The 72,089-nt window shown below is 47.3% G+C and overlaps 1 protein-coding gene across 1 annotated transcript; it reads right to left on the bottom strand.

Annotated features, from left to right (window-relative positions):
- Window positions 1-15,375: 15,375 nt before the first annotated feature.
- On the bottom strand, window positions 15,376-55,290 carry EMC2 (ER membrane protein complex subunit 2). The gene is made up of 12 exons (XM_083186698.1): window positions 55,139-55,290; window positions 53,506-53,553; window positions 42,856-42,969; window positions 39,156-39,220; window positions 37,366-37,451; window positions 35,531-35,588; window positions 28,324-28,409; window positions 28,109-28,168; window positions 26,977-27,058; window positions 25,365-25,475; window positions 22,944-23,048; window positions 15,376-15,713 (listed from the first exon to the last, which is right to left on the bottom strand). Exons 2-12 carry the CDS (start codon window positions 53,543-53,545, stop codon window positions 15,627-15,629), a joined length of 894 nt encoding a protein of 297 aa, XP_083042824.1. The 5' UTR covers window positions 53,546-53,553; window positions 55,139-55,290; the 3' UTR covers window positions 15,376-15,626.
- Between the last annotated feature and the right edge of the window lie 16,799 nt (window positions 55,291-72,089).

The raw sequence follows: 72,089 nt of genomic DNA, 5'->3' as shown, positions 1-72,089 counted from the left end.
AAATATGTCTTGATTTATCCAAGCAGTGGTAAGAGATGACGCCATACGTATGTCCAAAGGTGTATAATGTATATATGCTTACAGTATAGTGGGCCAACAATATCTAGGTCAAAAGATCAACCACTAATGGTGGACAGTGACTAGGTTGACACCTACAATTGTCGACATACCATAGGTCGACATTGCCAGACGGTCAACACAAGCTTAAGGTCAACATGTGCACGGTCAACACTCTACAGTTCAACGGGAGTTTTTCAAAAATTGTTGGTGTCTATGTCAACATATGTCGACATAGACACAGTATAAGTGTACCGCTGTGTTTGCCATGCTTCGGGCACGGTGCCTCGCTACACTGGACACACTATTGTATTCTCACTCTCTGCCCACTTGGATAGTAAAGTATGAACCAAGTTGGTCTACACTCAAAAAAAGGAAAAACTTGTCTACACCCTTGGAGTGTCCATGTCGACTCTAAGCTTGTGTTGAACTTCTGTCAATGCCGACCTATGGTATGTTTGAAAAACTGTGCATGCGCAGATCGGGTCCTCACCAGTGTCAGACTGGGACATGAAGGGCCCACCAGGGGAAATCAATGATAGTGGCCCTTGCTTAATGGTTGTAGTTGGAGTGCGTGGTAGTATACCTGCGCACCGAGTGATTATTGTTGGGGACTAGCTGCAAAGCACTAGGTACGGTCGGACTTCACCGTCCTGATAAATAGACAGTCATAAAAAGTAGGATTTTGTGCTGAGCTCTATCCCTGTATCTTACTGTGGTGCACTGAATAAGTAGGCAATTTGGATGTGGTAACAATTAGTGGCGTAACTAGCAATTTTTCTCCCCCCAGCCAAAATAAATTCTGGCGCCCCCCTCATTTTTTTTTAAATTCCAGCAGCCACCGGGGATCGAGCGGAGTAGGCAACGCAGCCTGGGGAGTGGGGATTAGGGGAAGCTGGACACTGACGTGTGTCACACATTCCCCGGCTAATAGCAAGCGGAGATGAGCACGATCTCTCTCCCCCTCTCCCCTCCTTACCGCGTCCTGCCAGGTCCTTACCGAGTTTTCCACCTGCCACGCTGTTCCTGGCCACAGTGATCAGACAGCCTATCTGATCGCTGTGGCCAGGAGCGGCGAGGCAGGTGGAAAAACTGTACAGCATTGTACAATCGCTGTATCGCTGCACACAGCAGCGCTGCGTGCAAGCTGGAAGGACAGCGGGCATGGTGGAAGGGGGAGCGCTCTCTGGCGAGTCTGGCTGTCTGTGTGAGGATGCTCAGTGAACCTGTCACTGCGTCCTCACACAGACAGCCAGAGAGCGCTCCCCCTTCCACCATGCCCGCTGTCCTTCCAGCTTGCGCGCAGCGCTGCTGTGTATTCCGGGATCCCAGGCGGCAAATGTACAATGCTGTGTACAAGTTAACCTGCGCCCCGGTGGAGCCTGCTCCCCCCCGCCATCGCTGGGGCTGCAGACCCCCAGTTACGCCACTGGTAACAATATTTTACTTGATAAACAAAAGAATAAAATCAATAACAAGTGATACAGTTGCAAGTGCCTGGGTTCAATAAGTCTGAGATCGAGGTCCCCTAAGAATGCGCACCAGGCTTGCAGCCCATCGTGCCCACCTAGTCTGATAGCACCTCCATGCTCTGGACACTTCGCTGACAGACACAGCAAACCTTCTTGCCACAGCTCGCATTGATGTGCCCTCCTGGATGTGCTGTAGTACCTGAGCCACTTGTGTGGGTTGTAGACTCCGTCTCATGCTACCACTAGAGTGAAAGCACCGCCAGCTTCCAAAAGTGACCAAAACATCAAAAGTAACCAAGCCAGAAAGCACAGGAGCTGAGAAGTGGTCTGTGGTCACCAACTGCAGAACAACTTTTTGGGGGGTATTTTGTTAATTGCCTATAATGTCCACCTGTTGTCTATTCCATTTGCACAACAGCATGCAAAATTGATTTGCCACTGCCGCGGAGGGGCAAATGCCTGATTTCTTAGGGGCTTTAATTTGAGTTGGAAGAAAAGCAAAAATACCAAGTAACTGTACCTAACAGCGTGGAACTACTTGTCCATACTGCATTATTTATGTGTCTGCACATCGCCAAAAATGAATGTGCCACCACCTCAGCAAATGTCAGTGAGTGCGTGTCTGCGGTCACACGTATAAAGGAACATCAAATAATCACCGGTGTGGGAAATCCCTGATCATTGATCTATGGGCAGGGAAGTTCATGGCTTTGTTTCCCACCACAGCCCGAACTGTGTGGGGTTTGTATAGGGGGCAGAGGGAGACTTTGGCTTATGATATTAAGGTCATCAGCAAGTTGTCCTTATTGATGGCAGTGGAAGCATTGACAGCTGGCGTTCATTTATTTACATATATGTTCAAACTTGGTTTTAAAAGTTGGGAGGTAATAAGATTATTTACTGCATAAACATCGCTTGATGGCAAAGCAGCATTAATTGTCTTTATTGAGTATAATTTAAGATGTCTATTTGCATTTCTAATTTTGTACTCTAGGTGGCGCACACATATACAACACAGTACCACCCTGCTCAGTGGATGTAGCGGTGTGGATGGATGAGTGACACTGTGGGGTACATTTACTAAAACGGGAGTTCTGGTTCACATGGGATGTTGCTACGGGCAACCACTCAGAATCTACTTATTTCTTTAGCACCTTCTAGAAGATGATAGATACCATGCGAAATAGAACTCCCATCTCATACCTCCCAACTTTCAGTGGCTCCGAAATTTGGGGGCGTGGCCTGATGAATTTGCATCATTTTGCGAGGCCATGCCCCTGTTTGGGGGCATGGCCCAGGGGCTCTGCGAGCTTCTAGCCATGCCCCTAGCCCCTCTGGCTGTGGGAATAGATGCCCCCTCCCCCAACTGCGGGACACTGCCGGCCCTGGGCGGGACAGGGGTACGTCCCCAAAAACCGGGACAGTTGGGAGGGATGCCCCTCTTTGTAAATTTCCTCCTGTATTTCTGCGTATGACGAAACCTGTCCGGCGTAACAATCGCTGCAGGAACATCGGAATCTCACAGAAATAGGTTTTTAAAAATGTAGTCTAATTAAAAGGGTTTTGTTTATGCCACACAGTATGAGCCAATATTCACATTATGGGGGTTATTTTGGTTCACTCTTTCTGACCAAATCCTTCTTAGATGGACAAAACCATGTGCACTGCAGGTGGGGCAGATGTAACTTGTGCAGCGAGAGTTAGATTTTTATAGATTATACAGTATATTGAAATTGGGCTTGTAATGATTTAATTGTTGTTTTACTGCATATTTTTGGTCTTGATCCTATTTTCTTGTCTGTGACATCTTCAGTTTATTAACACAATAAAAACTGTTGGAAAACTGAACAAATAAAAAAAAAAAAACAGTCAACCCAGCACCGAGTAGCACATACATGCAGACATTCTCTAGCTCCCTTCTGGAGATACCTTGGGAGAGCCTCCATGGCCAGTGGCCCCCGTGGTTGGTGGTGGTGCTATATACACATTCTGGGAGAGGTGGCCAGTATAGAGAATTTCAAGGTCTTATCTCTGTTAGTGGGGTTACCTTATATTGCAACTAGTTAGATTTACTAAAGCACCCGGGATTTGAGGACCTTTTGCCCATGTCACTGAGGCCATGTAGAGGATGGTTACTTGCTACTCTGAAAACACTGAGTCTATGTCTAACCAGCCTATTGCCTGGACAGCCCATATTTTGGTCTTTATGGAAGTATGGAGACCAGTAGAAGTCTTCTGCACACATCCGTAGCATTCACAGCACCAGCCTGCATCTACCCTAGGACAATGTGGTCGGGTATGTCCTACAAAAGTATTCATGTAGGAGCCGGTAGCCTTAAGAAGGCTGTTGACCGTGCCAATTCTTTTTGGCATCTAAGAAGACGCACGACCCAATTTTCTTTCCAACAAGCACGAGAGCCACTTTTAGAAAGGACACTATGTCTTTGTTCTCTAGCTCCTGTCTACTAAATGCAGCCCCAGACAACATACTATATCTACCAATACTTTTAATGTCAAACTGGATTTGGTTAAGGTGATGAAAGACCATTCTGCGTGGCAGCTGCGTTTTATGTCATGCCAGCGACGAAAGACAAGGTACCTTCAGCTTAAGACACATTAAAAGGGGGCAGACTACTCCCTTTGCTTATGTAATGTGAGTGAGCATCTGACTGCGTGTACCATTAGGCAGACATGTAAGAGGGGACAGTATTTTTTTATATACTTTGTGGTTTAAATATGAAAAAAAAAATATTTAAAAAATATTTTAAATAATACTGTTTATAATACATTTAACTTTAAGGAACACGAACATCACATAACACCCCGGTGACATCGGTGATCTTAAATGGTGAAATGTAATAGGGTGTGAGAATCAGAATCATTTACACTGCAAAATCAAACTGGTTTAACTTTAACTAGACACACAAGATCACAATATTGCTGAATATAAAGGGTTAACAATTCTTTCTACTTTTACTCCATTATTTTAAACTAAATATTTGACCCCCTGTCACAGCACACGTGTGTCCGCTGACGTACAGTCCAAATACTGCTAACAGAGCCATTACCGTATACTGAATTATGGAGGGGAAGAGCAGGGCAGTCAGGCTTCTCAAGTGATGTCTTGGGCCTGAAGATTTGGTCTGATCGAGTTTTGGGTCAACTGTGGTTGGGTTGGTTGCAGGAGGAGCTTCCTCAGGCATTCTGAGCAGGTGGCGATGGTTACGCTCATAGGTGGCACCATCAACTGGTATCATGTAACTGCTGGGATGAGCAGCTTCTTGGAGTATGGTAGCAGGTCCATCATTTCCACAGGAAGCTTACATTAGGACAGCTTGACTTGGAACAAGATGCGTACACGATGTACCAATCAATCATGGCTTTGTGCAGCCCTACTACGGGGTTTACAATATTATCGATCTTTGGGCTATCAAGATAACTCCATGAGACAATGTGAGCTAATTTTTTCTTGCAAGGAATGGGCGCAGATCATGTAACCTACAGGACTGTGGCCACCCCTGTTGCATGATTTAGGACGGTAGTTGGCACAGATCATCCACCAAAGTTTCACACTGTAGCTCACCCATTCAGTATGAGGACAGTATTTGTACAGACAATATATCATATTCATCTTCCATCTGTGGGAACTCAGGGTAAGTAGGCTCTGGAGAGGACATCAGCCACATATAATTCTTTCACACACCTTTGGACATTTAGGTGGCCTCTCTGTAACTTGAGCATCACTCTTTGCATTGAGCAGAGGCTTTCTCAGAGTGGTTGATGGCCCATCTCCAGTGACAGGATGCTCATATACAAAGTCTCTGTCAGTGCTCTGGACTGGAAAGCAATGGACCTGTTCTTCTGTAGGCATACTGCACGCAGACTGTAGGTGCTGAAAATCTTTGCCTCCGGCATGTCAGCAGCAAGAACATGTCTGACTGTTCTCTAAGCATCTCAAGAACTTAGGAATAATCGTTTTGTGCCCTCTTCCTCATTAAGAATGGTCAACCTAGAACTTAGTAGCCTTCACTTGCTGTCGTTTTCCTAACCCTCTTCTGAAGACTCCAGGAGAGGTGGTTAATATAGAATAGTTCAAGGGCTGATCAATACGACGGGGTTCACCACAAAATCCTGTTAACCAGTTAGATTTGCTAATGAAAACTGGGATTTGGTCTTAAGAACTTTTTGGCCATGAAATGAAGGCCAAGTAGCGATGGGTTAAGCCTCTACTGACTGGACACCCAATTTTCCTGACTTTATGAAAATGCAGAAGCCATCACAGGTCTTCTGCACACGTCTGTGGCTCTACACCAGCCCATAATGATTAGGGGGGGGGTCCTGGTTCACACTACTAGTATACAGCATAACACAGGCTTTATTTTTCTATTGCAGCAGAATAAATATTTTGTTTCCAACATTCTTTCTGGCATCTAAGAAGAAGCACGTCCCAATTTTTCTCCAGGACTCTGCGGTGGCTTTGTAATTGCCACTGATGGGTGTCTCTGCCACAAGCACGTGAGCCCCATCAGGTTTCAGTATTTACAAAAGCGTCATACTGTTTCCTTGTTCTATAGCTCTGTATACTAAATATAGACCTAGACAACATACTGTATCTACCGAAAGCATCTTTAAAACATAAAATGGATCTGGTTAAGGTGCTGAAAGGCCATTCCGTGTGGCTGATGCTTTTTATGTCATGCCAGCGAGCCCAGACAAGGTAACTTTTCCGTAAGGCATATTAAGAAGGGGCAGACCTCTCCTGTTGCATGTGGTAGGGTGAGCAAGCGCCGCACTGACTCCTGTTACCCTTAGACGGTAATGTAAGAGGCAACGACATTTTTTTATACCGTGTGGTTTAAACATGAAAAATTTTAAATAATTCTGTTTTTATCCATTTAACTTTAGAGGAAAGACATACGGTAATTCACTGTATCACTAACATCACATAACATCGATGATCACAAAGACAGTCACTACTCATATGAAATCATAACTAATAACAGTGAATATTGCTGAATAGAAAGGGTCAACATTTTTGTTACATTTTATTTTTTTTTATTCGAACATTTTGCCCCAGTCATATGCGGAAAGTCCTGGAAACTAGCGGCGGAACTAGAAATTTTGTGGCCCACCGGCCAAAATTTTTTGGGTGCATTATACATTTTTTTAGAATGCTTGTTGGGGGATACGGTCACTACTGTAGGTCGAACCTATTAGGTCGACAACTGAAGGTCTACAGGTCTTAGGTTGACATTGCTAAAGTCGACTGGGTCAAAAGGCCAACACAAGCATTAGGTCGACAATAAGGTCAATAGTCAAAAGGTCGACATGAGTTTTTCACTGTTTTTTTTTTATCCAACTTTACCGACAGGTGGTATTTCATACCCTACCATCCACTATGGCCTGGTGGGACAATAAAAGTATGTCCGAAGCATGGTGAGCACAGCAATCCAGGTGACGGGATGCCGTACCCTTATACGGTATGGTGCCCCATGGCGACAATCGGGACAAAAAAATGTGAAAGCCTCCCATCAACCTTCCCATTGTCAACCTAATGCTTGTGTCGGAATTCCAACCCTGTCGCCCTATTTCAGGTGTCATCCTAAGCTCGATCAACCTTCAGTGGCCAACCTAATGTAGGTTGACCTTCATTGACTCCACCCTATGACCCATACCTCTTGTTGCCAGGGGTTATATGCTCATTGATAGGGATTTCATGCTCGTTGCCAGTGGTTTAGTGGTCACAGAGTGCCAGTGCTCTCGAAATCTGGCACTTTCAGGTAGCACTGTACATGCTATGGTCCCCTGACAGACACGAGAGGTCCTTATAGATTCAGAGGCAATTAATGTTTGCAAATATTCAACGAATTATAGGTTTTGCCTTTTCAATGATCACCCCATTGAAACATTAGGGCATACTCGCCAGGAACTCAACAATGACTGAATTCACAAATATAAAACATCCTTCAGTAGCAACCTATAAAATGGAAACAAATACACTGTTTATATAACACTGAGTGGACCAGTAAGGTCTAACCTGTATCTAATGCTGCTTTCACATCTTAAAACGGGTCAGAGCAAGTTAAACCCCTTTAACATGGCATGTTGTAAACGGAATATTACCGTTTTTGTACCTTTAACATTGAACCCTTTTCACCCATAGAAAACAGGTGGGGTGTTTGGTGCACCCCAAATAAAATAAAAAATTAATATATGTTGCATATAGAAATTTGGTGGACGCTGACTGACAGACGTCCAGGTAGCAGTGAGCACTAAGCAGCTGGTCCCGCTCCGTACATATCTAATGAGTGGGACCCAGCGCAGTGCATATCTAATGAGTGGGACCCAGCGCAGTGCATATCTAATGAGTGGGACCCAGCGCAGTGCATATTTAATGAGCACGTCCCCGCCTCCTGCATATGTAATGAGCGGGACTCATTAAATATGCACTACGCTTCGATCTTCGCTCATTAGATATGCAGGGACCAGCTCACTGCCTGCTGGATACTAAATACCGGTTCAGACCCGTTAACACTACACAAAAAAAAACGGGTCTGAACCATGTAGGATCCTTCTTTTTTTAACCACTGGGGCGCTTTCACATTGCAGCTATTACAGTTTTAAAATCTGCATTTTTTTTTAAATCGGGTTTTAGCTGCAATTTGAAAAGAGTATAAGAGATACACATTGTTAGTCTTAAAAAGCAAAAGTCAGTGTATTGTGTTAGTATAATCCTACAATAAGAGTAGCGAAATCGAAGGTCAGGTCCAGATGTTACAACAGTTCCCGAGAAGAGTTTTACCATCAGGCATCTCGAGTATCAGCAACATCTGCTAAAGCGTTTGGTATCTGGAAACACGCGTCTGTTCTACCCGAGGTGTAAAGGTACGTTTAATAGGCTTCAAAGGGAAAATAAACCGCAGAATTTCTCGTCCACTTAAACACAATTTACGGCCATCTTATTATTTCCTCTCCAATCGCATCGCATCAAGTGGGATATTAAAATGTCCTTTCGCAGGTTCCATGAAACAGTGGGAAGGGTAGACACATAATGAAACCCGATCCCTCGCGTTAAGCCCCTTGTATTTCATATAAATACCCTTTTAAAGGCACTATTGAAGGAACAGCTCCCCGGAGAAGCGTTTCTGCGCTGCGGAGGCAGATGTGCACATGTAGTATGAGTCTGACTATGAAGTACACCAGCATCGGTCGGCTTCCAGTGATACATCAATAGCGCAAGACAGTGACAAAGCTTTGTAATCGAATACATGTATATCTCTGTACAGCATAGAAAGCATTACCTGGGCTGCTGGATCTGTACCAGTACCTTGGAGAAGGAGACAGTAGCATAACCAGAGATTTTTGTATCCCCTGCCCAAAAAGTTTCCGAAGCTCCCCCCATACATTATATATTTTTTACCTAAATGCTTGTTGGCAGGGGTTTCATGCTTGTTGCCAGGGGTTAAATACCCATTTCCAGGGTTTTTCCACTCATTGACAAGAGTTTCTTGCTAGCCGGTACAAGAGAGTCTCCGGAATCTGGCACTTCTGGGTAACCTAGGATCTATAGCATCTGTGGCGTATATGCACTATCCACCAAGGTGGTGGCCAATTCTAGAGGACCATTTTCAGCAGATTCCTTGCAGATGGCAAAACCGCCATGAAATCTGCAAAGACCCTGTAACCCCATGGCGTAGGATTGCGGTGGCATTTTTATGCCACTGGAAGGAGAACCGTTATCACAGAGGTGTTAGCAACAAAATCTAAAATGTTTCACGTTGTTTCAATGAGGTTGACTTTTATCAAGTAAATATATTTCAAAGTTCAAACAAGGATTTGTCCTAAACTGCTGGTCCGTAGTTTTGAACTGAGCAGATCGAAATCGAAACAGTTGTGTCCCAGTCATTGAGAGAGAGATAAAGTACCAGCCAATCAGTTCCCTAACAGGCCATGCGTGAAAAATGACAGGATCGGACAGGATGTCACTTTATCTCTAACCTGTTTTATTTTAGTCTTCGAGAGACCAGAATAAATACTAATCATTATAGTATTTTTAAACAGTATTTGCCTAGTCAGAAAATTAGAGAACAACAGACACAGGCTAAGGAACAAAGTGACAATATTTTAAACTGCAAACTATTTTTTTTTGTTACGCGGCAGAACCTGCTCCCTGCTCTAAATCTGGGCATTTGCTGCAATTTGCAGGCTATTCAATTTGGGACCAAATGCAAATTGAGTAACTACTGAAAGGACAGTAGATGGCGCTGTACCTTCAGCTATCGCTTTGCAGTTTCTCTCTGCTGCCGCAGTGTACACTCTTCTAGCTGATTGGTCGGGTGCGGGAGTTTTTGTGTTCTATGCAAACTATAGAATGATCGATGATGAAATATTTCACTTGGACAGAGATGCATTTACACCAATGCCACCTTTACCCTCTATAATTATATTACTCATCGTTTACATCGGAGTCTAATATTTGATACTTTATTGGAGATAATCCTAATTCGCCACCTTTATTCCTTCTCATTCAGTGCTGCTCAGGAAAAAGAACCATCCTACCTTACTATCACCTTAAATCAAACCCGTTATGTAGAAAACGGAGAACATCTTAACATCTAGCCGTAATGTGCGCCTTACACGAAGGGTAAACGGTCACTAGCTTGACCACTAAAGGTCAAAAGGCATTAGGTTGACATGGCTTTAGGTTGACAGGGTTATTAGGTCGACACAAGCATTAGGTCAATACGGGCAAGGTCGACTGACAAAAGACCAACAAGGGTTTTTCACGTTTTTTTTTTTAAAATTTATCCCTCATGTGCCGACACTTGGTACTTGCCCTACCATCCACTAGGGTGTGGTGCGAAAATAAAATAGCGTGTCGATATTCGGGGCAAAAAAAATGAAAAACATGTCGACATTTTGACTGTCAACCTTGCCCATGTTGACCTAATGACCCTGTCAACCTTTTGAAGGCGTCGACCGAATGAACTTAGTAACTCAGCCAGGCTGATTTAACCATCTGTGCTGAGCCATGGATAGACCTAAAACCTGGACCGTTGGGGTGCCGTGAGGACCACGTTTTGGAACCTCTGCCATAGTGGAAGCGCTAGAGAAGGTTGTCTGTTTGGAATCTTGGCGATAGAAATGTGTCTGTATGACAGCAGATTGATAAACCGATCCATTGGTTCCAGGGAATGAGGCTCCGTACTAAGACATCATGCAAGCTGTTGATACAGGAAAGCCGTCCAGAGATCCTGTTGTTTTGCCATGTATAGGAAATGTCAGTATGGAGCATAAAGCAGCATTCCCATATACTATAGCCTTATTTTCTTCCTTAAACAGTCCCAATTGTAAAGAGCATTGGTATATTCTTGCGCATAGTGCAGTACCTTTGGATAGCAAATTTTTCTGAGCCATTCCATGCAAAATTAATTATCTAATGTTCAAATTCCCTCTGTAAATGTTAAAATATGGCCGACAGTAACAATCCTTAGTACATAATGTAAACAGGATGGAAAGGTTTTTACATAGGAACATAGTCCATCAAGTTCAACCTATTTGGCTTTAACTTCTGACTTGAGTAATGACTTACTCAAGTCAGTAGTTACAAGTTATGGGCCCTACACACATGCCGATTGTGTGTAGGGCGACCTAGCTGTGCTACGTCGGGCCGTTCTGCTCCTCTGTCGCTCAGCACACAGAGCTGACAGCCCACACACAGAGCGACCTGTCAGCTCTGTGTGCTGAGCGAGCGGACAGCGCCAGTGTTCTCCGGTGAGAGAACCCTGGCGATGCCGATATTGATGGACACTGTTCATCAATCTCGGCCAGCAACAGGGACGCGCATTGCTGTCGCTATAGCCCCTACACAGATGCCAGAGAATCACCATGTTCCTCTTGTTCTTGTGTCTGACCGGATCTGTGCTGTGTATGGAGAGAGTCGCAGTGTCTCACGGTCGCCACCTGGTTCACTCTACACAAGCAGTATAATGTAAAGTCATACAAGCACTACTGAATCCATATATTCCATAACACATCTGAGAGGACCAGGAAGATCAAGGGAAATACCAACAGAAGAAGTCATCATCCCTACCATTAAGGGAAGTATTTCTCCACATATTTTATTTTCCCATCTTCTTCAGATCTGATTTATGCCCATATATTGTGTTCTTATTGGGGGTTTCTCAGGGCAAGACCCCAGGGTAAATCAGAATGACGAACTTCAAATCACCGAGCGCTACGTTAACCTTCATCCCAATTTTGCCCTACACACACACACACCGATGTATGGGGCATTTTCTAAACGACTTTGCCAAACTAAGCAGTCGCTTAGAAAAGGCCTTAATATCTGCATGTGTGTAGGCCGTATAAGATAAGTTGGACTCGATGGACTAACGTCTTTTTTCAGCCTTAATTACTATGTTACTATGTAAGTGTGGTCTCACCAATGCCTTGTAAAGAGGCACTATCACATTGGCATTCCTTGAATCCATTCCCCTTTTAATGCATGCCAGTGTCCGTTGGGTATGGGCCATAGGGTCGACGGTATAAAAGGCAACATACATTTTGTTGACCACTAAAGGTTGACAGGCATAATGCCGACAGGGTTGAAAGGTCGACACTAGCATTAGGTGGCCAATGGGAAGGTCGACGGTGAAAAGGGTTTTTCGCGGTTTTTGTGCCAGATGTTGAGATGGAACTGTATCAGTGTCACACTGCACTCGCCATATTCTCCCTCCATGTCCTGGTGGATGGAAGGGAATGGAAAAACCACCTGCTTTGTACAAATCATGTCAAACTTCCCATTGTCAACCTAATCCTTGTGTCGACATTCCAACCCATTCCATGAGTCGACCTAAGCCCTTTTGATCTTTAGTGGTCGGTGTAATCTATGTTGACCTAGCAACCATATCCGTTTACATTACACAGAGCAAACAGAGAGCAGAGGGGAGATCCAAAGCCTCTCTGCACACAACATCATTTGCCATGAGATTATGCAGAATTATGTTTAACAGCTGCATTATCATTAAATGCACCTTTAAGAAACAAATCAAGGACAATTTAACACCCCTCCTGCCCCCCTACACACACACCGTGAGAAAGCTTGGAACTATATAATTTACCAGTTCTAGTCTTGATTGCCTATTTCTGTATGTGACATATAATATATAGTAAAGAGGTGTACACTATTGCTGGGATACGGTCAATTGGTCGAAAGTACTTAGATTAACCACTATTGGTCAACAGTCAATAAGTTAACACATAAAAAAGATCTACATGGTTTAGGTCAACACTAAAAAATGGTGGACACAAACAAAAAATCAACATTAAAGTGGTCGACACATAAAAAGGTCAACGCATTTTTCCCGATTTTTTTTTTCAACCGACTTGTTCTTATTTCGCGATCCAACGGGGCATAGAGTTAGATTATAACAATGTGCCGAGGGCCGCGAGACACCGCGCCCAAAGCAAGGCATGCGGACGCAGTACACTTATACGGTGCCCATGTCGGCAGATTATATTGAGCATCGTATACAGAAATACAAGTGCTTATACAAAAGAAGCAGCTATCACCCGGGAGATTCTGCAGATCATATGCTCTACTTGAACTGTGTTTCTATACCGGTTCACACCCCCTCTGGTAATTTCACTAGAAAGCCATCCTAACCACTGTCATATTTGATGTGATGAATTTTTATTTGTATCGATGTTTTTAATAGATGTTTTTAGATGTTGTGATTAAATACAGGTTGAGCATCCCGTATCCGAGTATCCGTTATCCGAATTATTCCAAAAACCATACGTTCCAGAAAGTGAAAAAAAAATATTTTTTTTGCTAAAAACTCACTGGGGACATTTGTAACAGCACTACTGGTGACATGATATGTAACTGCACTATATATGTGCAAGAAAATGATTGCTTGGCATTCAAATTCAATATCTGAGATAGTACACACATTTTGTTTCATGTTTTGAAACCTTGTTTTTTGAACAAATAAAATATATTTGTTTGTATTTTATGTGGTAATAAAATATATTTGTGTGTATTTTATGTGTGTATACAGCATACATGCAAGATACTTCAAAATACATAATTTAAATATTAAAATATTCCGAAATACGGAATAATCCGTTATCCAAAATTCTCCTGGTCCCGAGCATTTTGGATACGGGATACTCAACCTGTACTTCACTATATATCTTCTTCTCCATTTTTCATTCCGGAGACACATATACCTCTGGATTGATGTATGCTTGAATCAGCGCAAGCTAAGTGATACCTTTGAAACTTCTTTTTTCAGAAATACAAGTGCTGTCTGTCAAATGAAACAGTAAAGTCTACTGAAGCGCTTGCGACTAAAACATTTTGGTGCAAATGCAGCTACACCGCTCACTAGCGCCAGGCGCCTCGTGCCTCATGGCGTAATGAGGCTAGGTGTAGGAGAACACATCTGTATGCTCTAAAACCTTACAAAAACATTCCTTTATATCTGTGAAAAAAAAAAAAAATCTTCAACCCCTTTTATCCTGGCCGCAGCACAAGTAACATCGTTACCATGGATACCGTGTCGAAACAGAGAGACCTCAAACAAGTACAGTGTGTCCAGAGAAATATAGATGGACAATGAGATAAAAGAGAAGAGAAGAAAAGATAATAGATTACAAAAACTTGCTTTCAGCGCCTGGTACATATTTTCTTTCACAAGAAAAAAAAATATGAAAATATACGATAAGCGGCTGTCATCATTCCCGAAACCTCAGCGAGGAAACAAGGGAAAGGATTGTGAAACTTTAGGTGTGAAGACTAAATCCCAGCAGCCGTGGTTTCTGGAGCAGATGTTTTTCTGGAGCCGTTTAAGTACCGATGTACACCGGCTTTACCGTCCACGCGTTTTGCCCTGCAGGCTTTTATTGTAACGCGTTGTACTGTGTCAATGTTCACGCTAAACAACACGTGCTGCTTGTCATATTGAGACTATTCTCCCACCACGCCCTAGTGGATGGTAGGGAATGAAATACTGCCTGTCGGCACATGTAGGCTCAAAAAACTGTGAAAAAACCCATGTCGACCTAACGCAGTATGAGCACACATCTTCTGATGAAGTTGCGGTTTGCCCCTCAATGAAATGCGCCCATTACTGTACTCTACTAAGTAGTGCTGTACATCCTCCACAAAGTCACGTGATACATGGTTTAACCTCAACAAGTGAGCATAGTTCTTTCCGTACAAATGTGATATCTACATAAGTATTACAAAAGATTATTGCAACACAAATATTCCTAGGAGCATTATAAATGCAAATAAAAAAAACAAAAACAGGCATTTGAATGAATTGCAAATATATATGATTCACACAACATATTAATAAAGGTCGATGATAACACTTCCTTAATAAAACTGCATCTGTGGGTGGTAAAACGCAGCGAACATGTGAAGCCATATACAGGTGTCCTTGTGCATCTTGCCTGCCGTGAATGAGCTTGGCCGTTCCCCTGCAACCCAGTTAGCGTTGGACAGCTTTATTTGCCACAATGCCGCTTAATCACTTTGATGTAAATATGACGCACAAGCAGATTCTACTGATAAAAATGATATGCAGCATGCCTTTATTCTGTGTGCATCAAATAATATAGGCATGCCGCATATCATTTTAATCAGCATATGTTGCTTGTGCGTCTCATTTACATCATTTTGTGAATAAGACATTTTAATGGAATAAGGAGCACAAAAATACGCTCTGTGCCAGAGTTGCCTCATGGCATGACTACAGGGCTGTTTTTAATGTGCTAGGTTGGCATATCTCTGCATTCACATCTAAAACGGCATAGAAAACAATGAACGAAGTAACTATTTCAGTGTTTTAATTTAAGAAAAAAATAATAATTTACAAACAAAAGGAAATTAACAAAGATCATCTTGGTGAATGTCTCGGTGACATGACTGGATCCTGGTGAATTAAGACTGCATCTTTCGGGTAGTCGGCTCGGCCCACAAAGCTGCTGCCTGTGCTGTGTGGAGGTTAAAACTAAAGGTTGGTCGATGAAGGTTACAATTAGTTTGCGGGGACAGAGCCGGCTGGTTGTGGCTTTGAGAGGTTAGGACTGAGTGATCTGTAAGGTCTCCAGCATGTTCTCTACCGCCTTCAGAGAGGATTGGGTATCGGGCATGGTGCGGCCTGCAAGCTAAGAAGGAGAATCATCATTATTATTTGGTTCACATTGCACACTCATCACAAAAACAGATCTTCTAGATTTAATTCGGTTCCCCAATCACAGCATCGGCTTCCGGAGGAGAAATGCATGCAGAGGATGGGATTGCTACCCGGGGAAGCGGTCTTTGCAAGCAGTTCTGTTCGTAATACATTATTGTGTTCTACTACGGTACTCAGACGAGTTCTTATCAAGCATCCAGTGCTAGCACTGTGATAGGGAGCGGTAAGATCTGGTTCTTGGTTACAACATCGGTAATTTATGTAGTGTACATTTTAGCACCCTGCTTCTTTCAAGACCCATTCAGTTCCTCTTCCATGCCTGGGAAGATTCCAGTTATCCTTTCTGTATTGCAGTCTCACTGGTGGGAGGACTTTGGGTGATGCTGCGGGGGGGGGGTGTCAGGTTTAAACTAGCTAGAAGCGCAAGGGTCAGGCTGCGGGGAGGGAAGTGCGGTTTAGGCAACAGGGTGCAGGGACTAGCGGGGAGGTGTAAGATCAGGCTACAGGGTACAAGAGTTAGGTTTAGGTACTAGAAAAAATGGCTAGGGTCAAGCTGCGGTGGGGGGTTAGGTTTAGGCGGAAAGGTGTGGAGGTTAGGTTTAGGCACTAGCAGGGAGGTGCTGGGTAAGACTGCGTGGGGGTTGTGCTGTGGGGAGGGGGCTTAGGGCTAGGCTGTGGGATGGTGAGGTTAGGTTCTAGCAGCAGGGTGTGGAGATTAGGTTTAGGCACTAGTGGGAGGTGTAGGGTCAGGCTGCGGTGGGGGTTGTGCTGTGGGGAGGGGGCTTAGGGCCAGGCTGTGGGATGGTGAGGTTAGGTTCTAGCAGCAGGGTGTGGAGGTTAGGTTTAGGCACTAGCGGGAGGTGTAGGGTAAGGCTGTGGGGAGGGGGCTTATGGTAAGGCTGTGGGATGTTGGGGTTAGGTTTAGGCGGCAGGGTGTGGAGGTTAAGTTTAGGCACTAGCGGGAGGTGTAGGGTCAGGCTGCGGTGGGGGTTATGCTGTGGGGAGGGGGCTTAGGGCCAGGCTGTGGGATGGTGGGGTTAGGTTCTAGAAGCAGGGTGTGGAGGTTAGGTTTAGGCACTAGCGAGGAGATGTAGGGTCAAGCTGTGGTGGGGGTGAGGCTGTGGGGAGGGGGCTTATGGTTACGCTGTGGGATGGTGGGGTTAGGTTCTGGTGGCAGGGTGTGGAGGCTAGGTGTAGGCACTAGCGGAGAGGGTTAGGGTCAGGCTGCGGTGGGGGTGAGGCTGTGGGGAGGAGGCTTATGGTTACGCTGTGGGATGGTGGGGTTAGGTTCTGGTGGCAGGGTGTGGAGGCTAGGTGTAGGCACTAGCGGGGAGGGTTAGGGTCAGGCTGCGGTGGGGGTGAGGCTGTGGGGAGGGAGTTATGGTTAGGCTGTGGGATGGTGGGGTTAGGTTCTGGTGGCAGGGTGTGGAGGCTAGGTGTAGGCACTAGCGGAGAGGGTTAGGGTCAGGCTGCGGTGGGGGTTATGCTGTGAGGAGGGGGCTTAGGGCCAGGCTGTGGGATGGTGTGGTTAGGTTCTGGTGGCAGGGTGTGGAGGCTAGGTGTATGCACTAGCGGGGAGATGTAGGGTCAGGCTGCGGTGGGGGTGAGGGAGTTATGGTTAGGCTGTGGGATGGTGGGGTTAGGTTCTGGTGGCAGGGTGTGGAGGCTAGGTGTAGGCACTAGCGGGGTGGGTTAGGGTCAGGCTGCGGTGGGGGTGAGGCTGTGGGGAGGGGGCTTATGGTTACGCTGTGGGATGGTGGGGTTAGGTTCTGGTGGCAGGGTGTGGAGGCTAGGTGTAGGCACTAGCGGGGAGATGTAGGGTCAGGCTGCGGTGGGGGTGAGGCTGTGGGGAGGGGGCTTATGGTTACGCTGTGGGATGGTGGGGTTAGGTTCTGGTGGCAGGGTGTGGAGGCTAGGTGTAGGCACTAGCGGAGAGGGTTAGGGTCAGGCTGTGTGTGTGGGGAAGGGGTGTTAGGATGATGTAAGGGATTCTCCATATCAGATTGCTGGCATGCAGAGTGCTGGGATATCGTAGGTATCCCCCGTAGCATGGCACAACACCCCCCCCCCACACACACACACACACACAATAGCTTATAACAATTCTCTTTACTTGAATGTTCTAGACGTTGGAAACATCTTAAACCATTTTCTGCTTTACCCAGGTTGTAAAAAGCCCTGAAGCGTTTGCTTCATGCCCTGCACCCCTGATCCTGCCTAGGCAAAGCCTCAGCGTCCGAAAGACCAGGCGTTGCTCCACTCCGCACAGCAGCGCTGGGAAAGATTAACGGCCGTGTACGCCATTAAACTAAGTTTTAATTTCCACTCTGCAGTATTTACTCAGGAAGAAATTAAGTCCGGCCAATTAGATCTTCCTACAATTAGGCTTCCAGGCAGCTGCATGCGCTGACTGGAAGCCTTTGAGCCGGGAGCTGTTGAGAGCTTCACGCTGATTTCAAAATGAGTTTTCTAGCAGCAATGACAACCTCCATCACTCACCAGCCCGACATATGAAGCGGGCGAACGGACGGGCTTTTTGTTCCCGCGAAAAGGGGCGTTGTCAACGCACTGGCTCATAAACTTCGATTCTCTCTGGAGAAGACTTCTGTAATTTGTTTTTTGGTCGGACAAATATTTTCTTAGTCTAATGTGAGCATTTAAACACTTAATAAATTTTCGATATAATGGTTTATTTTTCGGCCGATTCTGCGTACTAGGTCTCTGATTTACGAGCGCTCTCCTGGGCTGCATTCATTCAGTGAGTCTGGTGTGATGTGTGGGGAAGGATTATGTGCTCGGGGAACGGCTCCAGCGAGGAGGGGACGTTAACCTGCTTCTGACCTGTAAACGAGCGTACTGATCAATCACTTACTGGGAACAGCGCTCTGTTTATTACACACTGGCGTTATGATAAGGTAAGTACTGCTGATGTATCCAGTGTCATTTAAGAATGAAAGACGGGAGAAACCGGCAGAGAACATGCGCTTTAAGCCAAGATACGGCCACAACACCTATCACACTTTATTATACTACAGGTTTTGGCAAAAAAAAAAAAAAATACCTTCTTTATTAAATTACGTGATTCTTTATTGTATTACATGCTTTTTTTTATTTGGTATTACATAATTCTTTATTGTATTACATGACTGCTGGCAAAGTTGGATGCCTTTTGTTGCTGCACTACAGGTATTAGATTAAACCCTGCTGTACCACATACAGAGATTCTGCGGGAAATCTGGCACCGGGTTCCAAGATTTCTGTCTGCATTTTGGCTACGCCGCACACACTGCTGTGCCACAGTGTTGGCTGCTACGCTGACCCCTCGGGCTGCAGTGAGTTAGCCCTAAACCACAGACCACTGGAATGTTGGGAAGTGACCACAGATTGCAGCACACAAAGGCACTTGGCAGTGATCTTGCCCCCACACCAACAAGTCCACTGGTAATTAAGAGACTGAATTCTCTCTCGCCTGTTTCTATAAAAAAAGGCGACTAATGACAGAACGCGGTACAATTAATGGGGATGTCCATTCCAGATTAGCTTTCCCGAACTGGTCAATGGTTTTACCATCAATGGGGAGATCTGATGGCTAGGAACAAAACAAAACGAAACATTACTCTTCGGTAATGGGAACTCCGTTAGGATTGCACACAGACTTGAACTAGCGATGGTTAGATTATTAATGGTTCCACTTGAAGGTTAAAGACCATTGACCAACAATGGTTCAACTATCAATGGACAAGATTAATGTGGATCCAAAAGTGGTGGAGGAAGGGAAGGGAGTATGAGCATAGGAGGAGGAAAAGAGGAATACGAAGGGGAGAGAGGAGAGGGAAAAGAGGGACGGGAGGGAGAAGAGGGATGGGAGGGGGAGGGAGAAGAGGGACGGGAGGGGGAGGGAGAAGAGGGACAAGAGGGGGAGGGAGAAGAGGGACAAGAGGGGGAGGGAGAAGAGGGACAAGAGGGGGAGGGAAAAGAGGGACAAGAGGGGGAGGGAAAAGAGGGACAAGAGGGGGAGGGAAAAGAGGGACAAGAGGGGGAGGGAAAAGAGGGACAAGAGAGAAGAGGGACGAGAGAGAAGAGGGACGAGAGAGAAGAGGGACGAGAGAGAAGAGGGACGAGAGAGAAGAGGGACGAGAGAGAAGAGGGACGAGAGAGAAGAGGGACGAGAGAGAAGAGGGACGAGAGAGAAGAGGGACGAGAGAGAAGAGGGACGAGAGAGAAGAGGGACGAGAGAGAAGAGGGGGAGAGAGAAGAGGGGGAGAGAGAAGAGGGGGAGAGAGAAGAGGGGGAGAGAGAAGAGGGACGAGAGGGGGAGAGAGAAGAGGGACGAGAGGGGGAGAGAGAGAGGAGGGACGAAATGGGAAGAGAGAAGAGGGACGAGAGGGGGAGAGAGAGAGAGAAGAGGGACCAGAGGGGAAGAGGGAAAAGAGGGACGAGAGTAGGAGGGAGAAGAGGGACGAGAGGAGGAGGGATGAGAAGGCGAGGGAAAAGAGGAACGAGATGAGGAGGGATGAGAAGGCAAGGGAGAAGAGGGATGAGAAGAGGAGGGATGAGAAGTCGAGGGAGGAGAAGGTGAGGGAGAAGAGGACTAGGAGGAGGGAAAGTAGAAGGAGAAAGAAAAATAGGAAGTTAGGAGGTAGAATGGAGGGAATGAAGCAAGGAGGAAGAGATGGAGAGGAACATAAGGAGAAGGAGGGAAAGAGGAAGATGAGGAGGAAGGAAGGCTTGGAAAAAAAGAGAGGCGGACAAAAAGAAGGGAGTATGAGGAGGAAAAAGGAAGTAGGAGGAGGAGGAAGGGAGGGAATGAGGAAGGAAGAGATGGAGAGGAAGAGAGAAGAGGAGGGAGAGAGGAAGAGGAGGGAGAGAGGAAGAGGAGGGAGAGAGGAAGAAGAGGTGGATAAGGTGGGAGAGGAAGTGGAGGTGGGATGTCGTGAAAACAGGGGGGGAGGAGGAGGAGAGAAGGGAAGAGAAGGAAGGGGATTGAAGGTTTGGAGTGGGGCAGGGAGGAGGAGAAAGGTTGCTATAGATGGCAGAAAAGTTTAAAGATCATATTTACAGAAGCGTTTAATATTAAGGACATTTCCTAACTTTGGCATTATTGCATATATTTTATGTATTATTTTATATAGTAATTATTATTATCTTTAAAGGAATTTTAAATGACCCACAATGACGGCTGACGGTAGATAGCGCTCCACTTATTTTTATTCGTGAGGTGTTTAATAGCATATTACTATGTACAACTACCAGTTTTTAGTCATCTAATCTTTTTTAGAATTTAACAAATTCACTTCATATGTTGGATTTGTAAATATACTGAAATTTATTAGTGTCAGTATAAAGAGAATTAATTTCTACGGAATAATAATCACACAATGTTTAGAAGTGTGTTCAGCAGATCACAGAACGGAGCTTTCTTTATTTGTAATAAAACCCGGCTGTTTGGGCTCCGCTATTTGCGCGAGACAGAAGATTGTCTCATTTCAGTGCATTCGTATTACACAACAGAACATTTATTAGAATAGAAGCACAAGTCATATACTAGAAGACGAGTAACCTGCAATCCGACCAGGCACCCCAGAAGTTACAGTGATTGTGGGGGTACCCCGCACATCTATCTGTACATATGACCGATGTTCTCACATACGGCTGTCAGAAGTAATTGTGATTGCTAGAAAGCGGGCAAACTCAACGAGAGCATATTCGCTGATGAACAATTATTTTGTCCACATTAATCACGGGGAACATCCTTTATGAAGTGAAATATTCCAAAATGTTTGCGGCTTCGCCACGTCTGCTTTCAAACATCGGTCGGATTAAAATTCAACAACCTGTCCAAAAAGTGTATTTTACTGGAAAATATAAGTGAGAAGGATCACGCTAATGCACTGCCTAAGCATTAATGTCATTCGTCTGTCTCTGCCAAGAGTCTCCGGCTTTTAGACATGCTAAACCAATTACCCCAAAGTGAAGGCAACAAGTACTAGAGTATTACTGTACGCTAGGAAATGACCAAATAATTAACGCGTTTGAATTGTGTAGTGTGTTAGGAATAAGGTCAAATTATCTAGCAGCTAATTAATAACTGGCAGAAATGTGCAGAATTAACTGGAACTTATTCTCAAATCTGTAACGGAAATTCTTAGAGAGACGACATAGCACATGGTGCGTCCACTGGCGGTAACGGGGATGTGGGGCCCTTATTTCTAACAAGAGTCCCACATCCAGTAGGCACCGCAGTAGAAACTGCCCCATCAATATCACTATAATACCTACATTGCCGTTTAAGAACTAAGCAGCCAGTATTTACCCGGCACAGAAACAAAATAACCCACCCAAATCTAACTCTCTCTGCACAGGTTACATCTGCCCCACCTGCAGTGCAGCATGGTTTTGTCCACCAACAATTGCAGCCTTGCTAAGGTGCGAATCATGCCTTTAATCTCAGGCAAAAAGCAGGAAGCTATTTACGAGATAAGCAAAATGAAGGGGAAGAAATGATGCAGTACAAAGCACAGGTAATTGAATCTGGCTCTATCTGTCAAAATCCAGTAGACTGATGGTTCTATGTGCTAAGCCTTGGAGAGAGATAAAGTGGACAGAACTAAAGGGGTCCATTTACGGAGCCTTGGGAAAAGATAAAATGGACAACCAATCAGCACCTGTCAATTTTCAAACGCAGCCTGTAATATAACAGTTAGGAGCTGATTGGTTGTTAATTTGTCTCCACCCACTCCACTCCCAAGTACCAGCTAGTCATTTAATAACTGACATGTTACAGGCTGTTTGAAAAATGATGGGAGCTGATTGGCTTAGCACACATGCCCCTGAGTCTTTAACAGCCCATTACAGGCACAAGTCCTATTTAAAGTATCATGGCAGATGTATTAAGCCTAGTGAAATGATAAAATTGGAAGGTGATGAGTTACAGGCTGGGTTTGAAAAATGACCATTAGGGGTTGGTGGCTACTGCATTATTACCTTCCAATTTATCACTTCATTAGGCTTAGTACATTTGCCCTCAGGAGTTATTTCCAGTAATTTGTAGGACCAGTAATATTGATTTTAGGCATCACAACTATTGCATGCCAATCCATATATTTACGCGCATTTTTACGTATGGCGCAGGGAGCTAGGGCTGAGGATGTCAGGCACGTCCCCTACAGAGGCCGGCAGGTCACTTGTCACCATCACCTACCTGGTACGCTCTTTTGATCTGATTAGCAGCCCAAGACGCAAACTTCACATTATCCTTCTTCATCTTGGCGCTGGCTTTGGGATTGGATGCAATATGGATTGAGGACTGCAATAAAATAAGGACACAGAAAACAAAATAAACAAATATAATAATATATATGAAATGTGCAGTTATTTCTTTTTTTAAATTTCGGTGATAACTGATAAACATTCTTAGGGGGAGGATTTAGTAAAACTTCTATAAAAGGACAAGTGGAAATGTTGCTCATATCAGATTTGAGTTCCCATTCTACAGAATGTACAGGCTAAAAGATGACTAAGTTTAGTTGCTGTAGGAAACCCGTCCGCTAGACCTCTTTAGGGGGTTTGCTGGGTTCCCTCCAACGAAGTAAACTGGAGATATTTTAAACAAGTAAAACAATGTAACAGCGTCCGAGTGTCCGGCGTCTATGTCCCCTATAATGTGTAGTGGATGGACGCCAAACATTCCCGGACCAGAAGAATTAAAATCACTGGAAAATAACAAGAAGTGAAAGATCCCGATAGTTTGGTTGGTGCCGCAGAACAACAGACCAAAGGGTTGGGAAGGCCGTGATAACGCCTATAACAGAGGACTGGCCTCATCGGGCATTTGCCAGCTGCACTGTCAGAAACATAACAGGACGGACTCAAAATCCTGCTCCATTTTCATGCGACAGTAGTCTGCGAACGGCTTGTGAAACTATTGTAGGTTGGCGGCTAGCTAGTCTGCAAACGGCTTGCGAAACTATTGTAGATTGGCGGCTAGCTGCAAATCCATCCACCACTTCCCGGTCTGTGTAAGCGTAAAACACTTGGGCACACCTGCGGATACCACCGTCCTGTCAAACACCTTGCGTACAGCCAGCGATTACAAAAGATAGACATTTGTCGCCGTTTGGCCTCGCGCATGCACGTTACAATCTCTACACATGCACAGTCAATCGATAGGCTTGCAAAGCGATCAGCTCTGAATAACCCCCTGTGCGCGGTCCAGTATCGCAGCAGACCCAGGATGCTTACATGAACCAATTATCTATACACAGAGAGAACATATATAATAAAGACCTAAAAGTACGGTTGCATCCTTATATCTAGCCTCAACACGGCAAGACGTACGGCACAAGTGAGCCGCGCTGTGCAGCGCACCAACTGTTTCTTTAGCTGTGCGGAAATTAGATTTAAATGTGTACAAGACACAGATCCCGCACAACGGAACTTGGTGTCGAATTTAAAAAAAGCCGCACCCCCTGCTTTGTGGCTCTTTGCACACAGGTTCAGAATAATTTGAACAAAGATGTGCAAGCGTCGCGGTTCAAATTAATCAATGCAGTCATGTGATGCGGTTTTGATGATTGACGTTGTGACTAAAGATGGGCACACGCTGAGGGACCTTATGGGCATTCACGCAAACAGCTGATAAATCGTGGGCCCATCGATGCACCCAATAAATCTATGAAGGACGCCGTTCACAGACATAATCGAGCCAGCCCTGCAGTACAGTGGATGGACGATCTGGCTGGTTGGAACAAAAACTTGGTAATGGATGAGAGCAAATGGAAGTTGACCATTTGCTTTGAAATGCTGGAAAACTACCAAAAACTGTCACTCATCCATTACCAGGTTTTTGTTTCAACCAGCCCAATCTGACAATCCATCTGTAGATGTATGGGCGGCTTTAGACGCACAATCGAGCGGAAGATGATGCTTGTTGCAAGCCAAGTTGCGCAGGATCTGGCACCGATAAGGGTGATGCAGGGTGCCTTGCGAAATATAAACAAATCAAAGGGATCATTCAATACGGGATTCCAACTGCCGGAACGTCCCCGACATTCAGAATCCCCAACCTTTTTTTTTTCTTTCGACTGTAATTTGACCGTCAGGAATACAATGTCCCGGCTGTCGAGTGTCGGTAAGTCCGAGGATTGGCGAAAACAGCCGTGAATTCGACGATCCATGGCCTTTTCCGACAAAACAAATCCGACTTGTTTAAAAGTTGGATCTGTTTTGTCATAAAACTGCCTTCAATGCTGTAGGTAACGTGAGGCTGATAAAACGTAAAGTTATACAAGCGTGACATTGCAAGATCAGCATTTGTCAGGGAGCGCTGTTATATTATTATATGCCTCATTATTAAGGGTCTTTCTGTTTTCTAAGCACTCTGATTATCTGTAATCTCTGCTGCAGATATCTGGCACCCGTTACTAAATATGACATATGGAGAAGGTGGATATTACAGTCTGGTAATTACAAAGAACCCTACACCCTGGGGTCTTGTTAGCGTTGCCTGGGTGTGACAGGGTGAAAATAGGCCTGCTCCCGAAACACAGGTTCTGATGCTTTCCACATGTGACCCGTGAGACGTCGCTGTGTGTAGCACAGTCCTAATACGCAGCCAACTTACTATATAGAGACCAAACAGAGCTCGCATGTTGTGGTTGTTCAGCTTCAGCGCCTGGGAGAAATATTTCCTAGACAGTTCGAGGTTCTCGAGTCCGCCCTGAGTGTATTTCACCTGCTCATAAAAAAACAAATGAGAAAAATACCGACGGGGTAATATTAATTACACAGAGGCCGCAGCTGTTAGCAGTGCGAGCTGCACTTGTGCGTACAGAAAAACTCCCCGGACTTCAGATAAACTTTGCAGCTTCAACATATTTCTTATTGGAAACCCTTAACGATACATACAGACGTGGATACATTTGTTGGTGCCCTTCCACAAAAAAAAAAGAGGAGAGCCCATATTATCTTCTTGAAACAAATTGAAAGCGACACAAGGAATTGGCATCGGGCCTTGTTTATTCCATACTTAATAGATATCAGACTTTGTATTTGCTTTTTGATTCAACCAAATATTTGAAATAATAAAACAAATGAAGATGGCATGGACAACAATGATGGAACCATAACCTAATATTTAGTTGCACAACCCTTAGAGGCAACCGTTACACTAAAGCCGTTTCTGTCACGGAGACTCCCGTACCAGTCACCAGGATGTTTGGGTCCCTCGATAATATTCAGATCAGGGCACTTCAAAATAGTCCACTGTTTTGCTATTAGACTTTTTTGGGCCATTACCCTGACACATGACCTGCGATTGAGACAGAGCTCTCTGACAGTTCCATGGACTTTAAAAACTTAATAGTTGCAACTATGACCAAAGGAACATTAAGATGCTTGGACATGGTCTTACAGCTTTCCCCTTTAACATGCTTGTCTGTCATTGTTGTTTTGATATGCTCAGACAACTCTTTGCTTTCTCCGGTTCATGGTCAGTGTGGAGCAAAGATGATACCAAACAGTGACTATTTTTTTCCCCATTTAAATATGCTGAATTGCTGATTAGAAAATTGAAGACGTGCGATACCAATTTAAAAAAAACAATTAGGGGAGGATTTAACAAAGCTTGGAGATAGATAAAGCAGTACCGACCAATCAGCTCGTTATTTTTCAAAACACGGTATGTGAAATGACAGCCTATTGGTTAGTACATTATATCAGTCTTTTAGAATCTGTTTGAAGAATAAGCACTCATTTGCTTTATTCTAGAAAGGTTTCTTTGCTTTATTCTAGAAAGGTTTCTTTGCTTTATTCTAGAAAGGTTTCTTTGCTTTATTCTAGAAAGGTTTCTTTGCTTTATTCTAGAAAGGTTTCTTTGCTTTATTCTAGAAAGGTTTCTTTGCTTTATTCTATGAAGGAATGCTGGTATACAAGAGACAATAGCTTTTAAATGTTATCACTGTAAGGGGCACCAATAAGTCTGTATAAGGTCTTATATTTAAAATGAGCAGGAACCCATGTATTATGAGTGGTGCAAAAGTAGGCTATGCGATTCTGAACTACAAGTCCATGCGTGCTTGAAAGCAATATTTCTCCTTGAACAGATCGGTGGTATATGCTGGGACAGAGATGGTCACTGCCTGTGTGACGCATAAGCATCATTGACAATAAAGGACTATTATCATCAACAGGTGCAATGTGGTGACACAGGGACACGTTGTCACAAAAATACTCACTTCTGCAAACTGCTGGTAGTAGAAGTGGTTGTGCGGGTTAGTCAGCAGCAGTTCTTCCAGGCAAAAGGCAGCCTTTGCATAGCTAAGAGGGATGGAGAGACAGAATGAGACATCATGCGCTGCATTATACCAGAACCAGTGGCAGATCCAGAGGGGGGGGGACGGGACGGGGGGGGGGGGACTGCAGCACAGTTCAAAATTCAAATAGGGGAGCCACACCCACTGCCACCAACTGGCATTTTAAATGGACTAACTGTCAGTGGTTGTGGCTCCCCTATTTGAATTTTGAAATGTGCTGCAGCCCCCCCCCCCCCCCCCCCCCCCCTCTTCTGGATCCGCCACTAGCTTACAAAACACCATTACTCAATGAAAACTAACAGTATCTTATCTACACTATCTTATTTTAGTTTATTTATACAGTACATACAATTTTCACAGCACTGTACACAGAATGTGTGCCATCCAGTCCCCCTATATTGTAAGCTCTCATGAGCTGTGGTATTCCTCATGAGGGGGGAGGTCCCTGACAGACAGACAGATAATGTACTTGTAGAAATTTGCCAATTTGCAGATTATGCAAAAAATATTACAGGAAATGATGAAAAATGAATGCGGCAATCACAGCCTTCGCTCTCTCTCACTCTGAGGTCTTCCTCGCACTCTCCCCATATAAAGGAAGGAAGAAGGAATGTGATAGAGTCTCAGATGGGCACAAGCACTTCATCCACACAAAGACAAACCCCAGCACACAATGCCTTTGCCTTCAGGGGGAGAATAGAAGTCATATGGAGATATTGGGAATCTGTGCTAAGCTGCTGGCTAATCCCTTCTCCTTAGTTATTTCCTCCTGTCACTGCAGCAATAAAACACCTAACAAAAAACATTACATATCCAATAAGCAGGTTCGGGCCCCGCACAGAATTCCTGCTTGCCCCAGACTCCGTACCTTGGTAACGGAGCTTTGTCTGTAGAAAACGCCCTTTGTCTGGGACACAAGATATTAGACTTTTATCTGTGTAACTGAATTTCCATTAAAAACCATACATTTTATATTTTCTCCTCTTTAACTAGGTTAACGCGATCAAACGAATTGTATTAAGTTTTTAAAAGTTTTCACTGTTTGCAAACTTACTCGAGTTCATTGATGTAGAGTTCTGCCAGTTCGTGCCAAGCCTCCTGGTCGCCCACAAATCTGCAACGAGAGGGGGTCAAAAGCTTCAGGAACAAGGGTGCAGTGGGAAAAGGACGGCTTGGAAGCAAGAGGGGCTAAATCAAATGCAAATTCCATTTTAATTAAAAAATATACAGCGGGCGCGCAAGACAAGAATCCTCTTGTAGGGCACTCACTGTTCTAGGTACTCATTCAGCTCTCGGATCGCCTCGGTGTTTCTCCCCTGGGCTTTGCGAATGGCAATCTTTCTCTTTCTTGTCGCCTATAGGATGACATTAAGATCGGATTAGGGCCTCCGTAAAGAAGATCATTTTCACTGTGCAAACGATTATCTCAATGCCAGAGGAATTCCGCCCGCGTGAGCCCTGTTTGGGTTGCAGTGTATAAACACACCCTGTGTTGTCCCACGGGACACAATGCAAAACCCCATAAGCAATCACATTACGTACGGCCGGCTATTGAGGCGGCCGCTGTGTGCAGGGTCCCACCCGCAGCAGCGTCCCGTCAGAATGTTGTAATTACAAACCAGCGGGGGAAGGCTAATCCCCATGTCCCATTCAGAGAGCTGTCTCTCCTTCCTGTCACTGGGATAATCTCCGCATGTGCCGCGAGGTGGGAAAGGGTCGTCCCAGGAGCGGGAAATATGGTCATCAAAATATATAGATATACACTATATTATATTTTACATCTGCGGCTTTTCAAAAAATTATTTAACAAAAGCAGAAACGTGTGAAAGTTCCTTAACTCTGATGCAATCATTTGAAAGCCTCATTCTCAAGTCCGACAGGGTCTTATTTATTGTGCCTCACCCACTGTAAGGGAGACTAAAGGTCAACGGTGTGTAGGTCAACACGTGAAATAGGCCGACATGGATAAGGGCGAGAGTCAAAGGGTAGACGTGAGTTTTTCACATTTCTTTTGTCCCAAATTTCGACGTAACTCAACATGGACACCGTATCAATGTACCTCAGCACACGGTTATATTCTCCCCCCACGCCCTAGTGGATAAGTATGAAATACCGCCTGTCGGCACAAGTCGGCTAAAAAAAACAACAACAAAAAAACACATTTTGGCTGTCGATCTTCCCATTGTTGACCTAATGCTTGGGTCTACCTTCTGCCCCTGTTGACCTTAGCCATGTTGACATATTTCATGTGTCGACCACAACACTTTTGTGGCCAACGTAATGAATGTTGTCATTCATAGCATCGACCTTGCGATAGTATTCCCATTGGGATTCGGTGTGAAATCCCGACGGTCAAAATAACGACAGCTATTTCCCGACATGGTCAAAATACAGACATATACAATGTAGACAGGTGAAAAAGTCAACATAACTTTCGGTCGACATGGGCTTTTTCACTGTTTTTTTACCCGAATGTCGACACAGTCGACATGGACACAGTAGGAACTCAACCGCTGCGCTCTGCACACTATTATATTCTCCGCCCACGCCCAAGTGGATGGTAGGGCATGAAATACCGCCTGTCGGCACATGTCGGGTCAAAAAACAGTGAAAAAACCCATGTCGACCTCGCGACCTGTCGACCGAAAGTCATGTAGACTTTTTCACCTGTCTACATTCTGTATGTCTGTATTTTGACCTTGTCGAGATTTTAAATGTCTATATTTTGACCGTCGGTCAATGGTTGTCGGTATTTTGACCGTCGGGATTTAGACTGCATCCCATCCCGCTGACTACACTGAATTAGACAAGACGTAAACATTACATTCCCAATCTACTACAGCCCCAAAAACGTCATGTTAAGGCGCCCCTGACGTTGGCGTGGGTGGGTCGTTAAACGCAAGGCACTGCTGCCTGCATGGCATAAGGCTATTCACCACTATGCAGAGTTCTGCGCACCTCCGCCGCCCCATGGCTGTGCTGTTCTGCCGGATCTCTGCACGGATGGAGCTCCGCAGGGTTTCAGAGAGCCAGCTTGGGCCCCAGTGCCCGCTGACACACCCACACAGCTGAGAACAGGTAAAGCAAAGGTCTGGGCGGCCAACCACAAACCCAGCCACCAGGAGGCGGGCTGCACCGGTTACATTATTACATCTACAATGTGTAGGTCTACAGTCAAACGGTCAACAGGAGTTTTTCATGTTTTTTGGGGTGTATGTGCTGACATGGACACCATATAAGCGTCCCCTCGCATGGCACGGTGCCTCGCTGCACTCCACTACACTCTAACTCTATACCCACGTGTTCGGTAAAGTTAAACAAGTCAAACTCTGCTGCATACAAGGGGCCATAGAATTAAGAGTGAGGTCATCCCGCACCATGTCACTGGAGCCCACCACCTCTCACAAGCTGTCAGCCTGTACTCGATAAGAGACAACGAGCTGGGTTACACAGATAGGTGTGCAGACTCCGGAGGACGGGAGGGGAGGCTGCACCGGAGAAAGTAATGCAGGGGACATGCGGATATAGGAATGATAAAAACACGAGCTGCAGGTTATTAGGGGATGTGATCGACTCTGTGCATGGTAACCCCCCACAGTGCGGGTATAGGTGGGTGACGTGTCCTGGGTGTCCTTGCTATGCACCGGTACAGCCATTGCATGTTACCTGGCAGTGTCCTATTATAATCCATACAGACTGTTGCCCCTACTCAGGGGGAGGAGTAGGAATACCTTGTGTGACCTAACCTTCCAGCTAGGCTGGCCACGCCCCTAAAGTGAGGCTCATCCTTCCCATTACTTTCCAATGGCAGCAAATGTAGTAGTGCAGCGGTATCGGAGCAAGGTACCCGGTCCTAAGCATGGCGAGTGAAGCAATCTACGCTCAGGTGTCGACATGGTCACCCAAAAATGTGAAAAGCCCACGTCAACCTTTTTTTTTTTTGCATGTTGACCTTTGATCCACTCCCCATGGAAACACTCACCCAGTGTACCCATTGTGTACATAAACATAGAACGCCTGTGCCTTTGGGCACCAAGCGCCTCTTTATTTGTATAAATGTTTATTAATCTCCGCTGCATGCGTTCCAATATCCCCCCCCCCCCTCCGCTAATACGGGATACAAAGTGCTGCCCAAGATTTTACTTTAAAGGGCAGTGAATTCTGTACAAGTACATTAACCAAATCCCCTTATAGATGAGGTCATACAGATGGGAGTCTAGGGTGGTTCCCTTGGCCGTTCTCGCAGAAATCACAGGAGTGGCGTCACGCCAGCGCGCTGCTAAAATGTCAAATATTCTACCAAGAAATAATGATGCCTCGTACACATAAACAACCGCACTCAAACATCGAGAGCTTCCCAGATCACAACCGAAACAAACGTAGCGTTCCATTACTGTATCAAGTCACATTAGGGGAAGGGGAACTAAAAACAAAGGTATTTCAACCTTCAGACAACTTTAACTAGCTTATACGGGACATGTCCTCTTGCAATTCTACTAAAATCTATTGCTTTATGATTGTAGCTTTCGTCTGTGTTTTTCAATCTTGTATCTTTATCATCTGGCCTATGTTCCCTGCTCCGGATTACATTACAGCCCCGCTGTGCACTCCGCCATTGGGCGCAGGATGCACAGAGAAAGCAGCTCTGTGTCATATGCAAGGGGAAAGCAAATGAACAAGTCATCCGACTCCTATAAAGTCCTGGCTGAAAAGTTTCTGATGGAAGATGACGCAGGTGAAAGCCAAGTATTCTGCAAAAACTGCAGGAAGGGGTGTAAAAGCCGATGAATTAAAGTTGTCGGAGGGTGTAAATCCCTTTTGAAAATTGGCAGGACAAAGACAACTTGGTTTTGCAGAGTGAACGTACTACAATACAGTACTATACCCTGCTTTTAGGACCTTTTTTGTGCTGTACAGTTTTCATTGTCTGGTAAATTACTTTTACAACAAGGTATAAGGATCGCGGTGGAATTACAGCCAGGTTATACGTTAAATAGTGCAAGAACTGAAGCCTTAATGCTGAAAGAAAAGTTACCTATCAAAAAAATAGTAATAATATCATATATACATTTATGCGTAAACCGGTTCCCGGCAGCTTGTGAAGCCACAGCTCCGAATCTCGTCCCTCCCAGAAATGCTGCACTAGAGATGGCCATTGTCCATCGATGATTCCTAATCATCGATGGTTTCTGGCTGATGTAGAATAGTTTTGCCATCGATAGCAAGCAAAAATGAATAGTTTATTTAAAAATGTTCCAAGGGCCCCACCCTCAACTCCTTTAAAGCCATGCCCCCATTCTCTGATTGGCCCAAAGGCCAATCAGTCAAATAAAATGGATGACCATCAATAGGTAAAACCATCGATGGTCACCCATTGCATAGTATGCCACAATCGATGGCCAGCTGCACTATTGCCATCGATGGCAACAATGTGCCATGGATCCGCCCACTCCCCCCTTTCACGCCCAACGCAAATATAAAGCTAAATATGCGCGGTATACATCCTGTGCATGCGCGGTCCTCCCGCTATCGGAGATGTGCGATAACCAATGGATTATCAGGCTCAGAAAAACAGGCAGATGGCCCAATTCTTGACCGATAGTAAAGCCACACACTGTACATCCCTTACAGAACTTCTCTAAGACATAAAAATGAAATTGGACAAAAGAACGAATGTTGAGCAGTAAATCTTTGGCGACTGCGGACTACAATTCCCAGCATTCTAGGATATCCACACCTGCTGTTCAGAATAGTGACACATCGGAAGTGTTAAAATGAGTTTGCTGGATGGGGGCGGCTTGGCTGGGGTAACGTCCCCGTATTCCTGCTTTATACTAGAATCTAAGCAAGTCCATCTGTCAGCACGCACAAGGAAAAAACGATGCCAAAATAAACTCAGCGTAGACTGTATTAGAATCCAGAGACCACCCCCCCCCCCCCCCACCCTAACAGCAGCCGCATGTCCATATGGCAGTGATCAGCAGGTACGGGATATGTAAACAGTCCTAATACCTGACAATTTATCAGAACGTTTCTATTTAAACTTTCGCAAGAAAAACTCCAGAAAGGGGATTTCGGACTATTCTCGGCTGCTGCAAACTTACATTCAATTCTCTGCATTTCCGCATAATTTACAAAAGGAAAAAATAAAAAAAAAATCAATCCAGGAACAGGTACAAAATATGGCAGGATTGTTAGATATATGTAGCGGTGTTGCCTGTATACAAATCACAGAACTGCAAAGGGTTAACAGAAAAATGTCGCTGACTGGAATGCCAATGGAATTACAGTGTTCTACGGATTTCCCATTAGTGACTACCCACTAAATAAAGGGGTGTGGATCAGTTGGACTATGTCGACATTCAGGGGGAAAAAAACTGTGTCGACCTAATGCTTGTGTCGACCCAACGATCCCAACCCAATGCAACTTAAGGTCCACTGAATGAATGTCAACCGCGAGATGATCTGGGGCTCAATGGCAACTCCTCCCCAGTCATCCCTTTGATGGTAGGTATTTCCCTGATGCTGCTGATAATGTTATTACACCTTCCTCATCTTGTATCCACTAGAGATAAACAAAATTTTTTAAAGTAATTACCCGTTAGAGGGGCAGACGTGTTAATCCTGGAGAAGAGAGAAAGTGGAGAAAAAATGAAAGGAGATAAAGCACCAGCAAATCAGCTCCCAACTGTCATTTTCAAACACAGGTCACTGGCTGCTGCTTAATCTCCTTTCACTTTGGCCCTTATTCTGGTTGGTGCGGTAATATCCGCGTGCGTTCGTGCCGCCGATGTTTTGTGTCTGCGCATGTGCGAGCGGGGCGTACGGCCAAATCCCACATGAAATGTGAACACTCCGACCAGGGGGTGGAGAGGGGCGTGAAGGGCTATTTGGGCTCATTACCGTATGCGTACGCCCCGCGTTTCATGGGCGTTCCCATGCAAACGCTGGGCGTACGTATGGTAATGCGGCCGTGACGAACGTGTAGGGGGCGGACATATGACATCGCCGGATGTCAGCTGCCCGCCCAGATCCCTGCTTTTGCACGGAAAAATGTCCGTGTGGTCTGAGGTTGCGGGAGCTGGTGGACCACTCGGTCCTGCATTCGATGATCTGCGACCATCGAATGATGGGGGAGGTTCCCTGAGATGGAGGAGGCATATTCCATGAAAAATACACATGTTCGGACAGCTTCTTGCCGCGTACGGACGGAGTTGCCGATCCGTATGGAAGGCGGGGTTTCGCACGCACGGTCCTGGCCGCATATTTGGATCCGGCCGCACCGATCAGAATAAGGGCCTTTATCTCCAGTTTCTCTCTTCTACAGGCTGCTTAATACATCTGTCCCAAAGTTCTCACTGATTGCCAATCAGCAATTGCTGGGTGTCTGCGGAGTCACCTATGAAATTATTTTATTATAAAGTGTATATTAAATTGTATATATTAAATGTATCTATTATCCTAATGTTGTTGCACACCAGTCATTTAGCGAAGTCCCAATGAGGGGGGGGTTAGGTTTGACTGATGGGTGGGGGATTACGTTTAGACGGTGGGGTACGGAAGTTCAGGGGGCGAATGTAAAGATGGGGGAGGACAGGTGGAGGTCAAGATTCCCTCCTTTGGATGCCAAGCTGGTATTCTGTATGCTGGCATCAGAAATCCATTCATCCACGTGAATCCCTCTGTCTCTGTACACCAAATGCTACAATGTGGCAGCTTTTTCCCAATACAAGTTCTGTACTTCCATGTATACAGAATCCATCACACACAGTACACAGGCATCATATCACATGTATTAGCACAGTCTCCTCGGGTCGCTTAGTCCCATGGCATTGGGAGTAACGGCCCATACACACTGGGTGATTTTGAGCTGAAAGCAGCTCAGTTTTACCATGTGTGTTCGGCCCGGCAACGAGCAGTGACCACTAATGCACACTCCCGCATCATCTTTGGCTCAGCCACTCATCTGCTGGTATGACCAGCAGATGAGTTGTGGGGTGGACGGCTTTCTGTAGCGTCCTGCTATGGAAACCTCTCCACCCCTGGGAAAATCGCTTAGACGGACGAAAATCACATTTACTGGTAAAAAATAATAATAATACATTTCAACCTGGTGAAATTAAAAAATAAAGTCAGCAGAAAACTGGAATTTGGATCTCCAACATCTGCGCCCAATGGTGCATATACAGCGGAAGCCACGCGGTTATTGAAGAAAAAAATCCTGAAGTCTCTATTTCTGGAAACAGAGTTGTTACATTATTAATTTTGCTCCTCTTCTGGTATTTACTGTGCAAGCAGAGCAATAGGTCCAAGTTCCTCAAACAAAAATAAATAAATATATATACACAATAATTAAAAGAAATAGATTTCCCTGCGGGGGAGCGAGAAGGATTTGGAGCAATATTGTGCTAGCCAAGAGTCCGCTCTCAGAAGGCCTCTCTCATGTTACCTATTACAGTCACAATATTTGACTTACTGTGTTAGTTGGATCTTCTTGTAATATCCTGTCATAGATCTGGATAGCATCGTCATACCTGTTCCAAAAAAAGGGAAAGTGAAAACCACTTACGGAAAATGAGTTCCAGAAAATATACATAGCGCTAAACAAACCCAACGAGTCAGCACAAAAAAAATAAAATAATAATCAGTTTGCCAGAAGGAGACTTATAAAGCTTTCATTCGGACGTTACGGCGCGGTGCACTGTGCATTATACAACACTTCCCATTATACCGCGGGTACGTTACTTGGTTCGGAGAAAGAGGGAAAATTAACTTTGGGTGAGATCAGAAAGTGAGAGATTTGGTAAGAAATCTCCAGGGTTTTTTTAAAGCGGCAATCATTTAAACGGCATAATCAAACCGGTTTTGCCGTGTAAATGATTGCCGCTTTAAAAAACTGGAGATTTCTTACCGAATCTCTCATGCTGCTTTCACACCGCGAAACCTGCTCAGACCAGGTATTTAAAACGGGTCAGAGCAAGTTTAACCCCTTTCACACCGCATGTAAATACCTGGTCTAAAGCAGGTTTGCGGTGTGAAAGCAATACTGTAAAAGCTGTAATGCAGCCTTTCTACCCTACACACCCCCCCCCCCCAGCCTTTCCCACCACCACCCCCCGGACAGGCACCCCCCTCCCCCCTCGGAGGCAGCGGGACATCCACATCGGGCTCACGCAGCCCGCTGCCCGCACTCGGCTGCTGGAGGTAGCAGCCACGGCCGCCCCGCTCCGGTACCTGCAGGCTGACGGGGCAGACAGCCGCCCGTCCCCGCTCACCTCCAGCAGTAGCAGCGGCTCCTCCACTCTCGCCCCGGACACTTGTCCGAGAGATGCGGGTGATGCTGCTAGGGATCCTGCACGACCAGAGGCGCTGGGTGTACTACAGGGCAGCTGTGAGAACTACTAGTTCCTACTCCCTGTAGGGACCTCGCCACTAATATAATATAGACTGCAGGGACCCTCTGCCCCCAGCGCGATCATTCCCTTCCCTGCGCTGTGGCAGGGGGGAGGGAATACCGTTTAAGACCCGTTCTAGACACCAAATAAACGGGTCTGAAACGGGTAGGACCCTCCTTTTTTACCGTTTCCAAAAACCGTTTTTTGGGAAACGATAAAATCACTCTGCACCTTTCAAACAGCAAACCGTTATATTGCCGTTTTTTTACCGTTTCAAAACGGTAATCGTTTTGAAACGGTAAAAAAACGGCAATATAACGGTTACTATGTGCGGTCTGAAAGGGGCATCACTTTCTGAATCTCTCATTCTATGGAATTTCACCTTTTATTTCGAAATAAGAGTTTTAGGGGCGTATTCAGTAAATGATAAAACTTGTTACCCATGACAAGTGGTGCTCCACCCAATCAGCTCCCATCTATCATTTTTTAAACACATGACTGTGAGGGGCATAAGTACGGAACTCAGTTCCCGGGGGGTTCTAGGGAGACCTTGCTTGGCCCCAATTCCAGCGGCACCAATAAGCGCTCCCATCCCAGCGTAATCTATTGTGCTGCACTCACACCTCAATCTCCAGATTTATAATGAAGTGTATTCTGAGCACACACACGACCGCTACACACATATAAGAATATCCATATAACAAAATAAGCATCTGGATCAGTGAAACCCATTTATCTTGGACACATTGCTGAGTTGTCTCCTTTTGCAGAAGTCGTTATGACAGAACGCGCCTCAGCAGCCATAACCAGGCCAATTACAGCGCTCCCTGGAAGGGGAAACCCACGAGACACGATTAAGAAGAATGAGGATTTTCATAACCCACATCTGCAGCGTGCCTGCCACGGATTATCTTACCTCTCCATAGCCTCGAAGCGCATGCCAGTCAGCTTCTTCACCCTGTGGCTGCCAGGAAACTGCCTCCGTAATTCTTGTAGACAAGACTGCAAACAAAGAGAGTGGGCACCCATCAATGAGCAACGTTACGGCCAGAGCGGCTGCTGCTTACAGAGGGGACAAACTAACAGCTGTGACATACAATGAGCAACGTTACGGCTAGAGAAGCTGCTGCTTACAGAGGGGAGACACTAACAGCTGTGTCATAGAATGAGTAACGTTACAGGCAGAGCAGCTGCTGCTTACAGAGGGGAGACACTAACAGCTGTGTCATAGAATGAGCAACGTTACAGGCAGAGCAGCTGCTGCTTACAGAGGGGAGACACTAACAGCTGTGTCATAGAATGAGCAACGTTACAGGCAGAGCAGCTGCTGCTTACAGAGGGGAGACACTAACAGCTGTGTCATAGAATGAGCAACGTTACAGGCAGAGCAGATGCTGCTTACAGAGGGGACAAACTAACAGCTGTGACATACAATGAGCAACGTTACGGCTAGAGAAGCTGCTGCTTACAGAGGGGAGACACTAACAGCTGTGACATAGAATGAACAATGTTACAGGCAGAACGGCTGCTGCTTACAGAGGGGAGACACTAACAGCTGTGACAGACTGAGCAACGTTACAGGCAGAGCGGCTGCTGCTTACAGAGGGGAGACACTGACAGCTGTGACATAATGAGCAACGTTACAGCCAGAGCAGCTGCTGCTTACAGAGGGGAGACACTAACAGATGTGACAGACTGAGCAATGTTACAGGCAGAGCGGCTGCTGCTAACAGAGGGGAGACACTAACAGCTGTGACATAGAATGAGCAACGTTACAGCCAGAGCGGCTGCTGCTTACAGAGGGGAGACACTAACAGCTGTGACATAATGAGCAACGTTACAGCCAGAGCGGCTGCTGCTTACAGAGGGGAGACACTAACAGCTGTGACATAATGAGCAACGTTACAGCCAGAGCAGCTGCTGCTTACAGAGGGGACAAACTAACAGCTGTGACATACACTGAGCAACGTTACAAGCAGAGCGGCTGCTGCTTACAGAGGGGAGACACTAACAGCTGTGACATACAATGAGCAATGTTACAGGCAGAGCGGCTGCTGCTTACAGAGGGGAGACACTAACAGCTGTGAAATAATGAGCAACGTTACAGCCAGAGCGGCTGCTGCTTACAGAGGGGAGACACTAACAGCTGTGAAATAATGAGCAACGTTACAGGCAGAGCGGCTGCTGCTTACAGAGGGGAGACACTAACAGCTGTGAAATAATGAGCAACGTTACAGGCAGAGCGGCTGCTGCTTACAGAGGGGAGACACTAACAGCTGTACCCCTATTCTACTCTACTCCCGTTTTAGGTGATTATGTGCAAATAAGAAGCCATAGGTTTTTAGGGCGGCTGCTAAAATGCTGAATATACCAAACTGTGCAACTGAATGCAATGCAGATGGCACCAGCCATTGGGGCAGATGAACTAAGCCTGGTGAAGAGATAAAGTGGAAGGAGATAATGCACCAGACAATCACCTGTGTTTGAAAAATGACAGTTGGGAGATGATTGGCTCGAACATTATCTCCATCCACTTTATCTCTTCTCCAGGCTTAATACATCTGCCCAATTGTATCTTACGGGTATGAGTCATAGGGTTGACTGTACGACGTTACAGACTGTGTGCCGTGGAATGAAATGATTTCCTCTAAGGGTACTTTGGGTCGGGTGGCACAGAGCGGTCACTTGATAAATAATATTACTTACTATTGCTACATCGTCCCGTCCGCAGTCTAAGGCCGCGATCATCACCTGCTCGTGGACAATCCATACTGCACAACAACAAGAACGTAAAAGCATTGAAGAAAATAAATCAATACAACTAAAGAAATAACACCGACATCTGTGTCATTAAACCTTTAGGCAGGTGGTCCTCCAACTACACCACCCACAACGCGGCTTATAGCAAAACTGCTGCAGGACATGCTGGGATGTTTAGTTCCACAGCATTTGGAAGACACGTATTAAATACCCCTGGCAAATGAGTACAATTGGTAGGTTTAGAAACACCAATGGCTTTCTATCATATAGGGAATTTGTAATTTATATTTTTTAATATTTTAACCTTCAACAAAGAATTCAGCGAGTGTGGAAACCGCACGATATTATCCGCACAGTATACTGCAAGCATAGGTCAGGGTACAAGTCAGACGGAGAACAAAGGAAAGACAGCAGGAACATGCAGCGAATACACGGAGAAGGAACGGTAAAGCGTTGGAAAGTCACAAAGAATCAAGGACTTGGCATAGAGGAAATCAAGTCCGAGATCAAGTGGGATCTAGAGTATTAGAGTAAGCAGGGAAAATATTCAGCCGAGGCGAGCAAGAGAGCCCTTATCGGTCATCCGCATCGAGGTATATAGTCAGGAATGACTACAATGTCAGGCGGTTCACACACTGTGCTTTGATTTCTTTTAGAATGAAAGAGCTCTACGATAAGGATTTAAGTCCACGGCAAACAGTGCGCGACAAAAGACACAGCAAGAAAAAAAATTCTGGAATTCTTGGATATTCCTTCCCGACTCGCTCATACTTTTAAAAATGTTGTTTAACTTTGAGTTAGGGAGGGGAGGAGGGGGGAGAGCACGAACGGACTAAATCCCACTCTACAGGGAGCACAACAAGGGTGGTCTCCAATAATTCAACTAGGGCTATGGCAATAGAGCAGGTTGTGGTGAGACGAAAATCCAGCTCATTGTTATTATCTGACCAATTGGTGGAGAACCAACTGGATTTGGTCACATGGGTTTTCTGCCTGGGAAGCGGTCTTCCCAATCTGCCTCTTCTTCCTGTAGGTGACCAAACTGGGACCCAATACAATGGATCCGCCAGTATTACAGTCTATTGCAGACTAGATAGGTGTGCTGGCGTTGCGACACCTATCCACCGCAAAGAGCGACAGTTACACCCAAAAAACTTACATGGGTTTGAAGCAGTGAAAGGTTGGACAAAGGAGCTCAAACCTCAAGCCTGGTGGACTGCAGATCAGAGCTTCAGAGGCTTTTTGGTTGGAGTGCGTTCTACTGTAAGCTGTGGACTCCGATCCTCCGTCTCTATACTGCAGCTGCGCTCCTGCTCCAGACTTTACGCTCTATGCGTTGCCACTCTCAGCCCACACCTGATGCTACACCGCTAGTTGACCTCATAGTGCGCTGCAATGTACAGTAGCAAGACGCTAACATGCAAATCGGAAAGTGGTCAAGGAACCTCATTTCGGTGGAGAAGCTAAAAAAGCATCTAAACGCAGTGAGCTTAGTCCCAACACATGGTCAGTACCCCGGGCAGGGCTACTTCTTATTTATTTAGCAATTTCTAGAAGATATCAGATACAATCTGATTGGTTGCTATGTGTAATATCCCATCCTCCACAGAATCCCCATCTTAGTAAATAACCCCCTACTACCTTGCTGTATTCTCTATTTTCATTTCAGTATAGAGAGACAAAGTGAATAGGTATCCGGATAACACAAATGGAGCCGAGCTCATCTCTAGCGCCGGTACTGCGAATCGGCCCGTCTCGGTGCGCCGCTCGCTGGGACAGGGACACGCAAGAAGCTCACATGCTCCTGCGTCCATTGTCGTGAATTGGGACGGGCAAGCTCAAGTGAGAGAGGCTCCATCTGTAGGTCAACAATCAACGAGCACTGATAAAAGGCCAACCCAAGCAAAAGGCCGGCATGCTAATGGTTGACGCACAAAAATGTCGACATGGGGTTTTCCACACATTTGTCTACGTGGACTACAATTTGGAACGGTGAAGCAGTAGTGGAGCCAGTCACCATGTCAGGGAATGCACTATACTAAATCGGGGTCCACGTCGACACTGACACCCAAAAAAAGGCGAAACTGTCGACCTTTTCATGTGTTGACCTATTGCTTGTGTCTACCGTTTGTCTATGTCTACCAGTAGCATGTCCAACTTTTTCCACGTCAACCTTGCGCCTGTCGACAATTCATGGTCGACCTAGACAATTCCAACACTACTATACACATTCAAGTGAGTGAGTGAGTGTAAAATGTGTGTCCGGAAGGAATCAGTAGAAGAAAAGACCCCGGATCTGCCTCCAGCAGCCGCCGCTCACCTATAAATCAGGATTTGCCGGCCGTGTCCTCATCTACAAAGCGCAGCGACGTGTTTTCCTTTGCAATCGCTTGAGAATGAAAAAAAGCACTCGCGCTGCCAAAGTTCTCAGCTCTGACAGATAAATGAGCTTTTGCTATTGGAACTCTGTTTAATATTGTTTAAAGGTACCAAATAACAGAGCGCTGCCAGAGTGGGTCGGATTTCCTACGAGTTAGGTGACCGTTTCCTGCAATGTTGTTCTTGGAAGGTCTGCGGCTCACAGGGGACCTAATTATCAGCCGTATGCAAGGGGTACCCGGGCGAGAGACGGGACTCATAACCAGAGCTGCAAGGCCACGCTGAGTGATGACAGCCCGGACGGCCAATACAAAGCTGGTCTCTCTCTGCCAAGGAGATCTGGGGCAGGCCTCTCACAGCAAACACATTACGATTAAAGCTCACAGCAAAGGACAGTCCTGGACACAGTGGGCGCCTCCATTCTCACTCTGCACAAGGGATGTTCATGAAATGTCTACACAAGAAGCCTGCCGCACATGTCCTAGATACACGTAAAACACAATTCCAGGCTTATCAGAATCATGGCCTAAGTGTATTCAAGGAGCCACGGTCTCTTTTCCATAAAGAAAGTTGTTTTCAGCAAGATAAGTACTCCAATTAAATAAGGGGAACGTACATGGGTGTAAACACATGTGGCCCATTTTAAGTCTCTTCCAAAAAAACTTCCCAAAAAATAAATTAAAAAAAGACGACTCCCACTATACCTGCAAGATTAAAAACATTTGCCCCACCCAAAAAGCACCCCGATATGCCTGTCCCATACCTTGTACCTCAATTTCTATAATTTCGCACTTTTTTCTCCCCAAAAATGACATGTCATTATTGGCCAATTCAAAATAAATAAAAAAAATGACTGGTTTTTCAGCAGCCAATTGTATATTTACTTATGTATTATGTCCTTTACGCACGCACATGCACAGAAATCACTAACCACTAGCGATTTCGGCACTGAATCAAGCCCACAGCGCGGCGCTCTACAAATAAATGATGACATACACGCACACACATATACAGAGACAGAATTTAGCCGACGATAAAAGCGTCATTCTTTTTTTTGTACTTGGAATCCTATGCGGCCTTAGACCGTAATGAGAAACACAGCCTTTATTACAGCATGTACAGCCCAGGGCCGCTCACCACCACTGCTCTATATAAACTTCTCATGACACCAGTTGAAAGACTAGGGAGCCCCGCGGGATATTACAGCAGGGCAGGTGTGTTCATAACACCAGCGCGGAAAGTCACGGACACGCAGCAATAAACTTACTATCGTCCCCGAGTTTGGACGAGTGCTCATTTAACAGCTCTTCACCGACTTCCACGATTTGCTCGCTGTTCCTGTAGTTTTCCTCCCGCCAAGTTTTCATTTTGTCGCGCATTTCTGCAACACCGAGAATGACAAACGTGCACATTATAAAGAGGCCAGCGTTAGAAACTGTGCACATTATTGTACGACAAAGGTTTATTAAACATATTATTAGATGACTTACAATGCAACAATGTGGCCCTCCAGCTGTTGTGAAACTACACATCCCAGCATGCCTTGCCAAAGTTTTAGCATTCCCTAAAAGCAAAACTGTGGCAGGTCATGATGGGACTTGTAGTTTCACAACAGCTGGAGGGCCGCAGTGTGGACATGCCTAGATGGTCGGAGCTTGGGAATTTACAAATAGATATAATTGGATGTAGATAAAGAACTCAGCCAATCAGCTTCTAGCTGCTAGTGACACCCATCTCCAGCACAGTCCCCTGGTCACACATAGCTACACCCGTCTCCAGCACAGTCCCCTGGTCACACATAGCTACACCCGTCTCCAGCACAGTCCCCTGGTCCCACATAGCGACACCCGTCTCCAGCACAGTCCCCTGGTCACACATAGCGACACCCGTCTCCAGCACAGTCCCCTGGTCCCACATAGCGACACCCGTCTCCAGCACAGTCCCCTGGTCCCACATAGCGACACCCGTCTCCAGCACAGTCCCCTGGTCACACATAGCGACACCCGTTTCCAGCACAGTCTCCTGGTTCCACATAGCGACACCGGTTTCCAGCACAGTCCCCTGGTCACACATAGCTACACCCGTCTCCAGCACAGTCCCCTGGTCACACACAGCGACACCCGTCTCCAGCACAGTCCCCTGGTCCCACATAGCGCCACCCGTCTCCAGCACAGTCCCCTGGTCACACATAGCTACACCCGTCTCCAGCACAGTCCCCTGGTCACACATAGCTACACCCGTCTCCAGCACAGTCCCCTGGTCACACACAGCTACACCCGTCTCCAGCACAGTCCAGCATTCCCTAAAAGCAAAACTGTGGCAGGTCATGATGGGACTTGTAGTTTCACAACAGCTGGAGGGCCGCAGCGTGGACATGCCTAGATGGTCGGAGCTTGGGAATTTACAAATAGATATAATTGGATGGAGATAAAGAACTCAGCCAATCAGCTTCTAGCTGCTAGTGACACCCATCTCCAGCACAGTCCCCTGGTCACACATAGCGACACCCGTCTCCAGCACAGTCCCCTGGTCCCACATAGCGACACCCGTCTCCAGCACAGTCCCATGGTCACACATAGCGACACCCGTCTCCAGCACAGTCCCCTGGTCCCACATAGCGACACCCGCCTCCAGCACAGTCCCCTGGTCCCACATAGCGACACCCGTCTCCAGCACAGTCCCATGGTCACACATAGCGACACCCGTCTCCAGCACAGTCCCCTGGTCCCACATAGCGACACCCGCCTCCAGCACAGTCCCCTGGTCCCACATAGCGACACCCGTCTCCAGCACAGTCCCCTGGTCCCACATAGCGACACCCGTCTCCAGCACAGTCCCCTGGTCACACATTTCTACACCCGTCTCCAGCACAGTCCCCTGGTCCCACATAGCGACACCCGTCTCCAGCACAGTCCCCTGGTCCCACATAGCGACACCCATCTCCAGCACAGTCCCCTGGTCACACATAGCGACACCCGTCTCCAGCACAGTCCCCTGGTCACACATAGCTACACCCGTCTCCAGCACAGTCCCCTGGTCACACATAGCGACACCCGTCTCCAGCACAGTCCCCTGGTCACACATAGCTACACCCCTCTCCAGCACAGTTCCCTGGTCACACATAGCGACACCCGTCTCTAGCACAGTCCCCTGGTCACACATAGCTACACCCGTCTCCAGCACAGTCCCCTGGTCCCACATAGCGACACCCGTCTCCAGCACAGTCCCCTGGTCCCACATAGCGCCACCCGTCTCCAGCACAGTCCCCTGGTCACACATAGCTACACCCGTCTCCAGCACAGTCCCCTGGTCCCACATAGCGACACCCGTCTCCAGCACAGTCCCCTGGTCCCACATAGCGACACCCGTCTCCAGCACAGTCCCCTGGTCCCACATAGCGACACCCGTCTCAAACACAGTCCCCTGGTCACACATATCTACACCCGTCTCCAACACAGTCCCCTGGTCACACATATCTACACCGTCTCCAGCACAGTCCCCTGGTCACACATAGCTACACCCGTCTCCAGCACAGTTCCCTGGTCACACATAGCTACACCCGTCTCCAGCACAGTCCCCTGGTCACACATAGCTACACCCGTCTCCAGCACAGTCCCCTGGTCACACACAGCTACACCCGTCTCCAGCACAGTCCCCTGGTCACACACAGCTACACCCGTCTCCAGCACAGTCCCCTGGTCACACACAGCTACACCCGTCTCCAGCACAGTCCCCTGGTCACACACAGCTACACCCGTCTCCAGCACAGTCCCCTGGTCACACATATCTACACCCGTCTCCAGCACAGTCCCCTGGTCACACATAGCTACACCCGTCTCCAGCACAGTCCCCTGATCACACATAGCGACACCCGTCTCCAGCACAGTCCCCTGGTCACACATAGCGACACCCGTCTCCAGCACTGTCCCCTGGTCACACATAGCTACACCCGTCTCCAGCACAGTTCCCTGATCACACATAGCTACACACGTCTCCAGCACAGTCCCCTGGTCACACATAGCTACACACGTCTCCAGCACAGTCCCCTGGTCACACATAGCTACACCCGTCTCCAGCACAGTCCCCTGGTCACACATAGCTACACCCGTCTCCAGCACAGTCCCCTGGTCACACATAGCTACACCCGTCTCCAGCACAGTTCCCTGGTCACACATAGCTACACCCGTCTCCAGCACAGTCCCCTGGTCACACATAGCTACACCCGTCTCCAGCACAGTCCCCTGGTCACACATAACTACACCCGTCTCCAACACAGTCCCCTGGTCACACATAGCTACACCCGTCTCCAGCACAGTCCCCTGGTCACACATAACTACACCCGTCTCCAACACAGTCCCCTGGTCACACATAGCGACACCCGTCTCCAGCACAGTCCCCTGGTCACACATACCTACACCCGTCTCCAGCACAGTTCCCTGGTCACACATATCTACACCCGTCTCCAACACAGTCCCCTGGTCACACATATCTACTCCGTCTCCAGCACAGTCCCCTGGTCACACATATCTACACCCGTCTCCAGCACAGTCCCCTGGTCACACATAGCTACACCCGTCTCCAGCACAGTCCCCTGGTCACACATAGCTACACCCGTCTCCAGCACAGTCCCCTGGTCACACATAGCGACACCCGTCTCCAACACAGTCCCCTGGTCCCACATAGCTACACCCGTCTCCAGCACAGTCCCCTGGTCACACATAGCTACACCTGTCTCCAGCACAGTCCCCTGGTCACACATAGCTACACCCGTCTCCAGCACAGTCCCCTGGTCACACATAGCTACACCCGTCTCCAGCACAGTCCCCTGGTCACACATAGCTACACCCGTCTCCAGCACAGTCCCCTGGTCACACACAGCTACACCCGTCTCCAGCACAGTCCCCTGGTCACACACAGCTACACCCGTCTCCAGCACAGTCCCCTGGTCACACATAGCTACACCCGTCTCCAGCACAGTCCCCTGGTCACACATAACTACACCCGTCTCCAACACAGTCCCCTGGTCACACATAGCTACACCCGTCTCCAGCACAGTTCCCTGGTCACACATATCAACACCCGTCTCCAACACAGTCCCCTGGTCACACATATCTACACCCGTCTCCAGCACAGACCCCTGGTCACACATAGCGACACCCGTCTCCAGCACAGTCCCCTGGTCACACATAGCTACACCCGTCTCCAGCACAGTCCCCTGGTCACACACAGCTACACCCATCTCCAGCACAGTCCCCTGATCACTAACAAACATTGCCCTGGCAGAATTGGTATCCAGGTGATAAGTAGACACCATATAGTCAACATACATGAGGTTGACAGGTGAAAGGTCGACATGCATTAAGTTTGACGGATTCAAAAGATCGATAAAAGTTTGGCGTTTTGGGTTTTGTTAATATGCTTTCTAACTTTTTGCTTGATTTACAATCCACGCCGGCTGTGACTGGGATTAGCGACCTATGACCATGACAGGATGATGATCTTAAGGTACTCATTTTACTACAATACATTCAGCCCTGTGTGTGAACCAGGCACCCTGGCAATATTTAACGAGCCCTGTGTGACAGTCTACGAACCTCGACGTGAACATTCTCCTGCGAATCAGAGCGATGTATAATTACACAGATATGTGCAGAGAAATAACATAACATGAACTCGGATGAATTCACCGCGCTCAGAGCAAGGAACGCACCACAATGAAGCGGGACGATCAGCAAGAACCAGACCTATTCTTACTAAAATACAACGGAGTAGAGAGAAAAAAATATTTTCCATTGCGCCGTACGGTAGAACACCAGACTAAGAAACCCGACAAGAATTCCGCTTGCCAGAAGCAATCTCAGATCTCTCATAAAACTGTCACTTTTTTTTTGAACATTCAGAATCTTTTTTTTTATTTTATTTGTTAAATCAGCCCAAAACCAGCCTTGGGTAGTATTTCCGTCAGACAGCGGAGAACAAGTGCTTCCTGGCATGCAGATCCTTGGAAACCGTACTAGAACAGTATCAGCGAGCATGGACACATCAGAAACCTAGCAAAGTCCAAACACACAGAAAAACAGCAGGCGGCCAAGGCGTCCTGCCTACACATAGCTTGGCGCCGGCCGCAGTCCCCACACCAGTATAAACGATCGCAGGAAGAGGTTAGGCTAGAACGCCGCAGCCATCGCTTCTAGCGTTTCAACACCCAAATGTGGGATTAGCAATTCTGGTAATTCCGTAAGAACGAAAGCCATTTAAAGAGCGTTATTTCTCTAAGGAGCCAAGCTGGAGAATAATATGTTCTTCTGACACTTTGTATTAGGCAGTGTAGTTCGCTCTCTGCGTGCCTGTCTTGTAGCACACGCGCGCGGGGCTGGAAAAGGGAGACAGGCTGCATAGAAGACCAGGACAGTTGTGGCCCCGGGGCTTGGGAACTGATCGCTGCTCTGCTAAATTGCGGAACCCAGCGCTCAGTTATACGCCGCCCCGCCAGGGAGATATCCCGCCCCGCGCAACCCTGCGAATTGCTTAACCAAGGCTTGCAATAATTAGCTGGATCGGCAATTTGCACAAATCCATACGCAAGCCTATCACCATCGAATTATTTTACCAGTGTGTGTGTGGTCCATGCGTAGCCCAGGGCTTACTCGGCGGCTGCCATAGACACAGGCTGATCGGGGGCGGAGCTGAAACCACATGACTACTTATCAAAAGCATGGACACGCCTATGTTTTCCCTGACACTCCAATGCTGGCTTACTGTCAATCAACTTGCGTACGGCCAGCAATAAAAAAAAAACAGCAGAGTTTTATTGCAGGACAGATCGCGCACGCGTACTATGGCACCGAACGATTGCGCAGTCTGTCGGATAATCGTCAAGCTTTTGAATTTGCAGCCATGCGACCAAGTCTGAACTCTGGAGTAAGGTCCTTACTCCAGAGCAGGTTTAATTAACCGGGTTTTGCCGGCGGTTTAAACGGACCGTTTAACACGGCACTAGGTATAAATGTTAAACATGCGCCAATAAGCATTTCTTTCCATCGCCGTTTAAAAATGAACAGACCACCGCTGCCCAATGACGAGAGCCCGCTTCTTAGTAATGCTGTCTGACCTTTCATGAAAAAAACAACATCCTGCTACTTCCCTGGGTAATACTACAGCCGGCAGTATTAACTGGAATCCTGCTCCCAAGAACCACCTGTTGCTTGCAAACTCTAGAACAGAGGTACCAGAAATACAGAAGATCGTGTCAAGACTCCCAGGGAGCTGCAGCAGAGGTAGGGGGGCATGAGAATAAAAAAATAAAAAAACAGATTGGGCGGCTGTTGACTGGCCACTCTCGGTGAATCAGCCGCCAGCCTTTTGAAAGTTTGTTTAATTTTTTTTATCTGCTGCTGCGCACTGCTGCCCGCATTTGCACATTCATACTTTCCAACTGTCCCGCTTCCGGGAACGATGCGGTTTTTGCCAGTTGGGAGCCCCCCCATCACCCGGTACATAGACGCTGTGCGCAACTTCTATTCCCGCAAGCAGAGGGGCTGGGGGCTCGCCATTTTTTTTGGTGCACGCTAATGTTCCTCAATGCCTGGATTCAAAGTTGTGAGGTAGGCACATAGGTGTGAACACCTACGGAATCAGACCCAATATATCTTGGATGCTAAAAAGCACCGGTAATGTGCCGCGGATGGCTCCGTCCGATAGATTTTATGTGCAGGCGGTTCAATCTCTAGGGTCTGACCTGATGCGCACGGGACTGTGCATCCGGTCGGATGGGATTTTAAACACATCCGATTTATCAGCCCGATCCGTCAGAATGGGGTCAAAACGGACCAAAAGTCTATGTCAGGCTCAAACTCAAAAATGCTAGACCAGGGTTTAACCTACAGGTCAGGCCCATCAGAACGGTTAAATTAAATAAAATCGTCCAGCAAAAATGATTTACCCAGTGCATACTTACGCAGGGAAGTGTGGGAGACGATTATTGGGGTACCATAACACTGTTGGTTCCCATTATCTGTTCAAACTATATGAAACATGGTCAAAATGTCCATACATGAAATCACTGACATTTATTTTATTGAATTAACTTTTTTGAACATTTTTCTTTTTATAAAAAAAAAAAAAAACCTCACATGAAGGCTTTACTTGGTAATGTTAAGTTATCAGACCATAATAAGTTTCTCTTTGGAGAGGACAATTTTTACAAATGAGCTGGGAGCGGGAATATCATCGCTAACTGCAGACAGTACTTAGAACTGTATTAAAAGCCGTATTTTCTTTCACAAGGACAGACTGGGATGATGTTCCACGCAGAAAATGTACTGCTCCCAGACTTCCTTTTGGACACTGTTGCTTCACGACAGCTATTTAACCTGGCTCCGAGCTTGTTTTATCTGGTCGCGAATATTCCACCTCGTTTGTGGAAAAAAATCGGATCCTTTTTCTCTGCTCCTCTGAAAGGTGGTTAAAGGCTGAGGGATCCTCTGTGAGGCGTAAAGCTTTATAGATTGTGATGTGGAGAGTGACAGCTTAATATAGCTCACCTGTTACCGTAGCGCATCTTGGCGCTGGCCGATCACCAATACGCCAACAGATGTTATAGAACATACAAAGACAGCCGTGTTTCGTCAGTGCAGTGTCCAGACTAACATTTCTGACAGTTTGTCTTACGGTATTTAGTGAAGGAGGCTTCTCACACCGCTATGGGCCAGGGGAGGAGGCACCGCGCACCACTACGGGCCAGGGGAGGAGGCACCGTGCACCACTACGGGCCAGGGAAGGAGGAACCGTGCACCACTACGGGCCAGGGAAGGAGGAACCGTGCACCACTACGGGCCAGGGAAGGAGGCACCGTGCACCACTACAGGCCAGGGAAGGAGGAACCGTGCACCACTACGGGCCAGGGAAGGAGGCACCGTGCACCACTACGGGCCAGGGAAGGAGGCACAGTGCACCACTACGGGCCAGGGAAGGAGGCACCGCTATGGGCCAGGGAAGGAAGCTCCTCGCACAGCGACGGCCAGGAAACCAGTCACCGCTACAGGCCAGGAAACAAAGCACTTCCCACCGTTATGGACCAGGGAAGGAGGCACCGCTACGGGCCAGAAAACAAAGCACTTCCCACCGCTACTGTCCAGGGAAGGAGGCACCGCTATGGGCCAGAAAACAAAGCACTTCCCACCGCTACTGTCCAGGGAAGGAGGCACCGCTACGGGCCAGAAAACAAAGCACTTCCCACCGCTACTGTCCAGGGAAGGAGGCACCGCTACGGGCCAGAAAACAAAGCACTTCCCACCGCTACTGTCCAGGGAAGGAGGCACTGCTACGGGACAGGAAACTAAGCACTTCCCATCGCCACGGGCCAGAAAAGGAGGCACCGCTAGAAAAGGAGGCTCCTCGCAATGCTGCAGGCCACGAAATGAGGCACCGCTACGGGCCAGGGAAGGAGGGTCCTCACACCGCTACGGGACAGGAAACCTGGCACCGCTACGGGACAGGAAACAAGATACTTCCCACCACTACTGTCCAGGGAAGGAGGCTCCTCCCACCACTACTGGCCAGGAAATGAGGCACTTCCCACCACTACTGTCCAGGGAAGGAGGCTCCTCCCACCACTACGGGCCAGGAAATGAGGCACTTCCCGCCACTACTGTCCAGGGAAGGAGGCACCGCTACGGGCCAGAAAATGAGGCACTTCCCACCACTACTGTCCAGGGAAGGAGGCACCGCTACGGGCCAGAAAATGAGGCACTTCCCACCACTACTGTCCAGGGAAGGAGGCTGCTCACACCGCTACGGGCCAGGAAACCAGGCACTTCCCACCACTACTGATCAGGGAAGGAGGCACCACTATGGGCCAGGAAAGGAGGCTCCTTACACCGCTACAGGCCAGGAAATGAGGCACTTCCCACCACTATTGTCCAGGGAAGGAGGCACCGAGCGGCACTACGGGCCAGGGAAGGAGGCACTGTGAACTACTACAAGGGTACTTTGATACCCTTGTAGGGCAACAGTTTCTAGGTCAACACTGACTAAACGTCGATGTGGCGAAGGCCAACATGGGTTTTTTTACAATATATTTTCTGTCACTTACGGCGTTTTTGGACCTGACCTGTGCATGCTCTGTGTGCGAGCCGTGGCGGCGAACAGAGTGTTTGCCGGGCGCTCGCACACTTTCCTGCTTCTATTGGCTGCTGCCTAGGGAGGAAGCCATGGAGCAATGATATGCATATGCATGGTTCCCTGGTGTACAAGAGGGGCCCAGAGGTATAAATATGAATATGTGTTTTAATAAGAGTGTGTGAACAGCCCATGCACTAGCAGGAGCTACTGATGAACATCCTGTGACCTCACCAAGCTGCCAGCAAGCAGTATATTGGCTCTGAACAATCACATGATCACAGTGTTGTAGAAACTCGATGTAGGCCGAGTCTGACATTCTAGCCTATGTGGAACTACAAATAACAGCAAGGACTGCCAGAGTTTGATCATGTCACGACAGCATGACTGTGGCAGGAGTGGTACACTTTGTCTACAACTTAATGCATTACAGGCAGAGACGATTCCGGATCAAAAATGTCTACAGTGTCTAGATGGACCAAACGGTCGATAAAAAGGCCAAGTGACAAATGGTCGAAATGCACAAAGTTGACCTTGACGCAAGGGGACTGTCAACGTGCATTCTTCAGGGGTTTTTTTGTGTTCATGTCCACATATGAACCCCCAATTATTGTAGCGCTTCACAAGCAATACTTCCAACCACACTTCGCGGCTCCAAGATCGCGGCCGACGGGACCCAGCATTGGAAGGTGCATACACAGTTGGGTATGCCGTCCATGGCCCTCACTAACATGGGCGTAAGTTCATCTAAGTTGCCCGGAGGCAAGAGTGTGTTTTCTCCTCCCCGTTCCCCCCTCTTTCTGACAAAATCCTTCTTAGATGGACACAACCATGTGCACTGCAGGTGGGGTAGATGCTACTTGTGCAGAGAGAATTAGATTTGGGTGGGGTTTTACTTCAAAGTGAGATCTATATTGCAGTGTAAAAATAAAGCAGCCAGTATTTACTCTGCACAGAAACAAAATAACTCACCCAAATCTAATTCTCTCTGCACCTGTTACATCCGCCCCACCTGCAGTGCACATGGTTTTGTCCATCTAAGAAGGATTTTGTCAGAAAGAGTGAACTAGAATAAGGCCCATAGTGCATACACACCGGACAATATGAACGCTTTGTCGCTCCAAACCGTTAGAATAGGCCAAATCATTCAAAGCTCGTCCAGCTTTAGATTTCCCAAACATTGTGTTCTAATCAGCAAGTGCAATGGCCATTGGTACTGTATATAAACATAGAAATTGACGGCAGATCTGCTAGTGTTCCCATTAAGCTGTTTTAGCGGGGCGCTGTGCCCTGCCCGATTTTTAAAGGGCAAAATGCGCCCTGTCCCTCTGGCAGCGCCCCGTTAAAACAGCCTGCCTCCGACCCCTCTGGTGTGACCGGGGAAGCCCAGCGCCGCTGTAGATAGTGATGCCCGTCGCTTTCCCGCCAGTGTAGAGCCTTCGGGGTGGCCGGGCCCGCCCCCTTCAGTGACACCGGTAGCCGGGCCCGCCCCTTTTCTTGACAGCAGCAACCGGGCCCGGCCATTTTCGTCACAGCGCGGCCCGGGACCGCTCAAAACAGTGACATCGGTGAGCCCAGTCCGCCCCCCTTACGAAGCCCCCATGCAGAGGCGCCCTGTCCGCCCTAGAAGGAACACTAATCTGCTGTATACCAGCAGATATGAATGCCGGTATAGTTTATAATGCTACTCTTTCTCCCGTTACGTTTATTTCCTTTTAACTGTTAAAAAACACTATTTGCGGGTACGCCAGGTTCCATGTATGTCCCCAAATGCGTGAACCCTGCAAATGTGGCTTACCTTCCCAGGTCACATCATACATGTCTGACACCTTGGCCATATTCTTCTCTGAAAGACAGAAAATATATATATATTTGGTCATATTGTATAACGCAGGTCAAACAGTTTGCTACATCCAGTTTATTACTAGCAGATGTTGCTCTCATCTCCCACCCAACCACTTATTAAGCTAGTACTGAGGGCTGAAGGTGCATACACACTGGGCGTTCTAGCGTGTATGCACAGCGCTGATTGCTGAAGTCGCTGGGCTGAAAATCGCTCAATGCATACACACGATTCCCCCACTGCCCAGGGATTTTCACCGCTGTGAACGGCTTTTCAAAGCAGGATGTTATGGAAGCCGTTCAGTCTCCTGGTAATACCAGCAGACAAATGGCAGCCACTGGCGAAGATACGGGAGTGCGCATCAGCAATCACTGCCAATCACTGCCAGGCGGTACACACTGGGCGGTTTTTGAGCTGAAAGCAGCTCAAACAACAAAACTGATCGCTTTTGGCTTAAAATTGCCCAGTGTGTATGGGCCTTTAGCTCCAATAGCACATCCCCACTGACTGCATGACATTCTGTGTACAAAAGTCCACAACACCGTGCACACGTGATCACCTGCTGGAATAATTACGACCAGTGCAATGACAGGGACATACGTGTGTGGTGTACTTACAGCACATGATACAGTCCTGTGACAGCAGGGACATACGTGTGTGGTGTAGATACAGTCCTGTGATAGCAGAGACATACATGTGCGGTGTATGTACAGCACATGATACAGTCCTGTGAAACAGGGACATACGTGTGCGGTGTATGTACAGCACACGATACAGTCCTGTGACAGCAGGGACATATGTGTGCAGTGTATGTACAGCACATGATACAGTCCTGTGACAGCAGAGACATACGTGTGTGGTGTATGTACAGCACATGATACAGTCCTGTGACAGCAGGGACATACATGTGCGGTGTATGTACAGCACATGATACAGTCCTGTGACAGCAGGGACATACGTGTGTGGTGTAGATACAGTCCTGTGATAGCAGAGACATACATGTGCGGTGTATGTACAGCACATGATACAGTCCTGTGAAACAGGGACATACGTGTGCGGTGTATGTACAGCACACGATACAGTCCTGTGACAGCAGGGACATACGTGTGCAGTGTATGTACAGCACACGATACAGTCCTGTGACAGCAGGGACATACGTGTGCAGTGTATGTACAGCACATGATACAGTCCTGTGACAGCAGGGACATACGTGTGCAGTGTATGTACAGCACATGATACAGTCCTATGGCAGCAGGGACATACGTGTGCGGCGTATGTACAGCACATGATACAGTCCTGTGAAACAGGGACATACGTGTGCGGTGTATGTACAGCACACGATACAGTCCTGTGACAGCAGGGACATACGTGTGCAGTGTATGTACAGCACACGATACAGTCCTGTGACAGCAGGGACATACGTGTGCAGTGTATGTACAGCACATGATACAGTCCTGTGACAGCAGGGACATACGTGTGCAGTGTATGTACAGCACATGATACAGTCCTATGGCAGCAGGGACATACGTGTGCGGTGTATGTACAGCACATGATACAGCAGCGATCGCACAAGGCACGGAGCGGTTACCTGTAGGGGGGACAGCAGCTGCTCTTATTCTGCCGGTACCAGTCAGTCAGCGAAGGGCTGCTGGGAGCCCGGAAGTATCGACGGAGGAGTTTCCTCCCGCAACGGAGTCTGCGTGACGCGTCACGGCTGCCAGGAGCTGGGCGGGGCTCCGGAGGAGATGGGGCGGGGAGAACGGAGGACGGGCTGAGCCTGAGAGTGCAGATCAGGGTGGGCGGAGCTCCAGAGGAGATGGGAGCGGGGAGAAAAGGACGAGATGGGAGTGTAGATCAGGGTGGGCGGAGCTCCGGAGGAAATGGGGGCGTGGACGGGGTGAGAGTGTAGATCTGGATGGGCGGAGCTCCGAAGTAGAAGATGGAGACTCAAGGTGGCCATACATACGCAGATTTATCTGCAGATCCGTCTGGTTGGAACAAAAACAACATAGTTATGGATGAGAGCAAATGACAGTTGATCATTTGCTTGAAATGCTGGAAAACTGGCAAACTGTCACTCATCAATAACCATGTTTTTGTTCCAACCAGCCAGATCTGAAGATAAATCTTACTAGTGTATGGGCACCTTTAGAGCATGGTGGGGCGGGGCTGCGATGGAGGGTGGGGAGAGTGCGCTGGTGTGTGATGTAAGGCCCTTATTCTGCTCCGTTCGCACGGGGACCGATGTTTGGCGTATGGCCGTATGCACATGCGCTGCCAAATTTCTGTGCTTGTGCATACGCCAGGTGCGTGCGGCCACGGCAAACAGACTGTTCGCCGGGTGCACGCACGCCACGCACGTGGTGCGAAAGCGGTTAGTCACGCCCATGGAAATGCCCAGCGTTTTATGGGCGTTCCCATGGAAATCTTCCAGTGGGTTCCGGGGTCGGGCAGCTGACATCACCGGATACCTCAGAGTAACCTTGGATGTGCGTGGGCCTTCCACATCATTTCATGGTCGGCGACCATGAAATGATGTGGGTGTTGCACCGCAGCCTGTGAATGGATGTTTATGTTAAACACCCATTCGCAGCCTGTGCATACAAACGTGGCGTGAAAGGGGGGGGGCGTGTGTATCAGCATTTGCAGCCTTGCGATACAACCAGAATAACCCCCACTACAAAATTGTATCTGACACTGAAGTTGGATGCAATTTCCGCATCCGATATTTCCGGCGCCGTGAAACTGCACAAGTACCGTAATTTTTGCCGAGATAAATTGCATGAGGTATATCTTATGGTATTCAATTGTACCACAGATATTTCTGGTGGGTTGGATTATGGGGCTAGAGGAAATGCCGGTCAAACTTCCTGTGAAATATCGCATGCACAAAAAGCCCCCCTTTTTCCATCCGATTCCGATAAATCACAGGTGCAGACCGACAAATCATTACAAATGGTCGTAATCGTCCAAAATCGTTCTAGTGTACGGGGGCCTTTGATGGAAGGGTTGGGGCCGGCTCCCTCATGCTGTGGGGCAGCCTGCTAGGTAGGGATCAGCTGCTGGAATCTCTTCATGCCAGAAGACACCTACTGGTTCTTTGTTGGCCATCGCAACCGTCATCATCAGTCTTGGGGCCTGTGTGGTGTTCTAGCCGCAACCATGGGACCAGATGCACTAATCTTCAAAAGTGAAGTGGAGAGTGATCAACCACCAACCAATCAGCTCCCGTCTGACATTTTTCAAACCCAGCCTGTAACATGGCAGTTAGGAGCTGATTGGCTAGTTGTTTACCACTGTCCATTTTATAATTTTTTGAAGCTTAGTGCATCATATCCCTTGGCCGTAACTAAGGGGGCTTTAGTGGTGACGTCACAGTGTCGGTAATGCACCCCGGTGCGCCTGCATTTGTCTTGCACTGTGCCTGCGACCGCAGCCAGCAACGGTTGTAATGTTACACATCCGCTTGGAGTATAGGCACCCAGCAGCTTCATGTAACCACCTCGGCATGACTCCATGACATCACATGATTGGCGGCCTACACAGGGCGATATAAATATACTTACCTGGCACCTGTCGGGATTCCATCATTCAGGATTCCGGCATTGATATCTGACCGCAGGTCATCCATACTGTATGTTTCCCATTCAGAGTTGTTTGACGATGCAGCCGTGAGCACAGCCACTCCCCCGATAGTGGTTACTAATCTCCGCTGTCACGTTTCGCTCCACTGAGCGTTGGCATGTACAAGCGCTGAGACACTGACTTTCAGGCTTGTAGTTTAGCTACTCTCCTAAAATCCAACTGAGCACATGGCCTCTGAAGTGGCAGATTTGCAGTTGGGAATGCAGAAGTGTTCCCAGACATGCCAGCGACACCCCCATAAGACACCCTTGAAACAGCCCCTGCTGAACTTCCCAAACCCCCTCTAAAGTGTTAACGATGCCTTATACAATTGCACCCACCCAGTGAAATAACAATGGCACTGAAGCCCAAGCAGTGGCCTGGGAGAGCCGGCACTGTGGAGGTGCAGATTCCAAGGGTTGGGATCATTTGGTCTACAGCATGTTGGTTGACAAGCATTAGGTCGACATGGGGAAAGGTCGACAGGTCATTAGGTCGACACAAGCATTATGTTGACATAGTCTAGGTCGACAGTCAAAAGGTTGACATGGTGCTTTTCACTGTTTTCTTACTCGACGGTCGACACAGTCGACATGGACACAGTTTGAAGTGCACTGCATCCTCTCGCTTCGCTCGCAATGCATTGGGCACGGTGCCTCGCTGCGCTCAGCACACTATTTTATTCTCCCACCACGTCCTAGTGGATGGAAGGGCATGCAATACCACCTGTCGGGACATGTCGGCTCAAAAAAATAGTGAAAAACCCATGCCGACCTTTTAACTGTCGACCTAGACCATGTCGAGCTAATGACCCGTCAGCCTAAAGCCATGTCGACCGAGAATCATGTCGACCTAATGGTGTCGACCGTATCCCGATTCCAATGGGTCTGGCCACTGCTGAAAATGTCCCTCCAAAAATGGCCAAAGCCTTGGAGGAGACAGATTCTAGAGATCATACTGGATTAGGGTTGCCTACTATTCCAGTTCCTTGAGGATGGTGGGGCGGGGCTGCTGAAGGGATGGGAAATGGGTGGCGTGGGGGTGGAGCTATGAATGAATGTTTAATTTTGGGGGCATGGCCAGCGCAATCGCGACCTCGTGGCTACGTGTATTGCACAACGGTGGGTGAGGCTACAATGACGCGATTTGGGAAACGGACAGGATTCTGAGGGCTTGCTGAGGTCATGGGTTTGATTCACACCATTGCTCTAACTGTGCGGAGTTTGTATATTCTCCCCGTACTTGCGTTGGTTTCTTCCGGGTACTCCGGTTTCCTCCCACAATCCAAAAATATACCGGTAGATTAATTGGCTCCCTACAAAATTAACCCTAGAATGTCTGTGTGCGTGTACATGTGGTAGGGAATATAGATTGTAAGCTCCACTGGGGCAGGGACTGATGTGACTGTTCAACTATTCTCTGTAAAGCGCTGCATAATATGTGTGCGCTATATAAATAACTGGTAATAAATAATATACCTTGTACCTGCGATTCAAAACCCATGTCGACCTCGCGACCTGTCGACGGAAAGTCATGTTGACTGTTTCACCTGCACATTCTATATGTCGGTATTTTGACCTTGTCGGGATTTTAAATGTCGGGATTTTTACCTTGTCGGGATTTTGTCCTTGTCGGTATTATGACCCATTCGGGATTTTGACCCTGTCGGCATTTTGACCGTCGGGATTTCATACCGAATCCTATATCCACAGTGTGTTGGTGCCATAGATGGGACCCACATCCCCTTCATCGCCCCCCATGACAATACCACGGACTATTATATAAAAAATGGGTGGCATTCGAATATACTTCAGGCTGTTGTGGACCACCAATGCTGGTAAGTACATTTCCACTAATGAGTGTTTCATATTAATTTAATTTGCTTCTTTGTTTTATTTTTACAGATGTCTTTATAGGTTGTCCTGGACGGGCGCCACACCTGGAGAAAGGGTTACTTACCAGGCTACATGTGATATTGCCATTTCTATGCTGTCAGCTTTCCTTCTCTCCTATCCGGATATGGAGATTGGGGGGATAGCCTCCACTATCATAGTGGTTTTTTTTTAAATGATTTTATCAATATTAGATTATCTTTTTTGCTGATATATTCTATCCTTTTGTTTATGTGATCGCCAGTAAATTCTGCTTTATACGGATGTTCCTGATCCACAAGCTTTTATCCATTGCAAACATCGGTGGGCAGAGAAAGATACCACAATGTACACATAGGGCCTGTGCCTAGGGTGAGTCATCCTTCTAAAGCAGTGGTTCTCAATCGCGGTCCTCAAGCCTCCCACAAGGTTCACGTTTTCCAGGACACCCAGCAGATGCACAGCTGCACTCATTACTCACTGACACATTTTAAAAGGTCCACAGGTGGAGCTAATTATTTCAGTTGCGATTCTGTGAGGAGACATAGAAAACGTGCACTGTGTGGGGTGCTGAGGACCGATTTTGAGAACCAATGTTCTAAAGGGATAGCGGATTGGTGGTGGTGGTGACAATTTTTGGTGCGTGAACACAGACTGTGCTTACTTGGGACTTTTCATTTACCAGTGGTATAAACCCTTATAGGCATATAGATTATATCCTGATGGTCAGTTTTCCTCCTCTAGTCTATGAGAAAGACGATTGTCCTATCGGTCTATGAGGTCCACAGAGGGGGAAGATACTTACCAATACTTACCGGCAGGGCCGCCACTAGAAATGTTGGGGCCTGGGACTGACCTTCAGCCCCCCCCCCCCCCCCCCCCCCCGCACGAGCCGGCACCCCGCCTCCCTAACCCCAATTACTTATCAGTGGTGGTGTCGGCGGCGCGGCAGCATCTTCTCCTGGGACTCGGGGCTCGGAGCACTGAAGCGCCGAGCCCCTCTGTGTCCTAGGCTCGGAGCTCTGAAGGCTGCACTGTGCATTGTGCGAGCCTGGGCGCCGGGTGGGGGGCATTGGTGCGGGGGTTGGGGTTGGTGCCGTGCCACTGTGGGCAGCTGCCCGGGCCCCTCCAGAGGCTGGGGGCCCGGGACAGTTGTACCCCTGGCACCCCCCTGTCGGCGGCCCTGCTTACCGGTTAAAAGAAACCCTTGAATGTAGGGCTCTGACTTAGAGGGTGCTTCTGGTTGGTTTGCAAATGCAAACTCCTTCTTTAATGGATAAAACCATGCTGCACTGCAGGTGGGGCAGATGTAACCAGGGCTGTGGAGTCGGAGTCGAGGAGTCGGAGCAAATTTCGAGTACCTGGGGTCGGCAAACAATGCACCGACTCCAACTCCGACTCTGAAAATTATAATTAATGACTTCTCTACTGTAAGAATAAAGACCAATGCATGCAGTGCCTCACGTAACCGCAAAACGAACACGTTAAGTGACCGTGAAAAAGCATGCTTTTCATGTGCTTCACTATATGGCATGCAACGCACAATTCGGAGCACCAATACTTATAAATGTATTCTCCCTTGTAGTTTACAATTTATTTCCAACGTTCAATAAGGTTTTCAATACCTCGAAAAATTCATTCAACCAAGCTCTCCCATCATACGCACAACATCTTTTTACGCGGATGAAGATCTTGTTTCATGCGCGAGGTCGTTGGTTTACCTTGGCTAAGCCATTTCTTACGCTGGTTCATATTGATGTACAGGCACCATTTTTCGTCGCCAGTAACGATTCGGTAAAGAAATCGTTCCTTGTGTCCGTGAATTGAACGGTGACGAGCAAGCAAACCAGCGGACAAACATTGTGTTTGTCCTTTGCTTAAACTGTTCAATGAGTAGACTGTTGGCTTCCCAGCCTCTAGTTTCTGTAGTAATAATATGTATGTTGCCTTTCTTTCCTTCAAGGAATGTATCAAATACATTTGCATATTAATACAGAGGAGTCGGAGTCGGGGGCAGCCGTACGAGGAGTCGGGGTCGGAGTCGGACCATTTATCTACCGACTCCACAGCCCTGGATGTAACATGAGCAGAGAGAGTTAGATTTGTGCGCAGCGCTATGCAAAGCCGTCCCACGGATGAACAGCTTTCCCGGCGATGATGCTGCTCAAACTTGTTGGGCCTTTAGATTTGGGTGGGGTGTGTTCAAACTGAAATCTAAATTGCAGTGTAAGAATAAATCAGCCAGTATTTACCCTGCACAGAAAAAAAATAACTCACCCAAATCTAACTTTCTCTGCACATGTTACATCTGCCCCACCTGTAGTGCACATGGTTTTGCCCATTTTGAGATCAAATTTGTCCAGTGCTCAGGTCTGAATTAGGCCCTCTGGTTGTGTGGTGGTACTAGTGCTAGGGGCTGTCTGTATTCTGATTGGTTGCTATGGCCATGTTCTCAACACTTTTCATTGCTTAATACATTAAACCCTTTGGGGGAAATTTCTTAACAGCCGAATGGCTACGAATACGCCTATTCGTAGCCATTGCTGCCTGTATATTTGTATTTCCGAATTTACAAAGGGCAGTATACGGCCATTGGTATCCTTCTGACAGGCGCATTCTACTCAGGAATACGAATGCATAATATGCCATCGAAGGAATACAAATGGTGATTCCAAATTTACTAACCAGCCGTATCTAACATACCGTATCACAAATACTGCTAACTCTTCAGCCATATTTGGTAAAAGTAGAAAAAAATGAAAACCCGACATGCAGTCCCCCCACTCAGCAATTTCCAGCCCTGAGATCAAAGAGCCGGTCCTGGTTATAAAAATTCAGGGTCCCAAAAAACATAGGGTAGTTTCTAAAACCAGCACCAGGTTCAAGGGCCGGTCCTGGTTTCCAAAATATGGGGGACAAAATGAATAGGGGTCCCCTGTATTTTGAGAACCAGCACGGGGCCCAAACAGCCATCAGGGTAATGCCACATCCGGGGGAAACTTTACACTAGTTCCCCCGGCCAAAGCATTATTCCCCCTGACTGTTCAGCCCCAGCAGGGACCCTGTGGGAATGGGGACCCACCAATGAAGGGGTCCCCCTCTCCAGGCTGAAGCCTGAGGTGTCCCCATTGCCCCAGGACGGTGGGCACCGGGCTGATTTAAGTGTAAAAATAGATGAAAACTATTGTGCACTGTTGTGGAACTACAAGTCCCAGCAAGCCTTCACCGCATGCAGGGACATGGTGAACCACTAGTTCCAGCATGTGGGGAAATAAAGGGCCCTCTGGTACTTGTAGTTCTACAACATTGCAATTAGTAAAATAAAACACTCAGACATCAATCACACATACTATACTCACTTATTGGTCCACCACTGGTCCGTCCCCTTATCCAGTAGAATCCAAGTGGGTGGACCTATGGAAGGAAATTATACTTACAGACTCCTCCAGGGAAAAATCGGTCCACTTTGCTTCATGTAGTCATTCAGGACAGGTAAAATAAAAAAACACATTACGCGTACTGTACCAAGCGGACTGGGAGTAGCAAGGAATGTTTACTTTTGTGGAATATGTGTCAAGGGCATTGCGGTGTGTGGCATAATGTGTAATAAGCATTACAGTGTGTGGCAGAATGTGTAAAGGGCATTTTTGGGTTACTCAAAAATATTACTAGCTCTTCAGGAGTTTTTTTTTTATGTCTCACGCCCAATTAAGGTTGGAGACCAATGATCTACACCATTGGTTCCAAACCCTGGTCCTCAAGTACCCCCAACAGTGCACGTTTTCCAGGTCTCCACACAGAATCACAGGTGACATAATTAGCTCCACCTTTGGATCTTTTCAAATGTGTCTGAATAATGAGTGCACCTGTTGGGTGACCTGGAAACGTGCACTGTTGGGGGTTGGGAAGCACTGATCTACACCATACACCTTGCATCAACACCTCACCCTAGTTTTCTTCCTCCCTGATGCTTATTTCAGGGTCCTGTCCCCTAACGTCCTTGTCCTACATTGTCTTGTTCTACAAGTCAGTGTTTTGTTTTGCTCATTTGCTTATGTACACTGCAGAACCCTTGTGGCTCCATATAAATAAAGGATAATAAGAATAGTAATAAGAATATTATGAATTCGCAACATACCGTATACTGCACTCTCAGTGCGGGATGTATCAACGCTTACCGTCGCGCTGACATCCCGTTTTCGCTTCCGCCGTCTGTTCGTGTGATGTATTAATAAAGTTTTGTTTTCTTGTGCATGAAGAAACTCCGCCGGCTTGAACTATCGCAGAGTTTCCGGCGCGCAAGCTGATTCCATTGTAGTCTATTGCAGCTGAAGCGCTGTGTTATGTATTAACACTCGCAGCGCTCAGCTTTTTTTGGACATAATTCGCCTTGTGTTGCTGGCGAACTGCAGTTGTGACAGTTCAATTATTAAAGTATAATGTAATTCCAGTGTTGTATTTACCTTATGAAAACAGGTTGTGCTGTGGGATGTATTTTACTTGTTGTATGGGAGGCAAGATTGGTTCTTTTTTGGAAGGTGTGAGGCACAGATCATCAGGGCTGAGGCAAGAGGCAGTGTGCCTCACACCTCACTGCCTCTTGCCTTATGTTTTCTGGTATACTCCCAGAAAAACCCGGCGTTACGCCCCCAAACGCCTGGTGCCTGTCAATCACCTTGCTAGGCCAGCCTTCACATGGTCCGTACTGTGCGCATGCGTGGCCTTTTGATAATCGGCAGGGCTACGAATTCGCAAGCCCTGCGTATGGGTCCGAATCGGGCCCTATGTCTACGGAATATTTTTGGAGAATGTTTCCAGATGTAGAATCCATCGACAAACAAATGATTTGATGATTTTTCTGGTCGTTGCATTGTTACACATTTATCAAAATTAAAAATCCGAAAGACTTACACACCAACCATGAGTGCGGCGGCCTTAGAAAGTTCTGCCCAAATGTTGTCATTGTTCCAATTTGGCTACGGTACCAGCTCAATCACAGCAAAGACAACAAGTGGGATCTTTGTACATGTTCTGTATCAGAGAGACGGCTCGCAGCTTTCACCAAACATCACTTTTCCCCCTAGGTCGCTAATGGATTGTTACAGGGCCCATCCATCATTCCCGTGCGTCTGTCATTAGTCGGAGATGAGTAAATCGAAAACGTCAGAACTTAGATTTATTGTCGCGTACATACATATGAAACATGTTTGTTAAATGGATCTGCGTTGCGGACGCCTAGATTTTTATCAAGCGCGCGGTATAATAATATTGACAGATGTGTATATGTTACCGTTTACTGCAAGTGTACGTAAATTCTTATCTAAACGCTTTATGTATCTGGCCACCTTGCCAGGGTTCACTCTCGATTTCTAAAATGTGCATTAAAATGGTCATTATTCTCCTTTTTACTGGAAACAATTTATAGAGATCATATCTCACATTTTTCATTCCAAACACATGTTGTCAGATGTAACTATTAGTTCTCCTTATTTGCGGTTTGCCACAGTTTCTGTACGCGAAGCCAGTGTAGACGGGATAAGGTCATTAGGTCTACAACTAGGTCGACAAACATTGGGTCGACACCACTAGGTCGGCAGGCAACAAGGTTGACATGGGTTTAGGGCGACATGGGTCAAGGTCGACATGGGTCAAGGTTGACAGGTCATTAGGTTGACGCAAGCATTAGGTTGACCGTGGCAAGGTCGACAGTCAAAATGTCGGCATGGGGTTTTTTCACTGTTTCTTGAGCCGACATGTGCCGACAGGTGGTGGTTCATGACCTACCATCCACTAGGGCAGGGCTGGGCAATTGCGGCCCTCCAGCTGTTGAGGAACTACACATCCCAGGATGCTTTGCATTAGTTTTGCTATGTGGCCATGCTGAAACTGATGCAAGGCATGCTGGGATGTGTAGTTCCTCAACATCTGGAGGGCCGCAATTGCCCAGCCCTGCACTAGGGCGTGGTGGGAGAATAAAATAGTGTGCTGAGCGTGCACTTCAAACTGTTTCCATGTCGACAGTGTTGACATTCGGTGAAAAACCCCATGTCCACCTTTTGACTGTTGACCTTGCCCATGTCGACCTTTTGACTGTTGACCTTGCCCATGTCGACCTAATGCTTGTGTCGACCTAATGTCCTGTCGACCTAGACCCATGTCGACCTAGACCCATGTCGACCTTGCTGCCTGTCAACCTAGTGGTATCGACCCAATGCTTGTCGACCTAGTTGTTGTAGACCAAACGATCCACACCCGTGCAGACAGCCACAGTGCAACTGCATACAGTCAGACATAGCGGGAATCCCAGGTTTGTGCAAGGGCGTGGCCAAACTGCCCAGGTCTCGCGCGTGTCTAAAAAGCACCAACCCAGGAACATGGTCCCGGGTTGGCACACTGCTATATTAACCAGGGTTTTACAGGGAATCTTATACTGGCTAGGCAAACTGGATTAATTGTTGCGAAACAGGATTAAAAGCCTTTAATTGGCCGATTGGGGGCTGCAGGAAGGGGGACTGCGTTCTGCTGCAGTCTGTGTAAAAGTAGCCAGAGGGTATGGGTCACTGGGTCGACTTAATTAAGGTCAATATGCATTGGGTCAACCACTGATGGTCAACAGGGCGTAGGAAGCCGGTATCCGGACTGCGGATCGACGGACGACTGATCAACAATACCCTGGAGATTTTGGCCTGATAACATGCACACAAGTTGACACAAACAGGTTTGAATGGCTACTAAAGGTAACCATCCTCTCCTGTGATCTGTGTGCTTGTAATCACTGTGTGTGTGTGTGTATAAAATGTCCTGAATGTTGACATGGACACCGTCCAGGTACCGCCTCTCCTTGCATGGCTCTTTTCCTTCATTCTTTGGGCACGGTGCCTCGCTGCACTCAGCGCACTATTTTATTCTACCACCACGCCGTATTTTAGGGTACGGCATGAAATACCACCTGACAGCTTTCGTTGTGGTCTGGAGAAGGTGTGTGTGTGTGTGTGTGTGTGTGTGTGTGTGTATGTGTGTGACATAAAAGCAGCCTTGGTTTGTAGAATGCCACGGCCTATGTCTAAAAGTGGTCCACCCAGAATTTTCATAGTCAGGTATAGTGTGAGTGTCAAACAGTTAAATCCTGCAGGGAAATTCACGGAGCGCTTGTCTTAAAGTTAAAATACATCTACAGGTCCTTATTGTGTCCTGCAAAACACACGTAAAGGCCAGTGGTGGGACTTGCCCAGGTGCAAAAATATCCTTTGGGCCTCCTCCCTTCTAGGCCCCACCCTGAGTATATAGGTGTGTACCATGTGACAACCAATCAATACAGACAGCATTCCAGTGATTTATAAGAGTCTGTTCCCCTTTTAATCAAGTAATAATTATCTGTGCCCCCTTTACTCACCAGCTTGTTGTCAGAAGATAACAGAGAAGAGGCAGAAGGTGATGGGGAGAATTTGACAGGTAATAGCAGAGTGTGACAGGGAGAGGCAGAGTGTGATGGGAGAGACAGGGACTGATGGGGAGTGTCTGACAGGAAGATGCAGAGAATGATGGAAGAGTCTGACGGGGAGAGGCAGTGGGTGACAAGGGAAATACAGAGGGTGATGGAGATGCAGGGGTGACAAGGGGAGACAAAGGATGACATGGGAGAGACAGAGGGTGATGCCATTAGTTTGACAGGGAGACACAGAAGTGGATGACAGAGGAGAGGGAAATATGAAGAGTCTTACAGCAAGAGGCAGAGGGTGACAGGGGTGAGGGTAGCAGGGAGAGGCAGAGGGTGGTGGGGGGGCGTTTGACAGGAAGATACAAAGGATGACTGGGGTGAGGCAGGGGGTGACAGGTGTGAGGCTGTGGGTGACAGGTGTGAGGCAGTGGGTGACAGGGGAGAGGCAGTGGGTGATGGGGTGAGTCTGACAGTGAGAGACAAATGATGACAGGGTTAAGGCAGAAGGTGGCAGCAAGATTCAGCTCATTGGCTAGAAAAGGTGCTGAATTTCATATTTATTTTCTTTCCATCTTTAAAAATTTTAATTTTCCTGAGAATCTGCAGATACACATTTTTACAGCCTTGCAGACTCTCCATATACAGTAGACTATCCTCTGACTGCAGTGGGCCTGTAGGCCATGAGGTGGCAGATAATCAGAGGACTCTCCTCCTGCCCACAGCATTTGTGGGAACACCTTCCTGCACAGTCCCCTGCAGGCAGTGTATGTGCAGCGCCAGCGTCTCAGCCCATGTGGGATTGCTGACAGTTTATCCTGATAAGCTCCTCCTCCTTGTAGGCAGACATATGTAAATTCAGTGTGACAATCGCAAACTCGAAAAAACAACTCACTATAGTAGTTGGGATACGCAGTGCTGCGCCCCTCCGCCATAGAGCCCACCAGACCTGGCCTATTAGCATGGGCCTGAAATCCTTAGGGGACATGGGACTACAAAAAAAAAAATGTGGGACCCTCCCCTAGCCTGAGCTAGCCCCATGCTGATAGCACTAGGGCACTAGGGCTATGCACCCCACACCCATGATGTGTGGAGTCAAAAATAATATGCACCATAATTTAGTGGTGCACTACAGGTACCAGCTAGCTTTCCAGGGCCTGCAGGGATTTAGGGTGACAGATTTTTTATAGAAACAGACCACACCCACTGATCACTAAAGGGATCCCGTCACTTGTGACAGGTTACTCCCAGTCTCAGCAATAAGAAAGCTCTGTTGAGATGTACAGTACATGTGAACAGGGGGCACTGTGTGGTAAAATGTGAACATGGGGCACTGTGTGGTATAATGTGAACAGGGGGCACTGTGTGGTATAATGTGAAATGAGGGCACTGCCTGTGTGACATAATGTGAAATGGTTGTCACTGTGTGGCACAATGTTAAATGAGGGCTCTGCCTGTGTGGCAAAATTTGAACAGGGGGCTCTGTGTGGCATAATGTGAAATGAGGACAGTGTCCGTGTGGTATAATGTGAAATGGGGACACTGTGAGCCATAATGTAAAACGAGGGCTCTGTCTGTGTGGCATAATGGGAAAGGAAAGCCCTGTATGTGTGGCATAATGTGAAATGAAGGCACTGTCTGTGTGGCATAATGGGAAATGAAGGCACTTTGTGGCATAATGTGAATTTCAGACATGTGTTGAACACAATGTATTCAAACTTTATTATACATCTTAATAACAATATTTATTGGTTATGACCCCCACAAGTTAGTTGCCCTGGGGCTCCCACAAAATATCACCCTGCCCTGCGAGGGGTCGCCATCACAACGGATGTCAGTGAATAACGCCGTAAGGTTAGTGCCAGTCTAGCTGCGGCTCGCACCAATATGGGAAGAATGAAAGGCTTGTGTTTGCCACCTACTGACAGAAGTACTGTGACACCCACTAATCCATTGTGTAACGGGCAACGTATAACATTCCTAAATTCTGTGCTCCTCTATTTGCTTACATAGGAATGCAGCCTTCATCGCTTCCTCTTCAAGGACTCTTTTTCTGGCTGCGATAGGTGCAAACAATCAGCGCACAGTGTTGTTACTGGTAATCCTAGTGAGGGGCGCCTGCTTCTTTTGGCTGCGTAGCGTGGCAGCGTTTGGTGTGGCTGGCTGCAGGAATGTATTATCTCTGCACAACTCATTCTTATTCTCCTGGAGGCAGACTACAATTCCCAGCATACCACAGTCTTTTATTATTCACAGTCTGGTCCTGATACACAGCCGCATGCAATGCCAATTTTCATGGACTTTAGCAATGTTGTCTGCTGAAAATCCACAAAACCCCTAAGGCGCCGGCGTTATACTGGGTATGCGCAGTGTTGCAGCCGCTGCTGAGACGGACGCTATTATGGATGTCTTGGAAGCGTCCTTGGTGGCGTTAGGGAGGTCGCTAGATGGACGCATGTAGATGTCTCATGGGTGTGTCATGAGAGTCTCGCAGGTGCATTAGTAGTCAGGGTGATCTAGCAATGCCACACTGTGCTCAGCACAATTTACCGTGTCCGTGTGGATGGTAAAATATAAAAGAGTTCAAAACAAGAAAAAATAATAAAAAAAAACGGTACTCTTTACCTAGAAGGGCGCCCACGCTTTTGATCATGGGCATCGTTAGTAAAAAAATCGCGTCGGTCGCATCACATGCGACCAAAAAATTGCTTGCGATGCGATCGACGCGATTACCGCGATTTTACATAGGGAACAATGTTAAATGGGTCAATTGACCCATTTAACATTGGGAACAATGTTAAATGGGCCACAGACCCCAAATAGTCACCCTGTGCCCCCCCCCCCCAATTGTTAACGCCACCCCACGATCAACGTGAACCCGAAGCGTGGCGAGCGCAGCGAGCCCGCGAGGGGCGGCGGTACGCGTCCTCCGACCTTTTCATACCCCCACTATCCACGTCGGCGTGGAGTTGAGAATAGATAGTGTGGCGAGCGCAGCGAGCCACCGAGCCCGAAGCGTGGCGAGGGGACGCGGATACCTTCACAGGTATCCGCGTCCCTTCGCGGGCTTCACAGGTATCCGCGTCCCCTCGCGGGGCTCGCTGCGCTCTCCACGCTTCGGGCTCGCTGCGCTCACCACACTATCTATTCTCAACTCCACGCTGACGTGGATAGTGGGGGTATGAAAAGGTTGGAGGACGTGTACCGCCGCCTCTCGCGGGCTCGCTGCGCTCGCCACGCTTCGGGTTCACGTTGATCGTGGGGTGGTGTTAACAATTGGGGGGGCCCAGGGTGGCTATTTGGGGTCTGTGGGCCATTTAACATTGTTCCCAATGTTAAATCGGGTCAATTGACCCATTTAACATTGTTCCCTATGTAAAATCGCGGTAATCGCGCCGGTCGCATTGCATGCGATTTTTTTTTGGCCGCATGCGATGCGACCGACGCGATTTACATTTTAACATGGTTTTCTATGTAAAATCGCGGGCATCGCATCAGTCGCATCGCATGCCATTATAATGGCATGCGATGTACATGCGATGCCCGCGATGGGCGCCCTTCTAGGTAAAGAGTACCAAAAAAACTCATGTTAACCTTTTCATATGTTGACCATTGCAATGTCAACCTTTTGCTTGTGTCCACCCTGTATATGACAGTATATGACTGTCCTCGACATTGCCACACATTTATTTAATGCATTAATAATGCATTATTATTATTATAATTTTATTTATAAGGCGCCACAAGTGTTTCAAAGGCACAAGCCGTACAAAGGCAGTACATTCTTACACCTCTGATTTATTACATGTGGCCATTTTAGGATAATAAAATGCTTTACCATTAGATACATCCAGTAATGAAAAATGTAGAGAGCTGTTCATTTGACAGGGAAGTTGACCCTTTTAATTTCTGGGCCCCATAGCAGCTGCCCCCCCCCCCTGCACCTATGGTAGCTACAGAGCCAGCCCTAGCCAATATGATGCCCTAGGCAAGATTTTGGCTGGTGCCCCCTAGCACTGCCACTAGTTCCGCCTCTGACCCTGCTCCCCTTTCCCAACACCATCATCACTCATCACAGCTACACTCCCTGCACCTATGGTAGCTACACCCTGCAATATAACACATATAACTGTGACAGGGAAGGTGGCCCCTCTCAGCTCTGGCCCCATAGCAGCTGCACTCCCTGCACCTATGGTAGCTACCTCTCTGTATATAACACATGTAACTGTGACAGGGAAGGTGGCCCCTCTCAGCTCTGGCCCCATAGCAGCTGCACTCCCTGCACCTATGGCAGCTACACCCTGCAATATAACACATATAACTGTGACAGGGAAGGTGGCCCCTCTCAGCTCTGGCACCATAGCAGCTGCACTCCCTGCACCTATGGTAGCTACACCCCTGTATATAACACATGTAACTGTGACAGGGAAGGTGGCCCCTCTCAGCTCTGGGCCCCATAGCAGCTGCACCCCCTGCACCTATGGTAGCTACACCCTGTATATAACACATGTAACTGTGACAGGGAAGGTGGCCCCTCTCAGCTCTGGTCTCCATAGGAGCTGCACTCACTGCACCTATTGTAGCTACACCCTGTATATAACACATGTAACTGTGACAGGGAAGGTGGCCCCTCTCAGCTCTGGGCCCCATAGCAGCTGCACTCCCTGCACCTATGGTAGCTACACCCCTGTATATAACACATATAACTGTGACAGGGAAGGTGGCCCCTCTCAGCTCTGGCCCCATAGCAGCTGCACCCCCTGCACCTATGGTAGCTACACCCCTGTATATAACACATGTAACAGTGACAGGGAAGGTGGCCCATCTCAGCTCTGGGCCCCATAGCAGCTGCACTCCCTGCACCTATGGTAGCTACACACTGTAAATAACACATGTAACTGTGACCGGGAAGGTGGACCCTCTCAGCTCTGGGCCCCATAACAGCTGCACCCCCTGTACCTATGGTAGCTACACCCCTGTATATAACACATGTAACTGTGACAGGGAAGGTTACTTGTGAAGAGAGAATTAGATTTGGGTGGGGCTTTACTTCAAAGTGAGATCTATATTGCAGTGTAAAAATAAAGCAGTCAGTATTTTTCCGGCACAGAAACTAAATAACTCACCCAAATCTATTTCTCTCTGCACATGTTACATCTGCCCTCCTGCAGTGCACATGGTTTTGTCCATCTAAGAAGGATTTAGTCAGAAAGAGTGAACTAGAATAAGGCCCAGAAGAGTTTGCACAAGACGTCAGAGGCTGAGAGGCTTGTGCTGAGCTCTGCTTGGTGGAGCTCAGCATATGCCTGTCAGGCCCATGAAGGACAGCAACAGCAGCGGCCTCATTATGTGAGGGTTTTTAATCAGAGGCAGCGCTAAGCCTGTCAGGACTCCTACAGAGTAAAGTACAGAGGAACAAACAAAGGCTTTTCATGTGGTATATTTTATATATATATATATATATATATATATATATATATATATATATTAATCCCCCACCCCCACACACCCCTGTAGTTGACCATTGACCAAGTTTATGCTGCTTTTACTTTGTGTCCCGTGCAGTTTTTGACCAGTAATGACAAGTAGGAGAGGGCCCCCCTTTCTAA

Source organism: Crinia signifera, chromosome 5, assembly GCF_055691185.1.
Source record: "Crinia signifera chromosome 5, ASM5569118v1, whole genome shotgun sequence".
Lineage (NCBI taxonomy): Eukaryota > Metazoa > Chordata > Amphibia > Anura > Myobatrachidae > Crinia > Crinia signifera.
The sequence above is the reverse complement of the archived record's forward strand: the minus strand, read 5'-3'. Positions and strand labels throughout refer to the sequence as shown.

Excerpts from the sequence above, each read along its gene's own strand:
- EMC2 (XM_083186698.1), bottom strand. The coding sequence starts at position 53,545 with ATGGCCAAGGTGTCAGACATGTATGATGTGACCTGGGAAG. Across the intron at positions 28,169-28,323 it reads CTGAATGAGTACCTAGAACA|ATTTGTGGGCGACCAGGAGG; the intron begins GTGAGTGCCCTA and ends CTCTCGTTGCAG. Across the intron at positions 23,049-25,364 it reads CTCTGTTTGGTCTCTATATA|TCCTCAATCCATATTGCATC; the intron begins GTAAGTTGGCTG and ends ATTTTATTGCAG.